The sequence below is a fragment of the Gymnoscopelus braueri genome (genome assembly GCF_963280865.1).
Source record: "Gymnoscopelus braueri genome assembly, chromosome: 9".
In the NCBI taxonomy this organism is placed as follows: domain Eukaryota; kingdom Metazoa; phylum Chordata; class Actinopteri; order Myctophiformes; family Myctophidae; genus Gymnoscopelus; species Gymnoscopelus braueri.
In genome coordinates, this window is record NC_137610.1 from 26049104 (window position 1) to 26117046 (window position 67943).

Sequence of the window (67943 nt, forward strand, 5' to 3'; positions counted from 1 at the left end):
TTGACCTCCCATACAGCCGTGGCCTATTTGGCAAAAGGTTGTCACTCTGCTCTCCCCTACACTGACTGTGGACAGAGAGGCTCTTTGTAAGTTGCGTTCCTCCTTGGGAAAGACCCTTGAGCAATGACAAACAGGATTTCCCCCGACTTCAGCCATACATCCACCCCATCTATAGCCCACTTTATGTAGTAGCCACTTTAACTCAATGAGGTCATTTAGGATCACCTAGTTTCATGATGAATGTGACCCCTGAATTACTTGTTTTATTGGGACTTCCTTCAACCGTTAACCAAACCTGTTAAACAAAATTCAAGATCCAACATTGTTTTTCGTTAAAATCTGGTATACTGGTCCACAAGAGCAAAACTCCTTCGATTTGTAATTTGTATTTGTAATAAAGAAATGTAGTGCTGTTTGTCATGGATTGAAGTTTTCAGTCGCCACGACTGTCATTTGGATTCCATAGAAGCCAGCAGCATGTCTATTTCATAATAAAAGCAAAGGTTAAAAGTCTCAATCTGTGATTTCTTTACCTGGTTGGTGGTATGTAGAACAGCAGCAACACAATATTACCAAAACATCATATTGTGTTAATTGTTTAGGAATCAGCGCTATAGTGTGGGTGGGGCCTCCTTTCACACTGTTTCACAAACAATTTCAGTCTTAAGATTTTATTTGGCTTTAATCCACGTGTTGTTGTTGTCCCATACGGGACAGCTCTAAGAAAAGAGTGATGACTGGGGTCATGGGTCTGCACATGAGATTGACCCTGGGGCTGCTGTCTTTGTCTCTATCTCTGTCTGTCTGTCTCTCTGTATGTCTGTCTGTCAGCAGTCACAGCGGTTCCTGTGTGTCAGAGCCAGACCCACCTTCTCCAGCCCCCGTGCACCACCGGCTGCCTCTGATCGATGTCCCCGCCGGCCGCTGTGAAGGTATGCAGACACAGGAACACAAAGCCCTGCGCTGAGATCATCGCTGTGATCCCAACACCCACCGGTCCTGAAACAATACGCCCCTGTCATGTCCAATAGCAGATAGGTGGGAGCGTTCACCGTTATGTCAATACGCTGCGCTGCTGAAGTGATCAGGGACAGAAGGAGCGATACGGGACATGTGGAATGCATTGTGAGAACCTGTACTGTAATATAGGGACTTTCCAACATTCCCTGATTCCCTGGCGTCTCTTCTTGCAGTCTTATCACACTGGAAAAAGTCATTTTAACAGATGTTGTTGTTCTGAACAACACTCAATAACATGATGATGAAAGTGCATGATTCCAGTTTTTATCAAGAAAGTCTTTTTGACTCCTAGCCTAGGATGAAGACCTAGGAGTCCTAGGTCTTATTTGGCCTAGGAGTCAAAACAAGATGTTTTTTTTAATGGTTTAGCCATGTCAATAAAGGCTTTTTATTATCCTTCCTCGTTGAGTTTTTCCACTTTGCAGAGCTTGTTGCTTATCCTGGTTATTTATCATTGTCTCCGCCAGGCCGACTAGTCAGTGTGTGTGTGTGTGTGCGTGCGTGCGTGCGTGTGTGCGTGCATGCGTGCGTGTGTGCGTGCGTGCGTGCGTGCGTGCGTGCGTGCGTGCGTGTGTGCGTGCGAGACTGTGAACAGATAATCTCATACACCGTCGGACTCATCACCGTAAAGCTTTGCACGCACACTCCCAGTAGGCAATGGTGGTGGTGCTATAAAAGCCTGCTTCACATTTTGGCCTATAACTCTTGGACCATAGGTCATGCAATCAAAATCTTTTTTTTAATTCCTTTTTTCATAACCTGGTCCAACCAGGCCTGGTGAAGATCTCTGGAGAGCACACGTTCTAGTTATTCATCATCTTGGAATGGTTATCATGTTACCTCAGAGGCAATGGCTCCTATATTAACCATTATATTGTTCAATCCTAAAGGTCCTTACACACCGGGGCGATTTTTTCGTGCGAATAATACGCTTTTTTTTTAAAACCTTATAAAGTCAATGCAAGCGTACATGGCGCGAAAAAGCGGAAAAGCGAAGCGAAAAAGCGTCTTTTAATTATTCGGAACGAGTCCGAATTTTGCGTATATTCGCACATTCGCCGGTGTGTAACCGCCTTAAGGTCCTTACACACCGGGGCGATTTTTTCGTGCGAATAATACGCATTTTTTTAAAACCTTATAAAGTCAATGCAAGCGTACATGGCGCGAAAAAGCGGAAAAGCGAAGCGAAAAAGCGTCTTTTAATTATTCGGAACGAGTCCGAATTTTGCGTATATTCGCACATTCGCCGGTGTGTAAGGACCTTTAAGAGTGAATTTGAAAAAAAAAGGTGTCCCGCCCCCTGTTAAACTGTTTAATGGGTTCATGTTCTGTCCTTTGTCATTTCTGCTTGTTGAATGCAAAAAGAGCGGGTAATGCAATTGATTTGGCAGACTGTTTGGTAAGGGCGCAGCAGCCCTGTTCAGCTTACTTTGGATGGTATTTTGTTAGCTTTTGGTGTGTCACGGGGAATTCCATGCCAGCTATTCCACTCGTCCTCTTTCCCATATACTGTACCAGACTTTCCTCTAATCCAGCTCATTCCATCATTCTATTCCCTGGCATTGTTCCATGCTCTCTGTGTACATTCATCTCTCTCGCAGGCTCTTTTCTTTCACATCATTTCCTCTCATTTCCTCTCATGCCGTAAGCAGGTCGGACCACAATTTCCTCATGCCCATATCGGGTCATTGCACCTGGGCTCATCATTATACGCTATTGTAGGAGTCATTTGTTTTAGCTGCCTTTGAATCAGCGACAAGTGCAATTGCTCTTCGTGCAGCTTAATCTTATCTCCTACATCAATGGTTCTCAAAGTGGACCCTGGGGTTCCTCAAGCAAAATGAGGAACAGGTTTTACCACCGTATTTTATATTTTATATTATCTACTTTAGCTCACAACGCGATGCGACTTGTTGTGAGCTTGTAGATCTTCAATACATTTAGAAAAATCATGAAAAATTATGAAAGAAACTATATTTGATGTTTTAACAACACAAATCTTTTCAAATGAGGGTCCACATAATATGCCAAATACATATCGTTGCTGTTGGGCAGAAACCTCTTATCTCCATATTTTACACTGTTTATGTTTTTTCATAAATTAATGCCCTACTTGATCATACTACAGTGTCACACAAAAGGAGCAATGCGATGCAACGTTTTGAGCTTGTAGATCTGCTATTTTTGCTACTTTTGAATCTTGAAAAGTAACAGTTTTGGACATTTTTTCCACCCGATAGAGATAATATCAATTTGAGGGTCCTTGACATGAAAATGGTTTGAGAACCAAACTGTCCTACTGTACATGACTGCTGGCTCCCACAATGATTACGAACAATGCCTTGCTTATGCAGTGTGTGGACTGTGAAATGTTACTGTAATGTTATTGAGATCTGCTCTGGCCGTCTCGTCCGTTCTCACACCCACTCAGGCAGGTGGTCGGTAACTAATCCTCCTCTCTGGAGTCCAATCAGACTGTGTGATCAGACCGATCGCCCAGACCAGACCAGGCCTGCTCCTCGGCACCCAGCTGCTCTCCTCCACACAGCAGTGTATCCAGACTGAGTGTTTGTTTGACTCTGAAGGAAAGTGTCCTAATGGACCATGTGTTATGCCTATACAGTGTTCTGACATGGCAGAAGACAGACCTTTATCCTTTATTGATCCCGCTGGGGGGGGGATTCGCCAGAGGCAGCACAGCAGTTCAAGTTACAGATACAGAGTAAGAACGTACTGTAAGGTAGAGCAATGGTAGCATTAGGGGGTAAAAAAAACGGCACTTTTGATGTTTTTGAATTTGAATCTTGAAAAGTAAAAGATTAGGACTTATGAGGTTTCCACTCGACCGAGACGATGTACACCTTTACAATAGCCCGGCCCGCACTATGCGGAACAACAAACATACAGTGTCATCACAGTATCCCGCCCAGAGCACAATCAAATACGTAAGCAAACTGCAATACCCACAATATACCCCCAATACTGAAGCCTGCTGGTCTCTCTTCACATGCCTCTGGAGATGACATCTCTGTCTCTCTTTGTTCAGTGACACTGAAACTATCTGAATCGCGATTGCCACCTCTCACATTTGTATATATCTCTTTCTCTCTCTGCATTCATTCACTTAGGGAAGCACTATATCAGATAATGCATTCCTCTCTCTTGTATGTTTCCCTTTCAAAAGTCTAGTTTATACTTCCTCGGACACTCACCGCCGTACGACGAAGTATGAATACAAATCGTATCTCCTCCTCACACCCCCTCTCTCCTCTCTTCTTGTAGACATTCCTAACAGCGTCTCCCCTCTCTCTCTGTCTGAAGCTACTCCGGACAGCTGGGCCTCAGCAACATGAGCTCTCACTGTGTGTGTGTGTGTGTGTGTGTGTGTGTGTGTGTGTGTGTGTGTGTGTGTGTGTGTGTGTGTGTGTGTGTGTGTGTGTGTGTGTGTGTGTGTGTGTGTGTGTGTGTGTGTGTGTGTGTGTGTGTATATGCGCATGAGTGTGTGTGTGTGTGTGTGTGTGTGTGTGTAGGTGTGTAGGTGTGTGTGTGTGTGTGTGTGTGCGTGTGTGTGTGTGTGTGTGTGCGTGTGTGTGTGTGTGCGTGTGTGTGTCCACTACACCCATGTGTCAGACTTCGAGAGGTGCCACATTCATAAGATTCTCCTTGAAAAACAGGTCCACACACTCAATCTGTACTCAATCTGTATCACCTTACGGCGAACACATGTTGACGTCGCTTCTTGTTCTGCACTTTTATCTATATTTATTAAAAGCACATGTTGTTCTGACTATAAACGAAGTTGAGCTCGAGCGACGTGTTTGTTAGCTTGGAGATCAGTTCTTGGCGGCAAGCGACACCGTCCTGCGGCAGAGTATAAGTTTAGGCATTAGGCTGCACAGGGGGGAAAAAGAGTATGTCACAGATGAACACAGTTCACCTCTGTCAGCCATGGACAACTGTTTCGGAGTGGTTCATCTCTATCAGATCGTTGCTGTCAGGCAGAAACCTCCTATCTCCATATTTAAACTTTCTTTTTTTCCCCCATAAATTAACACCCTACTTGATCATACTACAGCGTCACACAAAAGCATCAAAAGTAGCAGATCCACGACGCAACGCGCTTTGAGCTTGTGGATCTGCTACTTTTGCTATTTTTGAATTTGAATCCTGAAAAAGAAAAACTGTTTTTAATTTCCACCCGACAGAGATGAGATGAAACAGCCTCACACTCCATAATCAGCAGCTCAACGCATGCCCTCCACCCGGTCTCTGATTTCTGGCTGAATTCTAAACGTTTGGCCCCATAATATGATCTTGGTAACACTTTAGAAACCATTAAAATATCCAGTGTGATACAAGACTAAAACACTGTAATTTTCCACATAGTAGTCTCCCTGTTGTCTTTTCCCTCCTAAACTTATGGGTTTGTTTGGATTTGGTCCCTCCATGTCTTGCAGATTGGTCGGTGGAAGCCAGCAGCACGTGGGCAGATATCTGGAGCAAAACGCTAATCCGACGAGTTCTTTCCCTGTGACTCAGCAGACAGAAATGGATGTCCAATAAGAAAAACAAACACTGTCGTCGTGGATACGGACAATTAGGAGCATGACGCTTTTGTGAATGGGACAAGAGAGGAAACTGGCAATCATATGACCTTTAGTTTGGTCACAAGAATGACGACAGAGAGACACCACTAGATTCTGGTGTATTGGGAGTTCTGTTTCTGACATTCCAGCGCATTGTAGAGGCTCTGCCACTACATAAGACCAATGTGTCAGCCGCCGCTCTGAGGGTGTGTGTGTGTGTGTGTGTGTGTGTCTGTCTTTGTTTTGTCTAGGTATTAGCTAAGCGCCCAGGTATGTGAGGCTCAGGTATGCTCTCACCTGAGCGACATTGTCACACACACATTCATACACAGGCAGGGAGGGTTCAGTCTGGTTAGAACTGGCTTGTGAATACCACTATCTTGAGATAAAGCCATTCTTTCCGGGGTGAGCAAATAAAAAGAAATCGCAGCTCTGTTCAAGGAAACGGCTGGCGTTTCTGAGTGTGTCTGTTAAGAAATTACTCACATTATCGACCAAATTACGTAAACTAAGCTGAGTTTGTGACGTGAATGTGAGAGGTTAGCCCACGCTGTTTGGGTTACGGAGTGTAGTATTTACACGATGAAGGCCAACAGTGTTTGTGGGATTGCTGGTGTGAGTTAGGGCTCTGATGGGAAGATGGAAGGAAATGACAAAACATGAGAAACAGATGAAAGCAGGATCGAGTGAGTGGCCTCGATCTTCCCACGGGAGTGTTGCGGGAAGCAGAGAGAGGCAGTGAGTCACGGTCAGGTGGAGTAACCTGAGGCAAGAAACGCCAGGGGTCGCACCGCGGTGAAGTGTGGGGTCACCGCGTCGTCGGTAAACAGCTTTGTCAGCCAACTTGAAAGCGCCGCGAGGCGTTGAGGTGTTCAGACGAGTGGGGGATTTGCAAGCTATAAGGCCATTAAAAAGGATTACAATGGAAGGCAGCTACACAGTAAAACATCCTCATGAATGTATCCATTTGTAACTCAGAGAACCTACAAATGTAACCAAATAGACCTTACGGGTCCATTTGGTTACATTAAAGGCTCTCTGAGTTCACTTAAAAGGGATTATAATGGAAAACAGCTACACAGTAAAAAATCCTTGGTGCTTAATTTATCTATTTGTAACTTCAGAGAGCCTAAAAATGTAATCAAATAGACCTTATGGGTCCATTTGTAGGCTCTCTGAGTTCACTTAAAGCTGCACTATGATGTAACTTCTTTTTAAATCCGAGGTAGAACAGGAAAGTTACAGAGAGGAGATTACTGTGTATAGAACCACAAGCCAGTCATAATAAATACAGTTCCCAGTGTGGAGAGCCACTGGCTCCATGGGAGAGTGTTGGGTTGTATCTCTTAAGGAGGAGGACAGAGGAGTCAGCGTGGGAGAGGCTTATCTCTGGGTGATGATAACACTGAATCACACACACTTCCTTCCGCTGGACACCCAACCTTCGCCACACAAAACAATGCAAACGCCCTGTGCCCAGCCTTTACCTAATATGTACACACAACGCACACACACACACACGCACGCGAGAGGATCAGCACCTGTTCAATTACTGATTCTGAAACAACACCGTTTTCTTCTGGCAAACATGTTATTTGAAGGTCAGTGAGGCCACGCACATATAAGCCACTGAATGTAAAAATGGGCCCAAATGGACTCTAATTGGGTCCATTAAATATTTAAATTAACACTGTGGGTTTTACTGTGCACGTCAATTAACAACACAAGTCCTTTTTTTGTTTGTCTAATGTTTCATGATTCTCTTCCCTAATGCTTTAGCCAAATATGTACCATGGCCTACACAGTCAAATCCTCAGTGTTCATTTCCATCCATTCTTGAGTGAACAAACCAAACAGACACGTAAGGGAATTAACACTGAGGAGTTGACTGTATACAGAGGTCCATATACATCTGTTACATCATGGTTCTTTGGTGCTTGGGGTCCCAGTCAGAGCTGTCCACCCTTCACAACGCGCTCACTGTTCCACAGCCCATACTTCCAGTCCAGATAATGACTATCCTATGTGGCCCTCAGCATGTGGCGATGACGCCAGGCGTGTAGAAGTATGGCCTCAGTGAGTGCCAGGCCTGGCCAGGCCTGCGTCACAGGATGTTTATAAAGGCACAGTCCATGTTTCTGTCTGCTTTGTGGTCTGGTTCCGGAAGAGCCAGGAGGAAGTGGAGAGAGGACAATGTATCTTTACATTCTGTAACCAAATACTCACAGCAGGCCTCGACCACTGTAGGGAGACTGTGGATTAAATATAGAGCGCTCTATTAGACATGGGAGACACTTTTCATTGAATCGTGGAGTGCAGTGCTGCACCATCACCACAGATTGTGTTGGGTTAAAGCTATCCTAGAATCTTTTAAAGTTAGGCCACCTGGCCCATGATATAATTCGGAATATTAATTGTCAATCATATTTATCTGTTGCTTCCGGGCTGTGACAGCAAGAATCTGGAAATAGTGATTTGATTCAGTCTCATTGTATGGGGAAACAGATGTCAAAATCAAACATTTCTGAAGCGTAATATAACAAGAATACAGCCATATTGTCTCTGTCGAGTGGACGTGGTCGACAAGCTCGTGCTTGTAGATCTACTATTTTGGATACTTTTGTGTGATCAAGGAGGGCATTAATTCACGAAAATAACACAAAAAGTTTAAATATAAGATACAAAATAAAAGGTTTCTGCCCAACAGCAACGATATAGTAGGCCTACTAGATCTTGTTTCTTTTAGATGTCAAAATTTGTTTATATGATAAAAGTGATTTTGATACTTGTTTCACCATGTAATAATAAGAGTGAATGAAATCACTAGTGTCTGCTACTCTCAGTCACAAAGCACAGAAGCAACAGATTGAGATGACGGACATGGAGATTTTGTCAGCTATATGAACCAAGGTCTACCAAAGTTCAACGTGGCTTTAAATGGATTTCTATCTTATCTGAAACTGTCTCAGTGTCTCTCTGGCCTGGTGTGACACACAGTGAGGACAGTAGTGGTAACACAGCACTGACAGGCCTAACCCCAGTGACCCCTCTGTTGCCGTCGGGCAGAGGTGCGTGTGTGAGATTAAAGTGGTGCCAATTTGTGAAGCAATATTTTTAGCAAGGAGGTCCGTCCGCTCCGGTAATAACGTCTCCGATCGGCCCTTTGATGTGTTCATTGTAGTGTGATCCGGCTTCAAAGCTTGGGATGGGACAGGGTGGGGGAGAGGAGGGGGACTGGCCAGGGGACTTGATGTTCTGTCACCTCTGACCCTAAGCATTAAGTGCTCACAACACACTACACCACATGAGAGCCAGCTTTAAAGACAGGGCTCAGGTTAACGGAAGAGAGGGATTTTCCTTTATCGCCTCATAATTCCCCTGGAATTATTTCATTTTCATGTAAGGCATTGCCTGTATATTTTACAAATTGGACATTTTATGAAGAGTTTTTTGATAATGGCAGTGGGAATCAGCAAGGAGCAAATATACATATTATGAAATGTGACTGTCAAGACCAAATGTGTTCAGTGAAATGCTCATAGCTGATAGTTCTCCTAGTTCTCCTATATGCTCCTATTATATTATTATTGAAAACAATATCTTCTTTTATAAACATCATAAAAGAAAGTATATATCTCTAGTGTGCCATAGAATGCAATGAATCCCAGGATAGTTACCTTTTGCTTATTATTAATCATTGGGCAGGTGTTTTAAGAGCAACCCCCCAAAATAGCATATCAATTACCCCACAGAGCCCCCGCGGCAATTCAGGATGAAACATGTATAGCATCATATCTTTTTATAGACCATCATATCCTGCTAACATGATCTCTCATCATAACTTATAGCTATACCTTCAAGCTAAATGCGGTTATTTTTAACCACCCTGCCTTTACATGCTGCGTATTATTATACATGTCACAGGTGTTCCGATGAGGGAAGTATCATTTTGTAAATATCGTCTGTGTCAGGTGGAAACCTCATATGTCCAAAACTGTTACTTTCCAGGACTCAAATTCAAAAGTATAAAAAATAGCAGATCGACAAGCTCAAAAACGTGTTGCTTCGCGGCCGCGCTTCGAGCTTGTAGATCTACTATTTTTTATACTTTTGTGTGATGCGCTGTACTATGATCAAGTAGGGCATTAATTTACAGGGAAAAAAACAAAAAAAAAGTTAAAATATGGAGATCAGAGATCAGAACATTGGCTCTACTACAATGCCTGTTACTATACAGTAAAATCCAGGACGTTAACAATCCGGATTCTTTACTTTGTACACAGAAGTGCTACTTCTGTGTACAGTCATTACACAGACATGTGCATACAATCACATTATTTCCGATAGCAGGTCTTTCATGTCAAGATAACAAGGCAGTAAAGTGGACTTTTTATTTGCTGTGCACATAACCATGTGTTTGCGGGACTATTAGGTGACGTGTACAACACAGCTATTTGATAAGGCAACAGTGGACAGACAGTAGTAGGGCAGAAACCTCTTATCTCCAACGGTTTTGGACATAATGAGGTGTCCACACAACCGAGGCGATAAAATCACTTAAGTGAAACACCATCTTGTGTATGCAACTTTAAGAGATGATCTGCTGAATCAATTCGGTTTTTTATTGCTATTCTAATGAAAGAATAAGAACTCCAGTGAACCCCACCCACACAGATTTCACCACTGCCTTGAACTCTGTCCACACAAAGGTGTGTTCAAAGGAGCGGCCGGGTGTTTAAAGTGGGCCGTACCAACCACAGCCCTGCTACCTATCTCTTGTTCAGTGTCATTGATCTACCTACCGGTGACACATTCCACCTGAGAGCGGAAGGAAAAGGGGACTTTCCTGGGTGTCACCGCAATCACTGTGGCATCTCTGGCATTTATGGTCCAAATAGTTTGCAAGAAACACTTCCGTTGCTGTGGGGCAGGAACTCTTTATCGCCATATTTAAACTTTGCGTTTTTTTTCTCGTAAATTACCGCCCTACTTGATCATACTAGCCAGGGGGGGTTAGTATGATCAAATACGAGGCTATGATCATACTACAGCGTCACAAGTATCAAAAGTAGCAGATCTACAAGCTCGAAACGCGGTGCGAAGCCATGCGTTTTTGAATTTGAATCCTGAAAGGTAACGTGTCTAAATTGTATCCAACACCAGTGGTCAAGGACCCCCACATTGATATGTAGATCGGATTTTTTTTTAATAGGTAAAGTACATAGGGTTAAAGTGGTATAACTGAATGTAAAGCTATATTACCTAATTTAGCTGGGGACCCCCTGGAACCCCTTCAAGTCCCCAGACCCCACTATGAGGACCACTGATGTAAACTGTCCTATGTATACAGTCAAAGTGTTCATTGTTAATAAAATGTAAAAATGACATCCTGAATCTTAATGTACATGTTGTCATATGATATTACTAATTCACCTTAATGACCAAAGTAAAACAAGAGAGAATTAAATTATGTCAAAAAAATGCAAGAATATTTATTCAAATAAATACACAAAATAAATACACACCATGATCCAAGAATACCATATTCTTGAAACAAATAAATTAACATATTTTCTTTAGCAAACATTGCTTGAAGGAGGTAATAATTCCTCCCAGGAAAAAAACAAACTTTTTGAAATACAGTTTGATTATTCAAGGGTTTCAGTCTTGTACGTGAAGCGTTTTGAAATTGTCTGTCTTTTCAGAAGCCTTTTCCAGGGGTCAGCTTGTAGTGTGATGTTGTCCCCTGAGGTGGCCTCCTGTCCCCGAACAGAACTGTCCTTCATCCATCCTTGGACCGGAGGACAGAGGACTCCGTCTTCCCTTTTTTGGTCCAAATATTCTTTCTTCATGGTCCATATTGACACTGAAGGAGAAGAAAAAATAAAACGTTAAATCTCAATTATTGTTGTCAAAGTCAGGTGGAAATGTTAGCCTTATGTACAATACAACTTCAGTGCTGCTTTTTAAGTATAGCCTAAATATTCCATCCCCACCATGCCACAATGTTATTTGGATATTACACAGTAAAAATCCTATGTCATTTATTTTAACTCTGAGGGAGTAGAATGGACCATTGGACACTAAAGATTTCACTGTATATGATGTTATACAAGTCATATTTGAACCACTTGAGCTCCAGCACAGCAGCCCCAGCAAAAGTAGTTAATGTAGCATCAATCATTTTAACCACTGTATCCATTTATATGTTGGCTATTAAAATGTCAGATCTACTTGCGCTTCACTTTTGCAATTTTTTTAAATTCTTTTGAAAAATATCTTCAAAAATAGCAGATGCTGTGAGCTTGTAGATCTGCTATTTTTGAAAAAATATCTGCTGGGGGTCCCTGGCTGGCTCAAAACATTTCCAGATCGGGGGCCAAATACAATCAAATGTGGGGGTCATTGACATGAAAACGTTTTAGAAGCACAGGACTAGAGGGTGTGTAACACTAAACATTGTATTGAGCATGGTGTGTGAGTCAAGCAGTGCCAGCCATACAGTACATACCATATTAGGAGTGGGTTCAGAAGCATGGGGGGTAGAGGGAGCCTCATGGCGCCCGGGCCATGCGTCTCTCCTGCTGCCCGGGTGACGCGCAGCTCTCCCCGTCCTGCCGCGTCTTGAAGTCCTCGATGGCCTTCTTGTTCTGGAAGTCGATCAGCGCCATGGTGATCACCGCGTTCCAGCAGCTGTTGTCCTCGCCGGGACACCGGAAATCGATCTCCTTGTCGTCCGTGGTGACGATGGTGAAGTAGACGAACTTGCCGGTGCGCTCCACGCAGTCCACCTTCTTGATGCTCTGCAGCTTGAGCTCCTTGAAGCCCCGCGTGGAGCGCTTCTGCGTGTCCGGGTAGATGTTGAGGCTGTCCGGCGTCAGCACGCACGTCTTGCGCTTCCAGAACTGGAGCAGGTTGTCGCTGCGCTTCTCCAGCTCGCCCTCCTTCAGGACCTGCGCGATCTGGGCGATCTCCTCCGCTGACATTTTCATTGTTTAATAATGGGGGTGCTTGTGTGGTCTAATAGACTTTTTTAAACTTAATTTGGCGGTAAGAATCCTCCAGTCCTCGCTTTTAGTTTCTCCCCTGTTTTTTTTAGTCGTTCCAGAGAGCCCGAGGAAGGAGCTTATTCTCCGTGATGACTCGGCGGTGGTCGCTAGTAATCCAGTGTGTGGTTATGAATGAAGCCTGGGCGGACATGGCTTTTTATAGTCGCAGAGCCGCAGCCCTTCCCACTTGACGTCAACCTTAGTTTCGGAATGTATCAACAGTTGCCTGAGTAATTCATGGTTAGAGAGAGTGTGCTGTGTGTGTGTGTGTGTGTGTGTGTGTGTGTGTGTGTGTGTGTGTGGGCGGAAGCTCTCTGGCACAGTGGTGTGTGTGTGTGTGTGTGTGTGTGTGTGGTAGGGGGGGTCAGAGGAAGTCCTAACGTGGAACTAATTACACACTGCTGAGTTAATTAGTAACACACGTCCGACTGCTAAAGCCCTAGAGATGAATCTAAATATTTGTCCCACACAGCAGTCATTCACTCAAAATTGACTGCCATAATGCAACTCGTGAGTGGGCTACTTCCGTTCATTTGAAAAAATGCCTAGACACATGCTTTGGTGGACAGTATGAAGTACATTTGCTTGAGTAGGCTACTACTCCTACTACTGACTGTACTTACATTTCATGAGTAGGCTTATCTGTAGCCTACTTGTGTATTTGTACTTTTGGATAAATATGACTTTTTCACTTTTTTCAAAGACAATTGTAGCCTACTTTTACTCCACTACATTTCTAGGAAGGGAAAAGGTAGCCTACATAATGAATTAAGCCCCATATCAAATATAGTGGAAAATATGTTATCTTTCTATGGATACTGAGGCTTGTTGGGAAATATCTTCCCAACCAACATTGCTGGATGATAAATATTGAATATTTGGCTACTTGTCATTTGGAAAACTACATTTAACAGTGTCAACCAGGGCACCGGAGACATTGCATTTGCCGTGTGTGTGTGTGTGTGTGTGTGTGTGTGTCCACTAAATTGATCAAGACTAAAACTAAAGACATTTCATTTTCTGTATGTTTTTTATTTTAAATGTGTTAGTGACTTTAAGTACATCATATCATTTTAGTTCGTTTTCAGTCAAGTTTTTATATTGTATTTCACTGAACTAAAATTATGTTTTCCACAGTTTGAGTTGTTTTACGATTCGTATTAGTGAACTATAATAACCATGGCCATATGGATATGAATGAGACCCTTGATGAATAGTCTGGGAATACCCATAAGGCATTTTCTATAAATCGTCTCTGTTGGGTGGAAACCTCACATGTTCAAAACTGTTACTTTTCAGTATTCAAATTCAAAAGTAGCAAAAGTAGCAAATCTGTACAAGCTCACAACACGTAGCTTAGGCCGCGTTTCAAGCTTGTGGATCTGCTACTTTTGATGCTTTTGTGTGACACTGTAGTATGATCAAGTAGGACGTTAATTTACGGAAAGACACAAAAAGTTAGAATATGGAGATAAGCGGTTTCTGCCAGACAGCAACGATACATCTACAAAGTACCACGCTACACTGCCAGTTCATAAATGGGAGGATCAGCACTCAGAATAACTGAAGGCTCGTTTCCATGCCTTTCATCAGGCTGTGCGTCAGTCTGGATAATAATGGGTGTCAGAGATCAGCTCAGATGTTGGTAGAGAGCAGTGACTGGTGTAATAGACCGTAGTACTACAGTTACACAAACAGGAAGGCAAGAACAGAGGCACACTTGTTTCATGTGGGCTTCTGTATACCTTAAGGCAGTGGTTCACTCAAACCTTTTCATGTAAAGGACGCCCAAATTAACATTTCATCACGGCGCACCATTTGAATAGATTTAGTGCTAGGGACCCCACCCCCATACAAGATTTGTGTTTCGTGCAATTTCTCTATAAGCTCTCTTGTGAGCTTGTAGATCGGCTATTTTCAAATAGCCGATGCATATAGGGTTTAAGTGCATGGTTAGACGGAATTGTATGCTATATTAACCCTGACTGGAAGCCCCTCAAGGACCCCTGGCCCCATTTTGAGAACCATTGCCTTAAGCGTATCGGCGGGCCTGAGCGGGATGAATCACATTTATGACTTGATTACACGATTTATCATCAGATTATGTAACCATTACCTACAAATCACATGATTTATAACAGTGTGAGTGATCAAAGTAGAAATGAAAGTATGTATTACACTGGAATGACTGGAGATGCACTTTGACTTTACTGCGTAGGCGTGGCGGGCTCTGTCATCTCATTCTATAACGCTCTGCCAGCCAGAAATCCCCCATGCTGCTTATCGCGTTAACTTCTCCTCTAACTTCACCTCCGCACCCACTGAGTCAAGTGTTTGCTCTCTGTGTGTCCCATCTTCCGGAGCTGTGACTCTGAGAGGGTGCTGTGTGCACGGCCCTGTACCAGCAGACAGACAGACAATAACCCTGGCTGGCCCTCGGCGGAGCCTGTGTTCGTCCAGCCAGAGGAGGAGGCTGGTAAGAATGCACATGTCATCAGCTCTTTACTCTCGCTGTCTCCCCCCACTGACGCCAGTCTGCCTGCGGGGGGTCAGGCCCACACACACACACACACACACACACACACACACACACACACACACACACACACACACACACACACACACACACACACACACACACACACACACACATACACACAACCCTGACCTCCGGTGTACACACAAACAGCAGTATATCACATAAATGTGTGTTGTCACCTTCTTAAAAGAATGGCCCAATTTCTATAATAATTTGTTTAGGTTTAATAGTTTTGTTTTTGTTTTTAAACTTGAAGATATGACTTAGTTCATTATTATTTATTTTTTAAAAGATATTATTTGGGTCTTTTTCTGCCTTTATTGATAGGAACAGTGGACTGACAGGAAATGGGGAGAGAGATGGGGGGGTGACACTCAGCAAAGGTCGTCGAGATCGGGAGTCGAATCCGCGACACGCTGACAGGCTGGATTACCAGCTAGATGCCCAGACGCCAACCGTCGCGGCCTAGGTTGTTCTAATAAGAAGGTTACAATTATGCTGAGAGAGAAAGAGAGGAAAGAGAGAGAGAATACAAATGGAACCAAATGGACCCTTATACCAGTGCACTTGGTTCCATCTGGTCCTTACGGGTCCATTTGGTTCCATTTGTACTTTTTCAATAGTTAACCCGTTAAAACCGGGAAAGCATGTGTGTCATTTTAGACTTTAGCGTTGGCCATTCAAAAATAGCAGATATACAAGCTTGTACATCTGTGACTTTTGAACATTTTTTAAAAATCTTGCAAGTGTTTGAAAAATCTTGAATAGTTTTTTTTTTTTACACAAATCTTCTCTTCTGGGGGTCCCTGGCACAAAAACATTTTCAGATGGGGGGGTCCGCAGCCAAATCCATATATATTTGGGTGGTCCTTGGCATGAAACAGTTTGAGAACTACTGATTTAGAAGGCATTTGTAGAATCAGCCTCAGGTCTTAATGGGTTAAATGACCACTGAGGATGTGACTATGTACGTGTGTAGCCTGTGAGCCACCATGTATCTTCATGGCTTTCTGGCTGTTGGAAATCAGAACCCACTCATCATGCCCTCGTGGCCACTGAAGCAATCTCTCCACACGGGCGCTGGGAGTGGAAAACGCCTCCCTAGTCTAGACTAGTTGTCCTTCACAGGAAGTGAGGCGTCTTTCCCCCAACAGAACACTCAGCCTCTCCTCCCGTCCCGTATAAACCCTGATAGAGGAGAGGGACCACCCGTATAATCCTTCATAATCACCACACAACCCACCACTATACAATGTTAACATAACAACGACCTAAAAAGACACGGTTTAGCCACGGTGAATCACGGCTTCTAAAACAGTGGGCTAAGTATGGCAGTGTGCGGTGGATGTAATCCTCTGATGAAACCATGTGTCCTATTGACTCAACACACCTGCTTCAGCCCGGCGGCGCCGCCAGGTCCTCTGTGGAGCAGAGAGGAGAGCGGGAGGCCGCCAGCGTTGCCATGTCTGCCTATTATAAGTGACTTTGGGATTGTTTTTCTGTAGAGTTGCTTGTAAATATTGGTAGTTGCGGGTTGCAGTTTTTTGGGCTTGTTTTTAAAGTGTAGTTACTTGGGATTGTTTAAACCACTTCTCAAACATTTGCACGTCAAGGACGCCCAAATTTATATATTTCTCCGCAGACCCCCATCAGATTTTATTTTCCAAATCTATTCTAAATATGTCACTTTTTCTTTTCAAGACCTTTTTGAAAATAGCAGATCTACAAGCTCACAACGCGTCGTGAATGCGACGCATTGTGAGCTTATAGATCTATTTTCAAATAGCCAATGTATATAGGTTTAAAGTGCTCATGTGGCCTAGTTGCTTCTTTTGGGCTTGTTGTCATAGACCTGGCTGCTTATTTCTCTCAAAAGATCTGGCAACAGTGGAGGCCGCCACTCTGCAGTCAACCCCGCCTTTGTTTTAGGTGCTTTTACTCCCCTGTTGCCTAGCACTGGGCGTGTGTGTGTGTGTGTGTGTGTGTGTGTGTGTGTGTGTGTGTGTGTGTGTGTGTGTGTGTGTGTGTGTGTGTGTGTGTGTGTGTGTGTGTGTGTGTGTGTGTGTGTGTGTGTGTGTGTGTACTTCCATTTACTATACTTGTGAGGGCCAAACGTCCCCAGGAGTATAGTAGAATTTGAGAAATAGACATTGTGATCCTGGTCCTCACACAATAAATACTTGTTTTAAGGCTGAAAATGATTTTGTAGAGTTTAGGCTTACAATTAGGAAAATATTCAGGTTGGGTTTAGGGTTCGGGTTAGTCATTTAGAGGTTAAGTTTAGGTGTTAGAATTATGCCTTATTCATACTTAGTTGTGTGCCTAAAATGCTAAAGAGCTAAATGTCCTCACCAGTATAGTAACACATACGTGTGTGTGTGTGTGTGTGTGTGTGTGTGTGTGTGTGTGTGTGTGTGTGTGTGTGTGTGTGTGTGTGTGTGTGTGTGTGTGTGTGTGTGTGTGTGTGTGTGTGTGTGTGTGTGTGTGTGTGTGTGTGTGTGTGCATACTGTGTGATGGTTTGAAGGGAATGGCAGACATAGAACATGCCCAGGCAGTGACTCAGCAGGTGGTGCAAGGCCTTTTCCATGGAACAGACTTCTCGCTAAAGGAGAATCAGGGGAAGCACCGCACTGTATATGTCAGTGGACAATCATATAGTTTCACTTTTTAAATTATATGAACATCCTATTCACACTGGGGGGATGTTAATAGTTATAGTAATGATTAGTCATAATTATTTTATGGTTGTGGTGTTTTCCAATGGCGCTATGGTGAAAGCTATATCATTGCTGTCGGGCAGACCTCTTATCTCCATATTTTTTCGTAATTTAACTCCCTACTTGATGATCATACTAAAGCGTCACACAAAAGTATCAAAAGTAGCAGATCTACAAGCTCACGCTGCGTTCCGTGCTTGTCAATTTGCTATATACAGTACTTTTGCTACTTGCTACTACGACATATGAGGTTTCCACCCGACCGAGACGAGTCTCAGTGGCCACTAATTTATATGAAATAGTTTCACTTTTAAATTATATTAACATCCTGTCCACACTGGGGAGGATGTCAATGGTAATAGTAATAATTATTTTATGGTTGTGGTGCTTTCCAAATGGCGATACGGTGAAAGCTATATGAGTAAGTAATGGAGGGAATCGAGGGATATGAAAGGTATTCAATATTTATGGTGTATTAGTCTCTCAAGCCCAGATGATCTCTTCCACATCTTTGAATGCTACAGAGAGAACGCGGTAGTTCCTTCCACCTTTGTAAAAGTTGAGAGCAGGAAGCTGTCATCTGCTCTTCAGGAGGGTCTTTGACCAATCAAAACGTGGTGTTCACAAAAAAATATTTTAGAATATCTTTAAAACAGTATGAGTTTGGAATTTCCATTTCTGCTAAGTAGCTAATTAGATATAGGCTTCAATAAATTTGGTTTCCAATTGGACTTATTTATGTGACTGTAAAGGCAAAAGGGAAGATTGTGTGTGTGTGTGTGTGTGTGTGTGTGTGTGTGTGTGTGTGTGTGTGTGTGTGTGTGTGTGTGTGTGTGTGTGTGTGTGTGTGTGCTTATAATTTCTACTCATTTTCAGAACTTCCAAAGGACTGTTAAATAATGTGGGAGCTGTCTTGAGAGACTAATGGTGAATTAACCAAAAATATTGTCTAGTCAGCACATGATCAGCATTTCAGGTTTTAGAAGAACTCAAATGCTGCAGTGTCCCAGCGTCTGGAACATAATGTTTTCAGAAACAAATGCGTCATTTTGGAGTGATCATCAGGGCTAGACAGCCCGTGACTAAGAATAGTCTTTGAAGTTGTCATGATAAAGCACATTTATGTGAAAAAGTTACACTGTACGACTATAATTCAATAACATTTTTGAATAAACTTTTTGTGCATTGCTTCATTTAAATCTGACATTGCACACCTGTACGACCCACAGCCTGTCACTAAAACCATAGCTGTGTACTGCATCTCATATACTGTATGTATAAATGTGCCCCCATTCCGAGAATGACCCCGTTCTTCCGTGCACTGCGCATGCAGTACCACCACAGCAGTGGAGGCTGGGTGGGATGAAATCCCCAAACTCTACAAACGACATAATGTGAGTGACTGTTGAATAATAACAAATGGAAGAGCGTTTCCTCCTGGGCTCTCATACAGCCTTGTGGGAAAGAGAACAGCTCACTCTGACATCTCGAAGGGAGTGTTGTGACAACCTTGGATCCAAATCAACCCCCTGGTGATTCTGTCTCAGAGAAGACAAAACACCCTCCCCAGAGCAACAGCATAACATGACAGTCACTGCAACTCAACAGGGATTTTTGTGTTTTTGTTGCGTGGGTGGCCAGCAGCGCGTTCTTCCGGCAGCGCACCTGATATCGCCGGGGAAAACTGAGAACGGGGCTGAGCAATAATCTAATAATCTAAGCAGTAATCTGAAGACTCACCTCTTCAGACTCCACCTTAGCCCGTAGCACTTGCCGTAACACTTGCCCTAGCCTTGAAAACCTTGCAGGCTTATGCAAAGGTCAAAATGTAATTTAGATTGCATGTTATTATGTACACAGATGACAGGATAATTTGTTGACCTGGTATCCTATAGTTTGTATAGTTTCAATGTACAGATGATTTATTCTTTGATATTATACTGTTTAGACTGATGATCTAAACAGTATAATGATGATGTTCTTGGTTTACCTATGATCCTAGATCACTATTTCTATTTGATGTATTCAGGGCCGGATTAACCCTTCGTGGTGCCCGGTGCTACGACCCGTTTTGGTGCCCCCCGGGACCGTTTTGTCATTGAACCTTCTGCAGGCGCTGCTTCTAAATTTCGGCGCTTTTCTGCGATAGTTCCGTCTTCTTTCACTTTCTCCCCGCCGTTTGGTGCCCCCCCCCCCCCAAGATTGGTGCCCTGTGCTTCAGCACCTAAAGCCCTTCCGTTAATCCTGCACTGGATGCATTACCTCGTGTATACCTTGCTTACTGTAAATCGCTCTGGATTAAGAGTGTCTACTAAATGCCTGAATTGTAAATTGTAAATTGCAATAAGAAGGGGCATGCCTAGTGCCTACCCCTCTCCTGCGTTGTTTACCTCTGTGACACTGTGTTTTGCATGTTAGCATGCACATGCACATGCATAGATGGGTGTGACATGGCAAACAGCAGGTGGAAGTACCAGAAAAACCCAAAGTTATAAGTCTTGTCTGGGCATGAAGCTGCAGTTGTGTTTACTGACACGCGAAGGAGAGGAGAGGTCACACGATACTAAACAAAACAAAATAAAAACTGCCTCCAACAGCAGAACCTATCCGGTACAAACAGATCCTTTTGGGTCCTTTTGGTTAAATGTGTACCGTCCCGACACGTAAGGATTCAATAAGGAATCTACCCCCCTCCCCCTTCTCAAAATGTTCTGTTATTGTGTATGTGTGGGTCATCTTGCATTGTAGGAAATTACATCTAATGGTAATATTGATTCTGATTACACAAGCTATTACCTTGCTAACAGAGTAAGAGTAATAAAGAAAGATTAACATTATAAAAGAAAATTAAAGGGAAAAAAAAATATGTTATTCTAATGGCCACATCATTTATTTTTTTATATCTCCACATCACAGAATAGCGATTAATAATGGATGTAGAATTCCTCAACATGGACTGAATTTTCCATTTAATTGGATATTTTATAGATTGTTCTCCAACAGTAATAGTAAAGTAATATGACATTATATGAAAATAATATATTTAGTCCAAAACTGCTACTTTTCAGGATTCAAATGCAAAAGTAGCAGATCTACAAGCTCAAAGCGCTTTGCTTGTGGATCTGTTACTTACCAGGGGGTCCCGACAACGTTTTTTTTAAATTATAGCCTCACAATCATTATAACCACTTTGACTATTCAAAAATAGCATATAAGCTCACAGAGCTTGTATATCTGCTATTTTTGAAAAATCTTGAAGATTTATGCAAACTCAAATCTTTGCTTCTGGAGGTCCCTGGCACAAAATATGTTTGAGATGGGGGGGGGGGGGGGGTCCGTGGTCAAATACATATACTTTTGGGGGTCCTTGACATGAAAAAGGTTGAGAACCAGACCAGTGCTATACATAGCCAAGCTCAACAATGGAGGGTAATATGGAATATGGATGCATGCATGCAGCAATGGGCTGTTGACATCTACAGCAGGGCTGAACGAGAGGCGGCAGGTAACAGCTGCACAGTGTGACACGTTTACGGTTATGGCCTGTCTGTCACACACACACACACACACACACACACACACACACACACACACACACACACACACACACACACACACACACACACACACACACACACACACACACACACACACACACACACACACACACACACACACACACACACACACACACACGTTTGTACTTACCATACTTGTGAGGACCTACACATTTTAGGACAGCATTGAAAATAGCTGAAATTAGCCAAACAATAGCCAAAAAATAGCAGATCTACAAGCTCACAACGCATTGCGCTGCTACGTGTTATGAGCTTGTAGATCGGTTATTTTTCGGTGTGTGGCATCGCCGCGCAACCAAGTATAAAATAGGAAAAACTCTAACCCCCAACCGCTAAACCTAACCTCTAAAATGACTAATCTTGATCCTAACCTCAACCTGAATATTTTTCTAATTGTAAACCTAAAAAAAAATTGTTTTAACCATAAAACAAGCATTTATCTCGTGAGGACCAGGACAACGGTCCTCACAACGTCTGTTTCTCATATTCTAATATACTTGTGGGCACGTGTGGTCCTCACAAATAGAGTAATGCAAAGACACATACACGCACGCACGCATTCTGTTGCACTCTGGTGACATGCCCTTGTGATGAGATTCTGGAGCTAGTTGAGGCATTGTTCAGATAAGCCCTGTGTGTGTGTCTGTGGTCACCCCGGCATTCATCAGCGTGGGAAAAAGAACAAATGGCTGCAAGTGGAGGGGGCAGAGGGAGAGACAGGCAGACAGACAGACAGATGGACAGACAGACAGCAAGACAGACACAGGAACCGTTGGGATAAACAATGCAAACAAGTCTGGTTGTTCAACGTGTCAGAATCTCAAAGAGGAAAGCTGGGGCTGGACTGACTGCCGTGCGAGGAGCCTTAATCGTGTACACGCACACCGCACATCATCACATGGCTTGATCCGGCCACATGGCCTTGGTGGTTTCAGATACAGATCCTGTTCCTTATAATGATCCTTCTGCCCGGCCCGCTCTTGTCATGGTTGATTCCTGTGGTACAGTGTCGCATTCATAAGAACGCTGACAGCGTTCCACTCTAAACATCTCCCTCTAACTGTCACGGCAACCCGCCCCTAATTAAATAAAAAACAAATAACTCCCTTGTTTCGTTATATCGCATGCCTCAGCAACAACAAGGCCGTCTAGCCTCACGGGATGCTCTGGTGTGATCGTACTCGGATGTTTTAGGACGGTGGCTCTCGAAGTGGGGGTCCTTGAGTGGGTCGCAGCAGGGGGGGCCCTGGCAAAATCAGGATTTTTCCCCGTAAATTAACGCCCTACTTGATCATACTACAGCGTCACAGACAAAATTATCAAAAGTACCAGATCTGAAAGCTGCCATTTTTTTCTATTTTTGAATTTAATTCCTGAAAAGTAACAGTTTTGGACGAAATGGAGACGAAATCTTGAAAGTCTCGGGTGGAACATGTGGCAAAGTACCTGCCCGCCACCGCGGAGGATAGGGGTTCGAATCCAGCACGGTGCATCCGGCTTTGTTGAGTGTCTATATACGAACACAATTGTCCCGTGTTCGGGGGATGGAAGCTGGGCGGGGGACGGTGATATTTGTCAGGCTGGGGGTGGCACTTGTCATCACACGGAGTGTTGGGTGGGAGGAGTAGGATAGAAGCTCTACGTCCTCCCGGTGGGGGCTCCTCACTGTCAGGTGAGTCAGTAGGATACAACAGCAGTGACAGCACACAAAAATGTGTGTGGCCAGGAACCAATTGGCATAATGACTACATTTTGGAGAAAAAAAGGGGTAAAAAGCAAACAAAATATAATCTTGTACATTTGTACCCTCTCAGAGTAAAAAAAGAAATAGATACATGAACACTGAGGATTTTATTGTATACAGCACATCATTCATAGCAGCCTCAAACTGCATAGAATGGCAGGTATGCAGGTCTGCATGCATTCTGACTGCCAGGAATGTCCCATTCACTTTGCTCTCTGCATAGCGTCACTGTGGCCTCCATGAGATAAACTCCAACGTATAAACCTAAAGCCTTTTCCATAGAACCACAAAATTGGACCACCGGAGGATTAGCCTTTTAGGCCTTCCTGTTAAAGCTGCAATCCGGGGCTTATTTCAATGAATTAAACAGTATGGTTGTTGAGTATGTTAACACTATCAATACTATAACTATAACTAGCTCATCTGCAGTGGTTGGAGGTGGTTTCCCTACACTTGCGTTGAATAAGTTAGATCCTGGTCTGGTGTGACCTACTGGTTTACAAGCAGGAGTGGATTTACCGCACCACAGATCTACCTGGGCCCAAGAGCTCAGGGGGGCCCCCTAGCCTCTTTGCGTGAATTGTTGCTGTTGTTACCTTTGGATAACTTTTCAAAGGGCATTCAGTCATTCATGTCTATAACAGAGCACTATACTGAAAAGTGAAGGAATAGCCTAAAACATTCACTTTGTAGATACAAGGAAGAAAACATCCCGCCAGTTTATCTATAGGACTTTAGAAGGGCATGCAAAAAAGCAGCACAGGAATCTGTAAAATCCTGTTGAGATTGTAGGTGTGTTAATAGGGTGTTGGCGTCCTGTGTAGCCTATGCATGTGTGCTGTACATGCTCTTGCAGTTGAATATCGTCTCTGTTGGGTGGAAACCTCATATGTCCAAAACTGTTACTTTTCAGGTTTCAAATAAAGAAATAGCAAAAGTAGCAGATCGACAAGCTCTAGACAAGTTTAGAGCTTGTCGATCTGCTACTCTCGGATACTTGTGTGACGCTGTAGTATGATCAAGTAGGGCGTTCATTTAAAAAAATAAACACACAAAATGTTTTCTGCAAAAAAAAGGTTTCTGCCCAACAGCTAGTTATTGTGGTGTTGACTGCAAGTCAGTTGTACCTGCTGGTTGGGGGGAGGGGGTTGACCATCTGAGCAGCAATCAGCTGGGTGAAGCTGATCAACCGTTAGCAGTTTAGTGTCTTGCTCAGGCAGGATTTATTTTTTGACATTTTATGCTGGGTGGACCGGGAGGGGGCAAACCGGTGACCTTCCGGTGATTACCAGATGGCCTCTCTACCTGCTATACTCTAGTCTAGTCTATACTATTCATTAGACTGTACTTTTCAGAAACTATTGGCTATACACATTCATCTGTGACTCCTAACATAGTCGTATTATGATGAAACACTGAGGCAATGCTTTGTTGGTGAAGCAATATGTCCCACAGGGGACATTATGAAAAGGTTTGTTTTGGATCAGTAAGCACATTTTCCTGCGTTGATCTCCAGCATTTAAAAGGGAGCTGGCCTGGCACCAGAGTCAGGGCAGGTCTGACTTTGACTTGGAGCCCTGAGCGTTGCGTGGGTGACAGACAGACAGGTCAAAGTCACGCAATCACATGACTCTCAATTACGCCCCCTCTCTGCCTTAACGGGGACTTCAAGACCCAATCACATGGATTAAAGTTGTCAGTCAGTTGCCACATCCGATTTCAGTACATTTTTTATAAGATTAAAGAGGATTACAAATGGGTCAAGCAATATAATACATTAAAACCTTATACAAATGCCTTCTAAATCAGTAGTTCTCAAACTTTTTTTGTGCCAAGAACCCCCAAATTGATATATATTTGGCCACGGACGAATGAATTGGTGAATTTGAAAATTACAAATTATTCAAGATTATTCTCTGTCATGAGATTTGTTTTAGCTTTAATCCCTAGAATGACAAGGTCACAAAGCATACTTATCCATAATGCAAAAAATATGGGATACACGAAGTGTAAACATTGTGGACACCTCAATGTTAAATTGGGTATTTCTATCCAAAATGTAAAAATAAATATTGGAAATTGTCTGAAGTATGTAAAGTGTACATGATTTGAACATGCTTGAACATTTGGCATTTAAGGCTTAAACTACAATTGCTACGAAACCTGTGGATAGCCAGTCATTATGGGCATAAACAAGACGTTGAAAGGGTACATTTAGGTGTCGACTTCTTCCTATTACCAAAAATATGATCCTGCTTCAGAACCTCAACATGAGGCTAGCTATACATATACAGTAAAATACTCAGTGTTCATTTATCCATTTGTGTGCGCAAATCGTCTCTGTCAGGTGGAAACCTCATACAGTATGTCCAAAACTGTTACATTTTCAGGATTCAAATAAAACAAATAGCAAACGTAGCAGATCTACAAGTTCAAAACTTTTGATGCTTTTGTGTGATGCTGTAGTATGATCAAGTAAGGCATTAATTTACAAAAAAACACAAAAAAGTTAAAATATGGAGATAAGAGTTTTCTGCCCGACAACAACGAAATACGGGTCCATTTGATTCCATTTGCACACTACACTCTCTTGAGTTTAAACTAACACAGGGGGTTTCTACTAACATTGCTTCCGGCTGCTGTGGTCTTTGGAGCGTAGGTCCGTCTGACAGCTTTATGTGTTCAAAGGCCAACGTGAGGTCAAACCTGCCCTACCTTAAGTTCTCTGTTTAGTCACAAGCCCATTCATAAATCCACACAAAGCCAGCTTTCTGTCAAAGCAAAAGCTGTGACTTGGGTGTAGCTGCTTGCTTTCCCACACACACACATAAAGTAAAGCAACACAAGAGATTAGCTAAATGATAGTATGAATTTCCTTAATCAGAACCATACACAATAACATGCACATGTACACACCCGGTAATGTGTATAGTAGTGGACCCAGTCACTTTGTTTGATGTAATGGAGTGATACTATTTGATAATAATAAGCGATTAGGATACGTTATATCCTTTCTCAATGACATAACGACACATTTGGCCCTGGTTCTCTGAAAGCCTTTTTAGACGTCATTTATATTTCAGTCCCAACCCCTTCATTTCCCACAATAACCACTTCGGTCTTTCCATAATTATTATCTCTTTCTTTTAGGCATGTTTGTTCGAGCCACGCTGCGCCCAGAGCCCAAAGCCCACAGCCTGCCCTTCCCATCGCCCCACACCCACGCACAAGTTAATTAAAACACAGCAAAACTCTCCCAGACACAGTATACAGAGGAAGGGATTTTTCAAAAAAAGAAAAGGGTCCGGGGACCGCAGGGTCCCCAGCTAAATTTGTTAGTACAGTGTCACAATCATTTTAACCACTTCAACCATATTTTATACTTTGGCTATTCAAAAATATGAATTGCGCTATGAGCTTGTAGATCTGCTAATTTTTTTTATCTTGACTTTTTTGTAAATCTTTGAATATAAATAACACATTTTCAACTCAAATCTTTTGCTTCCCTGGCACAAAATATTTTTGAGATGGGGCTCCGCAGCCAAAATACATCAATTTGGGGGTCATTGACATGAAAAGGTTTGAGAACTAATAGGCCTAGAGAGGGTTTGTCACAAGCCCACGTATGGGTCTTATTAGTCACACTCACAACCTTGTTTGGTCTCACACTGTAAAGCTCTCCATATCTCTCTATATCAGGGATTCCCAAACTTTTTTTGGCACCAGACCCAAAAGACACATTTGGTCTCCCAGGGACCCAAACTTACACAAATACATTATGAATGTATGAACAACTTAGGCCATTTAGACCTGTACTGAGGTTTGTAAAAACAACTTCTAAAATCCTAAGTGTTTTCTGAAAAAAACGTTACAGAGTTGTCAACGTTTACTAAAGAAAATATTTCTCTGTAGCAGATGGAAAGCAGCAGATTTGAACTGTAAACACGACACCTTCATACTACAGTATGTGCTTTTGGTTCAAATCTGCTGCTGAGCGAATCAAATGTAAGCTATGACACACTGACCTGAAGTCTTTTGGCATCATTCACCCACAATCATCTGTTTCCACCTGGACCTTTTCCTTATACAGTAGCTTCTGAGGTCTCTTTGAGACACCAATAAAGTACAAAGGAAAACCCTAACCCTAAATTGTCCCGAAAATAGAAACTAAAACGTGAAAATTGTCAATATGTGTATGTATGTCCAAAACTGTTACTTTTCAGGATTCAAATTCAAAAATAGCAGATCCACAAGCTCTAAATGTGTCACTTGTAGATCTGCTACTTTTGATGCTTTTATGCGATGCTTTAGTATGACCGGGCATTCATTTATGAAAAAACACAAAAAGTTTGAATATGGAGATAAGAGGTTTCTGCCCGACAGCAACGATATACTAATGATATACTTTGTTCTATGGCTGTACAGTTGACACTCTCAGAGTTAAATGAACACATTACTCTTTTTTACAGTGAATCCGGCCAGCAGTGTGTGCATATCTAAGAGGTAATAGACTCTTTATACTGTTGGCTGCTCAGCTCATTCAGTAGTGAATCAAAGCAGAATGAATAAAGCACCTCTCTGTCCCTATACTCACACTGGAACTACGCCTGGCTCCCTTCACTTCCGACTGGGAGACGCTAGACAAGACCCCACACACACACACACACACACGCAAGCACAGGCACACACACACACACACACGCAAGCACAGGCACGCGCGCGCGCGCACACACACACACACACACACACACACACACACACACACACACACACACACACACACACACACACACACACACACACACACACACACACACACACACACACACACACACACACACACACACACACACACACGCGCACACACACGCACACACGCGCGCACACACGCGCACACACACACACGCGCACACACGCACACGCGCACACACACACACACACACGCACACACGCACACACGCACGCACGCACGCACGCACGCACGCATGGTTGTATTACTAGTGAGGACATCAATGTTTTATGACTGCAATTTTTTAATGCCATTTTCCCTTATCTTTGGGCCATTTTGAACCCTTGACCAAAACCCGAAAATAGTCGATCTACAAGCTCACAACACGTTGCGGCTGTTTCGCATTGAGAGTGGGTAGATCTGCTATTTCCGCGGTGCATGACACTGGCACACAACCAAGTATAAATCAGGCATAATTCGAATGCCGACACCTAATCTAACCTCTAAAGGCCTAATCCTAACACCAACCCAAATACTTTCCTAGTTGTGAGTCTAACTCTAAAAAAATGCTTTTAACCAATTAAGGCCTGAGGCCGATTCTACAAATGCCTTTCAAATCAGTAGTTCTCACACTTTCAAGATGTTTCGAATATTTTCAAAAATAGCAGTACAAGCTCGCAGTGTGAGCTTGTATGTCTGCTATTTTTGAATAGGCAACAAGCTTGTATGTCTGCTATTTTTGAATTGCCAACGCAAAAATCTAAAATGTTTTAATGCGTTAACCATAAAACAACCATTTCTCGTGTGAGGACCAGGGAAATGGTCCTCACAATGTTTATTTCTCAACTTCTACCATGCTTGTGGGGACATTTGGCCCTCACAGGTATAGTAATACAAGTACACGTACACACACACACACACACACACACACACACACACACACACACACACACACACACACACACACACACACACACACACACACACAGACACACACACACACACACACACACACACACACACACACACACTCAGAATCACTGCCAAAGTCACCTTGCGGCCAAGAGTGGCGATGAAGACGGCAGCTGCAGCTGTGAGGAAGGACGGAAGAGAAGAAAGCTGCACCCTTCTTCTTCTTCATGTTCTCCTGGATGGAGATGAGAAGACGGTAGAGGAGTGTGGGGTCACTGGGGGATAATCATGGAGAGACTGAAAGCTTTCCTTTATTCTTCCTGTGTCTTTGAGGGTGGATTGAATTCCTGCTATCGGTTTCAATGCAGAGACAACTTAGCAGTTTATACAGTACCTTCACTTTCACATCACCAGCTGTGATGTGATGTGATGTGCTGTGACGTGATGTCTTATTGTTTATCCAGTGTACAAATGTCTTTGTATGTCTTTGTACGTTTAATAACTTAAACCCTAATTCAAAAGTAGCAGATTTACAAGTTCAAAACACGCGCTTCGCGCCGCGTTTCAAGTTTTAGATCTGCTACTTTTTAGTGAAACTGTAGTATGATCAAGTAAGGCGTTAATTTACGAACAAACACAAAAAGTTTGAATATGGAGATAGGTTTCTGCCCGGCGACAACAATACACTTTGACCAGGGTCTCCCAAGACTCTATGCTTGGTCCTCTCCTTTTTACCCTCTACACCAAATCTCTTTGCCGAAGGTATCCAATCTACAAGCTCACAACGCATTGCAACTTAATGAGTTGTGAGCTTGTAGATCTGCTGTTCAGCCCCAGAATAGGGACACTATAGCTAGGGTTCATGTGGTTAAGTAATGCTCCCTCATAAACGCCTTCCCCTTCAGTGAACAGGTGCCTTTCCCTTTAGTGTGGTGAAAGAACAACTGACCTCAAAGGCCTTAGAGGAGTCCTCTTCCATCTCATTGTGGTTTGACCTTTTATTTTATGAAGCAGGCACTCCTTAAAGCAGGGTTAGGCTGCTACACCTAACCTCTGGGTAGATACACAGGCACACATGGCCACAAGCAAGCAAACGTGCACACACATGCATGGCGCACGTGCATATACACATCGCTGACAATCAATAGGAGCAACTGCGGAGGTGTGATGAAAGGGAATTCTAGGAGAAATAAAGTTTCCCTGTACTTTCCTTTTGTTTTGTTCTTTCATGTTTCATGTTTTCAAAAGGACCACCACAGTAGAAGCCTACAGGCTTTACTGTGCTTTTATCCTTTTGCATTCATTTTCAATAAAGTGTTTAATCAATCAATCAATCAAAAAAGTTTCTTTGAATGGAACTAATGAGCAGTTCTCTGAAGACTGACCAGCTGGGGCTGAGACATCAATTTCTTTTTTTTCTCTCTCATCACACGCTAATTCAAAATGTCTCATCATAGGGTGACATATATATCACTTTTGAGAAACTGTCTTATAATGGTGATTTTTTTTAATATGAAGGATTTAATGTTTTGGAATAATTAAGACGTAGCTGAAATTCTCTGAACCAGAATATCGAAGTAATTTTTGTTATGGTCTCTGTCGGGTAGAAACCTCATTATGTCCAAAACTTCAGATTTGAAAGTAGCAAAAGTAGCAGATCTACAAGCTCAAAACGAGGCTAGCTTGTAGGCCTACTCTGCTACTTTTTATGCTTTTGTGTGACGCTGTAGTATAATCAAGTAGGGCATTAATTTTCGAAAAAACACACAAAGTTAGAATATGGAGATAAGAGGTTTCTGCAGCTATCCCCGGATGACTTCACCATGACACACAGGCATGCTGCTATTCGGCCAAAATCGCTTATGCGACCCCCTTTGGGAAATACAGATTGATGTAGGCTACTTAATGGGAATTTGACATGGCTAATGAAGCAATTAGTCCGTCTAGTCTGGATTTATTCAGCTGAAGACAAAAAGTGGGAATAATGTAATGAAATTGTCCACGTGATGAAGGTCCACTAATGTCATGCAGGCAGGATAATTAACAAGATGATGCAGTTCCATTTCCCCTGCTGCGTCGATACGGAGTGGACAGTAATAGTTGCTCAGACACAATGGGGGTCTTTGTTGGAGCCAGGCTACGGCTGAGCCCCCACACTATACCCTGCAGACCCACATCATGAATAGTGTGTTTTGTTCACACAGTAGGTCAAAACCGTGGAGATACAGTAAGGCGCTAGAGCAGGGGTCTTCATAGTTTTTCAGCCCAAGGACCCCTTAGAGAGATGAAGCAGGGGCACCCACTACATAGGCCTATTGTATAAAACTGTGTTGCCGATTAGACTTGTTTGACAGCATTATCACAGTGTTGTGTACATTTATTTTTTGTGGTTTACTCATTATCTTTTCTATTAATATGTTGGGATTCATGTGCGACATTTAACCACTTAAACCCTCAATACTTTGTACTTGGTCTGCTCTTTTTTCCATCCACATCAAAAGTCTTTGACAAAAATAGCCGATCTGCTATTTTCGTCTAATGTTCTCATCAGAATAGGGATACTGGGTTCAAGTGGTTCATGTAAAAATAAATTTTAAAAAATTGGGGGGCCCCCCTGTAATAACTCTGAGGACCCCCTGTTAAAGACCCCTGTGCTAGATAGATCAGTCTGTAGTTTGTTTGCCAGGGAGGAATGCACATTTCCCCATCCACACCAACAGGACTGTGGCTGCAACCATCTATTACTTTCAAAGTGATTATTCTATTGAGTACTTTTTCAATTAATCTAATAAGCGCTTTTTAAAATTTGATTATTGATATATCAATGAATCGATTGACCATTGAAGCCCTGTTTTATACTTAGTCGTACAAAATCTGTCACAACGGTATCACCATTAAAAAAAAAATATATATATATCTATTTCCACTATTTTTCAAGTTTTTTACATTTTCTCCAATAATGGCATGCCCAAAGTGATAGATTATTAATACATTTTAAATCAACTTTTCCCCTTTTTTATCAATCAATTAAATGGATTAGTTTGATTAACCCCTAAGCAGGATAACACTCAACACTTACTTGTCCAAGCCAGAAGAGCAACAGCAGGTCTGCCGTTTTGGCTTGGTTGACATCAACACCAGCAGACCTGCTGCCAAAACAGCTGATGTTGATCCAAACCAGACTCTTCTCCTGCCCCCTGTCCTACAACACACACACCATTTTCACACCTTCCTTCCACTGTGGGAAAGTAACCAACTACATTTACTCAAGTAATGTGCTTCAGGTACAATTTGGAAATACTTGGGTTAGGGTTAGGCGTTTTTCTTCTACTCCACAACTCAAGAGGCAAAATTTTACAATTTTTACTCCACTACAATTATTTGGAAACTAGTTTAAGTAACTCTGCAGATCTGGATCAATACAAAATCATTTCATACTTTGGCGATTAAAAAATAGCCGGTCTACTATCTGATCTGGAATATGGAGATAAGAGGTTTCTGACTGACAAGTGACAACAGCGATATCATCTGGTCACACTGCTCCGTTCCCATAAAGATACCTGAATATCATTTGGTCACACTTGTTGAGTGTTGCTGGACCGGACAAGGCACAGGCTGTCTTCACGTTGCAGAAAATGCCCCGTTGCTAGGATACACACATCACCATCCTTCTCCAGGCATTTCGGAGCACTCAGCCATTATCTCCCAGAATGCATTACAAGGAGGTTCTCTCAGAGGACCTTTCATGCCTTTTCTATCTGACAATGGAGACAGAGATTCCGGGCATTCTAGTTGGAGCATTCTGATGCTCGACAAGACTGAAGAATTCCTCTAGCGATATGACGACATTGCTACTTTGAATAACTCAACACTTAGACTGGCTGGGAGATATGACTTCAAATCAGTCGCAATTTCAAACTCTTGCCTTGATTACAATTAACGACAAAAAAGTGAAAATAAACCGATCTACAAGCTCACTACAGACATTGTGGTAGTTGCAAGGCAGAGTAGAGGCCATTTCTCCAAAGTACGACTGCAAATAAAAAATGTAATCGTAAGCGATTATTCTATCCCTTTTTCATTATGTGATTACCACTTGACTTAAGCCCGATTTTATACTTTGTCGTACACCAGCGTTCCCAAAAAAATGCGGCGATGGCAGATAGCCGATCTACAAGCTTGTAGATTGACGGTCTACAAGCCAATCTACAAGATGGTTGATCCACTTATAGACAGATATTAAAATAAATGAAAAGTTATTCTAAAATTATATGATGGATTAACTGTTGCATCCCTACTCTAACCTACTGACAGAGAAGCATGAAGTCATTTATAGTCTGCAGAACAATAGTGTCGCATGCTGACAAGATCTGATCTTCAAGACTAGAAAAAGTACTCCTCAGAGCACAGGTACCCGCCAGGTCAGGAAGGTTATTGTGGGCCAGCAATGTTCGGAATTCGCCAATCAGGATGAAATATGAAAAATCGGACAGATACGTCTTGATCACATGACTATAGAGATAACATTGGACAAATCTGTAGGAGTAATATAGAAAAATTGTTTTTTTTTTGCAAAAATCGGCCTGCTGGTGCCGCTATAATAGGCAAATGTGAAAAGGGTGGCATTTCTTCCTCAACCTAGTGGGAATGTGCGTACAAAATGTTACGGCAATCAAATGCTGCAGTCATGATTAGAGGGATTTTGTTCAAAACGGACCACTACTGCAAACTTTAGATGCCAATCTGAGCCAATCAGGATGGAAAATGAAAAATCGGACAGATCCGTCTTGATCGCATGACTATAGAGATCATGTGTACCAATTTGCGTGATGTTTGGACAAAATCTGTAATAGGGTAGTAATAAAAAAAATTGTTGTGCAAAAGTCGGCCTCCTGGTGCTGCTATAGAAGGTCAATGTGAAAAATGGAGGGAAGAAGTTTTTCCTTAGCCTCTAGGAGTGTGTGTGCAAAGTTTCACCACCCAGTAGGTAAAAACGTGTATCGGGCTGTTATAGCGCCACCATGAGGCCGATTAAAAAAATTAAGGTGTAATTTATTCCTTTGCCTAGTGGGAATGTGCGTGCAAAATAGAACGGCAATTGCACGGTGAGTTCATGATTCGAGGCATTTTTTCAAAACGGACCACTCCTGCAAACTTGGAAGCCAATCTTAGCCAATCAGGATGGAATATGAAAAATCTGACAGATCCGTGTCGATCACATGACTATAGAGATACTGTGTAACGATTTGGGTGATGTTTGAACAAAATCTGTAGGAATAATATCAAAAACATTGTTTTGTGGTCTCCCGGTGGCGCTATAACAGGCTGATTAATACATTTGGGGCAGAGCGTCTGCTCTGGCATCAAGGTAGTGTACAGTTTCACGTTGATCTGCCAACGGTGCCAGAGATTAGCGGTTCACGGACAGACGGAAGGACACACGGATGGACGGACAGGGTGCAAAACAGTATCGGCCAGGCTGAAGGCGTGGCGGATACAGTAACGAGTCATCTCGTTTTCTTGCATCGTTAGCTTGAATATTGGTTTGTCGGCAACAAGCGCTTTGATGTGACGATTATCAATTATGCAACGAGCATCAAGTCATTTTATGGCCAATTGCATGTTCACAGTACTGTACATAGCACTTATGCCCTACTTGACCAAAATAGCCAATCACCGTGCAAGCTTCTAATGTAGATAGACTATTTTAGCTTTGAGAGAACATAAGCACATACAAGCGCACAGTAAGGGGATGAAACCAAGTCTTTTCATGTCGCACAACTTTAATAGAATATTTTAACTAATTCTGTACAAATTGAAAAGAAATATTGCGCAAGTAACAAATTGTGAAGAACCAGATAAGGCCATTGATAGCACACGGTTCAATGTGGGAGGTTTGAAAGTGTCACCGTGGCTTTGAGAGATCTCTCAGACAAGATCTACAATCTTTCCTTTTTTTTTTAAAGAGGGTGGGGATCTTATCACACTGCCACTGTTATCAATGACCACAGTTAACCAGGCAAAGGTGTCCACAGTACCAACCGACCGACATCCAAGTGCAGTAAAAAATATGCCAACCTCTTACATTCCACTGACATGTTAGACAATAACAATTGTTTTTTATAAACAAAAAAAAGTAAATTCTGAATTGCATTTAACCATGTGTTAACAAGAGAACGGGCAGAAAGCTTGGTAGGTGATGGGAAGGATGTTTTTTTTTGGCTTCTTGTCAACACACCAGGGGGTTCTAGAATCAGTAGGGATTCTTCACACAATTCCGCCAATCGAACCTCCCTGTCGCTTGTCCCCTCACAAAGTTCATTCCTAGTAGATACATGATGTGCAAACCCTGAAATCACTGCAAACAAGTTGACAGTCAGACGATCTGAATTAATCCATCAATTTCAATGAAAGATCAACTAGATTTAAGAGTTGGGCTGTGGGAGGATAGTTGGAAAACAAAGGTCAGTTTTAGCTTAGTATCATTATTAGGGTTAGTAATAGAGAGAAAGTGCAACCCCAACAGCTTTTTGATAATGCAAATCTATTCTTTTCATTTCCTTGTTAACACAAGTTGAAAGAGCATATCATAAGGGGAAGGGGCAAGGACAAAAGACTTAAGGGGGAAACTTCAGATTTTTAACCTGAATCGTGTCGTTCTATCGAGGACGTGAAACTGTTAACCGAAAACAGTTAACAGTGGTTCTCAAAGTTGGGCCCAGGGACCCTCAGGGTTCCATGTGGGTGCTCCAAATGGACTGTTTGCAGGTCCAACACTGACAAAATGGACCTTTGCTTCCATTTGTACACTTACAAAGATATGGGGATCCTTGAAATGTAAAATTTGCGAACCAATGCTCTAACAGAATGAAAATGGAAAATACTCCAGCCAGCCTGCATACAACGACACGTGGTCAAAATCACCCTTCAAAAAGGAATACTTTGCCAATTTCAAAACTCATCTTTTATTTATAATGCAAATAGTGTCGTGGTGCAGAAAAAGCTCACAGCATTGTGGGCTTGTAGATCTGCCATTTTCACATCATGTCCAAAATAGGTACACTAGGCTGAAAGTGGTCATACCATAAATGAATGGAGGTTAGGTTAAAGGAATTGGCCAAGTATTCCCTTCAGAGACAGTATTGATAAGACCCCTCTGCACAACCCAGGTCTCATTTCATCCCGTCACCTTAAACGAGTCCAACTGTCCACTAAGTACTTTTGTTTTACGCTTGTTAAACCCAGCATACCTGGGCACAATCAAAGCAGTAGTAGTAATGCTTGAAACAAGTTTATATATTAAAAAATACAGTTTGGCAGTATACATGACTTTTTTTGTTAATCTGCTAATGCAAATCCTGAATGAGATCTGAGCCGATGAGAATGGGCCTCGAACTACAACTGTTGTGTGGGCCGAATATGCATTCTCATAACGCACCCCTTCCATCAAAAGGTGTATGAAACTAGAATAAATATTTAAATGACATTGAACATTAAAAAAGTAAATTAATTCCATAACGATAACATTGTGTCTCTTAAAAAACACCATAACACAAAAAAAAGGACAAAAAGAAAGATCAGCAACCCCAGTGATCATATTAAGTCATTCCTGTTCAGCAGTTTGTTGGTAAACTAACACTTATCTTATTGGCATTAAAAAACCCTGAGTAACTGATTAGTTTCTATTAAACTTAAGATGGGATCCACGCCACTCTTTTTCCAAGCCATTTGTTATTTACCACTTCTTAATATTCTGAGGTTCATGGCAGTAGTCACCTTACCGTACAAGACGAACGAGATGTTGTGGTTATTTTACACAGATCCTGGGTGTTATTTTAACTCGGATAAAGTACAAATGTAACCAAATGGAATGGACCTCAGGTCCATTTGGTTACATTCGTACTTTATTCCGAGTTAGAAGTGGATACATTAGGAGGATTTTACTGTGTAACTAGTGGCAAGTCACTTCTGCTTTGAGTATGAATGAAGCCAAACTAATGTAGGGAGGGACAAATGAAAAGGTCAGAGAGGTCATGCTATCATGGTAAAAACACTGTTTGGTTTGCGTTTCTATTGCGTCTGGATGAGAAAAGTCCATAAAGGGGGAGGAGCCTGCAAGGGGGGTGGGGGGGGTGTAGGAGGAGGAGTTGCTGATTGGTGGAGGACCGATTTTGACGGACAGCGGACACAGTCTCCTGTCCAAAGCTTCTTCCCCTGAAACACGGCGGGTTACTGCTGTTTGCATTCGGCAGGCTGGGTTTCTGCTTTCTGTGGGGGGGAGGAAGAAGAAAGGGAGAGAGGATGAGGAGTGCTGAAGACAAATGCTAGGAGGACAAACAAAAAAAACAGATGAGGCTGAAATAAGACGGACGCTAACCAAGCTGCAGGACGCTCGCCAGCGAACAGACTTGGACAAAAAGATAAGACCAACTAGGACATGAACAGAGAGATCATACACCAAGGTATGAGAGTTAAAAGAAGATGGGGTGGGGGGGTTTTAAGCTAGCAGCATACTTCAAGATAAGTCGAATGTTTTTCGGCTTTGCCGAAGAAATTGTTTTATACTCGATGTGACTCCACTGTTTGTTTAAGTCAACCTCCAACTGACTTTGACATAATTTGTGTCTGAGATTTCGCTGTTTCTGGCGACAGACAGAAATAAGACTCCTTGAAAGTGATCAAGGCGTTTTGCATTAATCGTTTAATCCAGTGGTTACTAATGTCGGGTCCAGGGACCCCCAGGGGTCCTCGAGGGGGTTCCAGGGGGTACCCAGCTAAATGATTGATAGTTGGGGAACCAAATGGACCGCTACAGGTCTATAACTGAGTGTGCAAATGGACCACCTGTAAGGTGCAGGTTCAATTTGGAGCCAATTGTACACTCAATAGTTCTGGGGGTCTGTGGCCCAATGCGTACCGGGGGTCTGTGGCACAATGAGTACCGAAGTATGCTGCAGCCCTTAGACTGAGTTTGTAGGGCGGAGGGAGCCATGTTAAGACACCTGGGACGATGGATGGAATGAACTTAAGAAAGGAAAAGGTGTGTGGGGGGGTTAAGGAGTGACTGCTATCTGGATGTGAGTGACACCTGAGAAGACTACCGGGACAGTCCAGGATGGTGAAGTTAAGAGGTCAACAACAGAGGAGAAAACAATGAGCCAAAAGCAGAAAGGACAGAGTAGCCATTGTAATGCGGGAGGCCCGTCCGTATTTCTCCCTTACCTAGAAATGCATGGGTGAGAATGATTTGATTGGTTATGCCTGTAATGGAAGGGAATACCAGGGGACAGAGGGGGGAGGGGGGGGGGGGGGGAGAGACAATATTCACAATTGTAATTACTGAAAAATCTAAATGTTATTTGATGAATGTCACACAGAAATCCTGACATACTGTTCTAATAACCCAGTGGTTTTCAGACTTTTTGAGCCCCAGGCACACCAATGGTGTCAAAACTCTCAAGGCAGACATGTATCGATAGCAAGAATAGTAGATTTACACGCTCTCAATGAGTCACAATATGTTGTGAGCTCGAAGATGTCTTTTTTTTATTTGTCGAAAAACTTGAGCTCAGATGTTCAGAGTAATTGCCACTTATAACATGAATATATAGTCTGTCGGGTGGAAAACTCATGTCCAAAACTGTAACTTTTCAGGATTCAAATTGGAAAGTAGTAAATGTAGCAGATCTACAAGCTTTTTGATGCTTTTGTGTGACGTAGTATGATCAAGTAGGGCGTTAATTTACGAAAAAAACACAAAGAGCTCAAATATGGAGATGGGAGGTTTCTGCCCGACAGCAAAGATATGTTAAGACACCAGTAAGTAATTACCACATGAATATATGTAAAGACATCAGTAAGAACAAAGTACACAGAAAAAACACCACACTGAGCCATAGCGGATGCAGAGTGAAGCATGTAGGTTATAGTCCAACAGTGGTAGAAAGACCACACCCTAGGGCTGAGCAATATGGACAAATATCACAATATTTATGCCCAAATACCTCAATATTATTATTGTGACAATACCGTTCTGTGACAATTAAGGCTTTTTAAAATTCTCAAAAGATTGTTTAATAACAGCACACAGTGCAAGCTTGCACAGGCTCACAATTCACAATTGTGAGCTTGTATCTCGACAATTTTTGAATGTTTTGGAAAGTATAAAATAGAGCTTAAGTGATTACAAAAACAGGAAAAAGACCACACCCGTGTCACACATCACAATATTGCAATATCCCAGATGATGTCTAGTCTCATATCACGACATAGACATACTGCCCAGCCCTACCACAACACAGAGACAGCACCCTTCCCCACAACAGAAGCGTCGCACAGACACTGACCTTGGGATCAGAATCTCCCTCCTCGTCATCTTCATCACCTTCCTCTTCCTCTCCCTGAAATGTACACACATGAAACAAGGAGACGAGGTGTGAGTGAGGAACACATGCAAGATCAAGGTCATGCCAGACAAAATAAATACAAATAAACTACTGACCTCTTCATCTCCCTCGTCCACTTCCTCCTCTTCAAACTGCGTTAAGGCAAAAGGAACAAAACACAATAAGTATTACTAAGTATCAAGTATGTACTCTTGACAGGTTCACAGCTGAACACAAAACAGTCTGCAGCTGGCATTTAGTTGCTCCTTTCGAGCAAATGTGGTGTGCGTGTGATCATCGATTAAAGCTATAGAAAATGTCTAGGCTGCAAATGTTTGTATGACCAAGTCCTAATGTGCTATTTGTGAAACAGTATGAAAGGAGCCCCCACCCACACTAGCGCCGTGATTCCTAACACCACAATATGATGTTCAAGCAATATTGTTCCTGCGGTTCTACATACTGACAACTAGGTGTAAAAATCACAGATTGGGGCTTTAACCTTTGCTTTTATAATAAGCGAGACTATTAAGATTTTGTGGAAGCTGAACATATTGCTAGTTTTACCACTTCAAATGCTCCAATCTTAAAATAATTAATAACCGAAAACAGTCAATAACCGAAAATAGTCAATCTACAAGCGCATTGTTGCTGGCTAATAGATTGGCTATTTTCGGTGTGCGACATGCTTCCATAGAAAGCCAAATGATGAGAACTTCAATCTGTGTGTGTGTGTGTGTGTGTGTGTGTGTGTGTGTGTCAATCACTCACGCTCTCGTCATCTTCCAGGGCTTCTCCGGTGAAGTAGAGAACCGCTCTGGGAACTATCCTCTCACGGAAGAAATGGCCGATCTCAAAGTCTGAGGCTAGAGTGAACTCAGAGTCCTCGTCCTGCCAGAGACAAAACAACACTCCGTTAACACACAGTTACTTCCTACGGTGGCTGGCTGTGTCATTAGTTTTTTTTTACATATGTGCTGGATGCTACAGTTTACTCACCAGCTCTCCATCTGGATTAACTGCAAGAGAAATGGAAACATTATCATTCAGTTTCATGAAGGACATTTATCCTCTTCTCAGCTTTACACAATGAGCAGATAAAAATATGACGTGAAAAAAGAAAATGTTATATGATCATATTTTCTCAGTGAAACTTTCTCAGGGAAAGCCTGAGAAGGAGTCCCCTACACTAGCGCTGCGTTTCCTAAACAAGTCGCACAATGATGTAGACTTATGTTTAGGTATGTCCAGAAGAAATTGCAGATTGAGGCTTTAACCTTTTCTTTTCTGAAGACCATTAGGGTTTCATGGAAAATGCTTCTGAACATACTGTATATTCTACGGCTAGTTTGAACCACAATAAAAAAAAAAGGACTGAAATTAGTCTGAAATCAGTTGTGGCCAATGAGAACTTTAATCCATTTCTGTAAAGTCAAATTGAAGTATCAGTAAACGGTTGTCACCAACCCCACCCACACCAGACTACACATTGACTTTAGTGGCATCACCTCCCTTCTCGTCCTCATGAATATAGGATGAGAAACTACTTTGTTGACAGTGGTTAATGACTGATGATGGAAAACCAGAATATGCCAGAACAGCAGAGCACTTCACGGGTGCAAAATTACAATAATGGACCCGTGAAATTTGTTCAGAGATCCAATCAGTTCCAAAAACTGTTTTAAATGACTGACCCGATTCCTAATGGACCAGTTTAATTAGTTCCAAGATTGTTCTGGGATATTACAGAACTGACCCAGACTGTTGGGTATTATATGGACCTGACAAACCTAAATGCCATTACAAAAAATGCAGTTCTACCAGTATGCGCCAGTTACAGGCTACTCCATAATGCAATCTAGCAGCTACCTAGCAGCCTACAATCAGAGACAAAGAAATTAACCTGCATGTTTTCACCTCGCTGAAGAAGGAATCAATGATCACCCATGCCGATAGTTTGATGCTCTCTGACACTCAGCTGTTGGCCTGGCACACACACTCACAGCTCAACTTTTTCCCACTCTTATTTTGCACTGCAGTAATGTGATCCTAGGTCAGCCTAATCATGCAGCACTGCATGCTTTTCTATCCTGATCAGCGCCGAGTACGGGTCTCCTTGGTAAAGGCAACAAAAAAAAAGCAACATGTGTCGGACATAAAGCAACTGCCTGAGCGTGCTTAATGTATGGCCACAGCCAAGTCTTACCAGGACACAACCTCGGATATCAACTGACGCACGCAAGTATGCATTTATAAATAAACACGTATACTGTATACACTAGCGCGAACCAACACAACAGACAGAAAGACAGCGTGCAGGCTAGGGCAGTAGCATTCCAGTGAGTTTGCACTAAGGAGTCAAGGTTAGCAACTGGACAGAGGCATTCGTCAAATGTCCTCAAGAGACTGTGCTGATAGAAGTTATGAGTGAAAATTTACTTTCTTTTGAGGACAAAAATTGAAAGCCTTCTGTAATAGTTTTTGGTCAGCCATTTCCTCTGAGCCATCAGAAATATGGCATTTGGTGGTTGTGTCCTTTTGCTGACACTCATTCATCAAAACTATATATAGAAACCGAATTTTGAACCAATAACAGACTTAAGGTCCTTACACACCGGCGAATATGCGAATATACGAATATACGCAAAATTCAGACTCGTTCCGAATAATTAAAAGACGCTTTTTCGCTTCGCATTGACTTTAAGGTTTTTTAAAAAAGCGCATTTATTCGCATGAAGAATTCGCCCCGGTGTGTAAGGACCTTTCATCTTGCTCAAGTAGGTTAATTGATTAATCAATTTTGTCATAACAAATGGACACGATGCCCTGCGTTATACAGACATCGTTTGAACAATACCGATATAGGTCGCCCAGCCCTATCGCCCAGCCCTACTCACCACTGTAATAGCGAGATAAAATGAAAAAGGGGAGGCATGTTCACACATGTATTCTTTGCGTGTGGAACTGAATGTGATTCACCTATGGACTCACAACTCTCAAGGTGTGACCTGACATAATGAGCTATTTATATCATCCAGTGAGGAAACCATAGACTGTTCTTTGACCTAAAAAGGCTAAACTCATCCAGGCATGTTTGACAGGAAAGCCAGCATGAAATCAAATGGTGATAGATTAACCACAACAACCCTAGTGTTTCACCCTTATGCTAGGGTGAACGTTCAGCAAAAATAGCATATTTACAGTTTAAGCTCACAACGTGTGGCAACCTTATGAGCTTGTAGGTCGCCTCATTTTGATAAAGAGATTTGTCAAATGAAAGGAGGGGATTTGGTGAAAGGGGGCCTAGTATAGACCCCTGGGGGTCTCCGGTCAATGAAGTATTAACACTATGTCTGTTAATCAATAAAACATAACCTCCAGAATTTCTTCAATGTGGAAATGGACACATTCTAGTACATACAATAAATAAAATCCATTAATGTAGCTATGACACAGGATATTTCTACAGAAGCATACATTTTCCCTAGTAATTTCAATTTACACAGGAGTATAGAGTCGAACACATTCCACTAATGCCTGGTAAGTCAGATTACAAATTCTGTATGTCAACTTTAGACTTGAATGCATTTTGCCTTTTGAACCTGCATTAGTTGCCAGGGAGGAGTTTAAGGAGTGATGCAGTTCTGAACAGATAAATACATTATAAGAGTAGCCGGAAAGAAGATCATCACTAAGAGCAGGAGTCTGTCGCCATCTGCTGGTCATGTCAGCCCAGTGCCTGCTGTGTGTCCCAATTACAATGTGGTTGGTTCACTCAACAGAACCATTGGTGCAAATTGGATGTGGTTGATATTTCTAGTAGTAGCTGGAGATTAAGAGGTGATTTATACTTTGTCATATGTGATGGTTTTCAGTTTAAAAATGTTCTTTGTAGAGTGACACGACTGACAACATATCTTAGGCATAAAGTGCGAGTAGTGTTACTACAATGGACCTGGACGGTTCTTGAATAATACTGGAGGAAATGATTGTGGGAAACACAGGTAAGTGCATGTTCTCACTTTTAACAGGGTTGAAGAAGTTGAAGAAGGAGTCATTGGGTACTTGTTTTGTAACCGTGCGGACGGTGCCACGGCCTTTGTGTTTCTGCTTCTTCTTAATAGTTTTCACCGTCACGTCCTTCCCCTTGTGCCAATCTATCTGACAACTGCAGCAGAGACAGAGGCGGCGTGGAGGGAAATGACAGACAAGGAAACAAAAGGGGGAGAGAAAGGGATAAGAGAAGAGTAGAATAGAGGGTTTTTGTTCCAACAGTCATGCTGACTAGTTATGACAAATTCCAAAGGTTTATAGTTTACAGTCTTTAGCTAGACATGAACATCAAACAAAAGTATATACATTTATTTTCAACAGGACCCTCATTTAAAAAGGTAAGGATGCACCAATTGGAACTTTGGCCGATAGCCGATCTTTTGTTCGTTATAAAAACTGCTTTAAACACTGTCGCTTGTCATCACACTATCTTTTAATGATCACAAATACAATCATGTAGATTTATGCAACAACAGATAAACATCGGCCACTGGCATCGGCATCTTATTTGGCGATACGCAGATGGCAGTCAACAAGGCAGTATTGGCCGATAGTTGTAAAGATGAGGAGACCCCGTTACCGCTCTTTAGTGAACAGAAAATTCATTTTCGGGTCACGCAAGCTTCAATTCTATATTTCCAGTTCAAATTGTCTTAGCTCATTTTGTTTCATCACTTCCAATGTCTCTTGTTTTTCCTGCATCCTGTATGAGTTCTCTCCTGATTGGACAAAATTGGTATCATGCCCTGAAAATGAATTTCCTGGTTACTAAAAATAAACCCCGGTTACTGATCAAACACTATAGCAAAGATTTCTAAAGATGGCCAAAATTGAGGTATTCAAAACATTAGGTAAAGAGTCATAACTCACAATTTTTCAGACATTGCCAAATACATAAGATAGGAAACCAAGCTGACTGGCTCTTACCCTTCACAGTCAATGATCTCTGGTCCCTCAAAAGAGAAGGGGTCTGAAGCATCAGGCTCTGACTTCATCTTATAGACTTTAGTGAGGACAGCGTTGTTGAAGTATCCGTTGGACTCGAAGTGAAACTCAAGTGTGAAACTCTGTGGACAGCAGAACGGGAAAAGGACATTTCACACAATGTCACACACTCACACCACTCTTAACCCATTGAGACCTGAAGCCGATTCTACATGTCTCCTAAATCTCAACAGTATTCTGAAAAACGTATGTTTCTATATCAGTGGTTCTCAATCTTTTTCATGTCAAGGACCCCCAAAATTATATATATTTGGCCACGGACCCCCATCAAAATATTTTGTTCCAGGGACCCGCCCAGAAGCAAAGATTTGAGTTAAAAATGTTCGCTTTAAAAATATATATATATTCAAAGATTTGCACACATTTTCACGATTTTTCAAAAATAGCAGATCTACAAGCTCGTAGCGCGGCACTCGGTGCCGCGCTATGAGCTTGTATATCTGCTATTTTTGAATAGCCAAACTGTAAAATAATGCTTTTTAGCTCAAATCTAAAAATGACACAGTTCCAGGTCTTAATGGGTTAAAACACTCTGGGTGCAACAACTCTATGATGGGTAAGATTCAGTCAATTGTCGCCACTGACCATGGGCTGTCCAGGCTCTGAAAACTTGACTTGGACATCTTGGAGATGCTTCAGGATGGCCTCATCGTGTTCCTGGTTGGAGGACACAAAGTTACACTTTGTTACACACCACATTCAGATTATAAAACTTATTTCTCAGGCGTCAAGAAGACCAAACAAACAGACTTCTGCTGTTTGTAAAGACAAAGGGTAAGTGTTTTCAATCGCTTATTTCAAGTCTTCTTCCCACAGCATGATATGCGTTTTTGTAAATTATGGTCCCATTCATTTAAAAATTGATGAGAAAGCAGGGTATGTTTCCAGGGCTCGTGTTTGGGTTCTACTGGTATTTTGGAGTAGTTCATATAATACCAGTACTTTTTGAGTGTTTTTAGTTGTACCTGTAGCAAGTCACTGAGCATGTCCACACTCTTGAAGATGGTGAGCCAGAAATCTGGAATGCCTTTGGGGTCCTCCTCCGGAGTGGCATCCTCCTTCTTCTCCTCAACTGCTGCTTTTTTCTTTAGCTCCTCCTACAGGCAGTGGACAGGTAGCACAATTAATAACTAATCTATACTTTGTAGGATCGAAACGATTTTAACAGCGATACACATCATGATATCATGATGATCGCGATACAATGATTTAAAATTGATACAGTAACCATTTTGCCCTCAATTCTATCAGTAAAATGTATACATGTATAGTGCAGGATTTGTCTTTTAAGGGAAAACATTTTGGGTATAAATTACATATCGATATAGTTGGATTGTTTAAATTAAAATTGACGCATTGATACAGTTACTATCGCTACGGTTACTATATCGCTACAGTTACTATATCGCTACGGTTACTATATCGCTACGGTTACTACCCCTAATACTTAGTCATGTGAATGTGTTGAATAACTGAAAAACAGCCCAATATAAATAAGCTTCACACATAATATCTGACCACCTCAAAAATAAATACACAAAATTAAGAAGGTCTTTTATTATCTGCATGATGAATGGACTCATGATTGTTGTTTTTTATTGATCTCCTTCCCTTGATCCTCGGCAACCCCTCCCCCCGCTTCTTCCCTTTTTAATGGAAATAAAAACTATGGAGGTTGAACAAATACAGATTTCACCCACTGTTTTACATCTGAAAACCTGTGATGTGAAGTTGATTCTGATTGGACCTTCTTTCTAGAGGGTACATGTAAAGCAAACTCTGACTTCCCTTTATGGAATTCAAAGCCTCAGAGACAGATGTATGGATGGAAATAAACAGCTGTTGATTAAGATCGGCCACTTTCACTGATAAGAGAGCTCAACTTACTGCTAGCTCCTCCTCCTCTTCTTTATCACTCTGCCACTCGCATTCCTCATCTGTAGGTTCTACTGCGCCGGTCACAACTTGTCTTCTCTGTGAACATCAAACACAAGAAATTGTGTAAAAAATATGAATATTGGCAGGCCCTATGAGACACAAATTCACCCAAATTAATTTCGGAGCTATTTTACCAGCTCTAATACTTCGTTGTATAACAAATGATAAATATCCGAGCTACAAGCTCACAATGTGTCACACCGCAACACGTTGTTAGCTTGTGAAATTACATTTATAGCAAAAAAAGTGATCTTCATAAAATATGAATCAGGATGATGTATGGGCAGCCATAGACTGTATGGGCATGTCAGCCCGGAATTGTAGGAGCACAACACGGACGACAAACGGCCGACATGGACATCGCTGTCAATGAGTTGGATCGTAAATATTCTTTCCATGGACTAGGATAAGTATCAACGATTAGGACGGTCACAATTACAGCATAATCGTTTGATCATATTTATTAGAGATAATTGCAATAGAGTACATAAGTCCTGACGTCACTCGTCCATCCCCTGGGTCGTAAAGTAATTTCTCTGTGGAGAATAACATTGGGTCATCATAGAATCGTCTCATATAAGAATTGTGGTCCAAAAATAAACGAACTGTCTCGGCGATATTGTCAGGGACGTGGCTCTGTATCGTTTATGATAGTCAGTCACTCATATTTGAAACAGTCCATTTCTGGCAAAAGAAGATTTTACTAATTTGGCGGAAGTAACATTAGAGTTCTCACCGTCAGTTGATGCTTCATATCCATAAGAGTAAAACCGCCGGGGTCATTTGTTTATTTTTGGAACACAGTTCTTATTTGACGCGATATTAAACACGTCTATGGGAATTCAGAACGGGGGAAAAAGACCGCGACCCAGGTAGGATGTGTAAAAAATTACGTCAGACTTCGGTGCTTTATTATTTTGCATAAGGGTCAGAATCGATACATATATTTCATACATTTTCAAAAACAGTGGAAATGGCAGCGGTGGAACATTGTGAGCTTGTAGATAATGGGCTAGTTCTGTGCCATTTAAAAAGAAAATAAATACAATTATTAAATATGCCCTATTTTGGCCATAGTACCGGTATATATTTTATTTTGATTATTGATACCGGTCATTTTCAGTCATATCTTTGTATGTGTAAGGCAAACAGAATTTTCAGCTATGTTCAATTCCAAAAACACTATTAAAATAATTAATCGCAATTATTTGTGTGACAATTAACAGTCGTGACAGCCCCATCAACAATTAAGTGAAATGCACATCAACACATGGGATTATTTTTATCAAGCCTCCAGGAATCCAGAGCAGCCCTGCCACCCACACTGTCACACACTACAGACAGGTGTTAAAGGCTTAGGGCTGCCAGTCTCAGTGTAACCCAGCTCAGTTGTGGTCACCAGGTCCAGATATAGCCAGGATTGACTGATAAACAGTTGAATATTTGTTGTGGTTGCGTTTAATTTAGCACAAGGGGGCTGTGTCCTTACTGAGGTAATGTCGGCAGTAAATGGGACGCACACTTGAGTGCAGAGGGCAAGCTGAGCTATTAACACATTATTTGGTGTGCATTCAAATGGACTAAAGAGGCTTTAAAAGAGACTAATAAAATGGGGCTAAAGTGGTTAAATAGATTTCCATTTCCATCATTTCATATTGATACAGCTTAAGTCACTGTATAAAACATCACGCAATTATAGTAAACAGAATGTTATTGTTCATAAAAATAGCTACAGCAGAACATTTTTGTCCATGCATGTTACCATGAAATAGATTCTAGGTTGTTGCTGCCTGGGTGACCGTGACGCACAACGAGGAAACAGCCATAGTGGATTTTGTTTACCTCCTCTGACCCAATTCTGCCACAATTTAGCTATCATTTTAAACCCATCTGTTTTTTTTCTTCTTTTACAGGGTCTAGGGTCTAGCAAATTCTGAGGAATGTTACTCTAAAGTGAACGATCTATTTTGAATAGCCAAAACATTTTTAAAGTATAAGTTCTGAGTAGCACTACGTCCTGATCAATGCCCAATTTAGGTTCTGAGAACCTCATTTGAAACCAAGCCGTGGTTTATGGAAACAATTTCAGAACCTGTGAAATACGTTTCACGGCAAGACACGGTTCACTTAGTTCTTGTGGTGGAAAAGAGCCATTAGTGACATCATGCTGCAGTACCTTGTCAAAGAGTGGCTGGTATAGAGCGGCGTATTTCCTCTCCAGCTCATGGACCTCATCATAGAACTTGGCTTCTATGTTGGCACACTGCACCTGTAGCCTCTTCAGGGCATGGACTCGTCTCTTCACTACTTTAGGGAGCATGCTGGAAGAACAAAACGCATCAGAATTGAGAGTTTAAGGACAAATTCAGATAATAAAAATGAAGACGCTTTGCCATTTTTTTACCTAAATGTTTCATTTTCAGGAATACATGGGAAAATCTGAGATGAAACTTCTCAATGTTGAGCGCAAGGGTAAAGTTCCTGTCCACCTTAAGTTCAGAGACTAGGGGTTTGAATCCTCTGCGGTGCTTCCGCAAGTGGGAAACAAATGGATGGGGGAGGGAAACCGGGTGATCGTTTTAGCTGCACGATGACAAATTGGGGCTGGGGTGGCGCCTGTCAGTGGGGGGTATTTAACGGTGAGGAGTAGGGTGCACTACGTCCTCATAGTGGGTACTCCTCACTGGTAGGTGAGCAAGTAGGGGCAGCAGTGACAAAACTACAAAGAATTGTGAGGGCAGTAATTCATTGGCATAACGCTAATTTGGGATATTAAGGGGGGAGGGGGGGGGGGTCATTGGTAACATTTTTATACAAGCAAAACTGCCTTATGTGTTATGCGTCTCAGGAACTCGCCCAATTGTCTTTGGTATATCTGCCAACCAATGAGAGCAGATGCGTTCTCCATAGCAGGAAGTGAATTTCTCCGCGGCAGCCGGCAGATTGAATTGATTACCGCAAATTTACTTCCCGGAGTAGTACAGTGTTGCGGGATTGACTTTCCAAGGAGTAGCTATAGTATAGAACATACAGTAGCAGACATGAGACAGAAATGCAGACCTCATGCTTAACCTAACTGCCCAATTTTATCTTTAAAATCAATATTAAAACCGTAGGCTACTACAGTTTTTCTGTACATCTCTTGTACATTGCTCTCCCCTCGCTCTCTCACACAAACACGTTAAATTGAGGCAGAGCGCCAAAATGCTAATTAAAACAGACAGCAAGACCTACACTTAAGTCCTACACGTATAGTTACGCTCAATATGTAGTATCCCCCCAAAGTGTATAAATACCCCTACGTGAAGCATATAAGGGAGGGAATCCCCCCCCCCTCCCTCCTCCCACCCTGGATTCATCAGAGCCTTTGAGGAAGAGCTCTCAATAAACAGAACATACTGGGTGTTGTCAAGATTTCTACATCCTCCTCCCAATAGAATAAAACAAATGAAAATCATCAAAGTGGCCCTTTGAAATATTTATACCCCCCCCCCCCCCCCATCCCTTACCTTTCTATGTGGGCGTAACAGTCGGCTCTCTCCACCGCATGCATTCCTGGAGCCTGCATCGCCTGATCTCCTTTACCTTATCATACATAATCACAAACAAGTCCAGTATTACAGTTTGTATTTTCATCTTTTTCCTTACATAATTTGAGAGCACTGTGCATTTCGTTTCTTGCTGTAATAACCTGGTTGAGATTATCTGCAGTGTTATGTCAATAACAGGAAAAGTGTTTACATCATCACTATGACACTGCAACCGTCTTACAGAAACTAGTGAAGCAATGCAAACAATCTAGTCCTACGAAGATGGAATGGCATAAGTAGCAAAGACAAAAAAATAAGCTCTTTTATGTTTTATCTCGTTGTCCTTCTTACCTTTGTTGGCGTCCATTTCTGGGTGACTGAAACAGGCCAAAAGTCACAGACAGGTGGAAATTAGTATAATGGCATTTTAGTAGCCACTGCCAGAGCTAGAAAGAAACCTAACTAACACTGACAGTAACAGTTCATACATGGACAACAACACTGGACAACAAGATGTCAGGCATGCATGAGCCAACTGTGATTGTGAAATCAACAAGAGCAACATTAGCTGTGAGCACGCGCAGGCCGATGACCAGTGTTGCCATGTCCGCTTATATATAAGCGACTTTGAGCTTGTATAAGTTGCTTGTAAATATTGGTAGTTTTGCGGGTTGCGGTTTTCTGGGTTGTTTTTAAAGTGTAGTTGCTTGTTTGGGCTTGTTCCCGAATGTTGTTTAAACCAGTGGTTCTCAAACAATTGCATGTCAAGGACCCACAAATTAATACTAATTTGGGCCAGGGACCCCATACAAGATTTGTGTTAAAATGTCAAAAATATTCCACATTTTCGTCAAGTTCATCGTTTCTTTTTAAATAGCAGATCTACAAGCTCACAACGCGTCGCATCACGACGCTTTGTGAGATTGTAGATAGGGCTATTTTCGAATTAGCCTAGTTGCTTCTTTTGGGATAGTTTCCATAGACCTGGTTGCTCGTTTCTCTCACACAACATGGCAACACTGCCGATGACGCATTGGCTAGGCTAGCGGGTTCATAGCTAACGTAAAGACTTAGCACAGTACAGTCACACTTCATGACAGGACAGCCGTCATTACACGGACCTTAACCTGCATTTTAACAGCTAAACGTCTTTACTGTCCGCGGTCCACCCATAGGGGGTCCACCCCACAAAATAGGCGCGCGCACATAACGTATGGGCGGTGCCATGGACCTCTGACAGCTGCTAATCCAGCTAGCTTAACGTTAGCCAGTGTGGTGTCGTTAGTTAGCATTAGCACACACATGTGCAAAGAGGGTTCACGGTGTCAACAGTCTGACGGGCTAACAGGCTCGACCAGCGAGCGTTCAAAGCGGGGGGCCAGATTAGCGTGACAACAAGTTAGCATTAGCAGCGCCTCATCTTGACCCCCCCCCCTCTCCCAGTTCCCACGTTAGCATTAGCTTAGCTACACTCGGCTAAGTCACAGCATGCATGGGGCATGCTGCTAACGATAGCCTAGCCCAGCGGTTAGCTGGCGGGTTAAATAGCAGCGAGCAAGAGCCCAGGACTCTAAGAGTGAAAGACAATTCGGGAATAAGTCTAAATATGTTGTGATACGTGGCGACATTGTCGCGACCACTCCCGAGTGTCGCCGGTACGCGTGTGACAAGACAACCATGTTGTTAATAAGGGCTTCTTCACGAACTTACCTCCTCGGCATGGACCTGAGCGGAACCCTGGGCTTTCTCCTCTCAAGCGCCTGAGCGACGCACTGGTACTCATCCTCCTCGGCGCTGATTGGACGGTGTAAGGAGCGGAGGGAGGAGTCGGGCCGAAAGGGAAAGTTATAAGCGCTCGGTTCACTTGTCAGTTTCACTCGTCCTCAACGCCGATTGGTCGGTCTGGGAAAAGGGGGGGGGTGGAGGGATTTATACTGGAGAGGGGAAAGTTATGACGAGCGGTGGTTTGTTTCACCCTTTGAGCACTGTTGCCAAGTCTGCTTGTTATAAGTGACTTTGGGCTTGTCTTTCTTCAAGTCAATAATTGTAAATATAAACTTCCAAAAGTTTGGAAACTTAACGTCGGTCGATTATTTCTCCCCTTCGATAATACCAGTTGGTATTGTATTTAATATCTTTGTTATCGTTGATTAGTCACCTTTACAACGAGTTATATATATCAGCGCTCCCCAAAAAATTGCCAAAATCCCACAAGATGCTTCTGTTGGTATTCACTCTCGTATTGAGCGACCTGGCAAAACGACCTGGTCACACACCTGGCCAGTCACAGGTGTGTGACTGGCTGGCTCCTGAGCATGGGTCCTGCAACTTTGACAGAGATCTGTGTGTGGTACCGTTGTGCAAATCCTGCCTGTAAATCTCTCGAAGAAAGCCTATGGTTCCTCAGTGAAGTAAGGGTGAGGAACCTTCTTGTGGTGTTGGCTTCCTGAGACGGCCACTTCGCGGTCTGTCTTTGACTTCACCAGCCTCACGGAACTTGGTCCTAAGTTTGGAAATAGTACCAGGGCTGACACCAAATAATGCGGCCTTATCCTGAAGGGACAAACGTGCATGACATCTTTCCATGGGGGCAGCGTTGCTGCTTGGATTATACACAAACTCAAAAAAGTTGCAGGACCCATGCTCAGGTGCCACACACCTGCCAGCATGCGTCACCTGCCAGCACACCTGCCGGCAGGTTGCTCCAAACAAGAGCGATTACAAACAAAAGCATATTGGGGGCTTGTATTTATTTGGCCGCAGATTTTTTACATTTCTTTGAAAATAGCAGATCTACAAGCACACAACCTGTTGCACTGCAATGCATTGTGAGCTATAGTTGTGTGTGTGTGTGCTCATGTGACCTGCTCATGTGTCCTCCCTTCCTTTGTTGGCTTGTTTTAGTAGACCTGACCGCTTGTCTCTCTCGCACAATCTGGCAACACTGCCATTGAGCTGATATGGTTTCACCTGTCAGTCCATTTGTCATCATGAGGCATTCAATTTCACAACAACTCAGTGGTCTCAGTTAGCAGTGGTGATGAGGATGAACCTAAATAACTAGGAAGGAGGTGCGTACAGTGGAGCGCAGGAGGTACGCCCATGCCCCCTGCCCCTACCTAACCTCCCTCCATCTTTGTGTAAACGTTTTCATGCCACATTGCCAAGGACCCCCAAATTGATATGTATTTGGACCACGGACCCCCATCTGAAAATGTTTTGTGCCAGGGACCCCCAGAAGAGAAGATTTATCAAAATGATTCAAGATTTCAAAAAAAAAAATAGCAGATGTACAAGCTTGCAGCCTGGCACCAAGTAGTCTCGCGTCACCAGACAACTATTCCACAATCTCTGAATGCTATATAGAGGCTGGAACTCCACTTCCCGAAAGCTGTTTAACGGAAGTTGTTCAGACCGGAAAGACATTCGACCAATCACGACGCGGTGCCCGCGGACCCGTAGTCCCAGTGGAAACAGAACCGAGGCGGAAGCATAGAGTCATAGGAGCGGTAGATTCATGTTATTTGTGCGAGGATTGTTTATCACAGAAAACTGAGAAAAGTATCATGGAATTAACGCCGAAAAAACTGTGAAAGAAGACACTAGTAGACATAAACGATGTTTATGAGATTCGTTGATTCCAGTCGGACTCCTTTGCGCCACTGCACAATGCTAAAACGGAAGTGGGTGGAGGGGCATCCGCTTTCCCCTTACACATGATCAGAGCTTCCGAGACCCAGACTGTATGCCGGAAACATTTGTAAATTGTGTGAGTCAACAGTCTGGTAACACGAGACTAGGCACCAAGTGACGTGCTGTGACCCTGTAGATCTGCTATTTTTTAATAGCCAACTTATAAATGGATAAAGGGGTTAAAATGATTGTGATGCTGTATTAACACATTTAGCTGTGGACCCCCTGGAACCCTGGAACCCTGGAACCCTGGAACCTTAGAAGCCTGGAACCCTGGTGTGTGTGTGTACGTGTGTGTGTGTGTGTGTATGAAAAGGGCACACAGGGCAATGGGGCAAAGGCTATGATAAAGAATGCACATCGTTAATGCCTTGTGTTGTTGTGTCAATTATGTTTGTACAGGGCCTGACCGGGAACACATGTATGTCAGATCAGGGCAGGAATGTTTATGACAGCAGCCCTCATGACTCCCAAGATCATGTGAAGATCGGTCCAAACATAATGCTACTGCATTATGCTACTACTGGCTGGTGAAGTGAAGAGCACCACACACACACACACACACACACACACACACACACACACACACACACACACACACACACACACACACACACACACACACACACACACACACACACACACACACACACACACACACACACACACACACACACACACACACACACACACACACACACACACACAGAACCTGGTTGTATCCCCGGGCACCACAAAGGGTTAATCTCGCCCTGTGCGCGCTTGTGTGTGTGCATGAGTCCAGAACTAATTTCACAAACCAATGGACTCATCAACACCAAATTGGCCTTACGCTATAACCACCCGCTTTAGATGTTGGCATGTAAGTCTGGAACCATAGATCATACATACATACACTCATCTGGAGTCATGTGATAAACATGTATCATACCAGTGGTTTATATTCCATTCCGATTGCCGCACATTTTGGCTTCCAAATTCTTTCTTCTAATCTATATGGATAGGTTTCTTGAACAAGCAACTGACATTGAAAGCCATGTCTGATGAGTCAGGAGCAGCAAATCAGCCAAAAGTATAACGAGTATAACCAGTATAGTTTCCGCTTGAGTGGCGCTGCTACCTGCCCCACACCGATATGCCTGATCTGAATAACCTCAATGGAATGTCATTTAATGCTTAGTTTTTTTTACTTGACCTTTATTATCTTGAAATGTTTTTAGGAAGACTGTACATGTATTGTGTTGTGTTATATACAACTTGTTATGTTTGTTGTGGCCCTCAGGAAGAGTAGCTGCTCCTTTGGTGGCAGCTAATGGGGTTCCGAACAAATAAAGTATAAAGATTAAAGATATGCCTGATCTCTCTGCATAGAAAAGCTGTCAAATGCAGCGAGGGTTCCAAGCAAATGAGCCATTCAGACATGTATTACATTGATTTTTAAGAGATGGAAATCACAAAATGAAAGATAGAGTGAACGTATGCTTTCAACTGTGTGCATTTATTTGAATGTAATAATAATAATTACCCCAGGAATGTAATAATAATAATAATATATATTATTATTATTATGATGATACAAATAGTTATTAGTAGTATGGTCTATCGTACTGTTTATTAAATGTCACGGTTATGGTTATATGCTTATATTCAAGTTCAGCACGGACCACAGAATGGAGTGTGAACTGGTAGCAGCACGAGTTCACCTGCTAGGCACTGCTGAGCTGCCCTACCATCTCAGGAACATCGGCAAACTCTGTCCCACACTCACTCTGTCAGCATCAGATGCTGAAAAACCTGTCCACGCCTTTCTCTTTTCAAGGCTGGATTCAAGCATTTCATTTCTCATTGGGATCCCTTATCAACAGCCTCCAGAAACTCCAAAATATTCAGAACAGTGCTGCTAGGATGGATTGAATACTGTCAGAAATGTAAACAGCACGTGGTACAATCAGACATTAAGGCTAAAAGGATAACAATCAATCAATCAATTGTGTTTCAATTGTGGTAAGTATTCAATTCATCAACATAGCATTAAAGAATTACACAATAATACAACAAATTATTATTATCAACAAATTATCAACAAATACAAAACACTCTACAAAGGAGAAAAAGGAAAAACGGCGGCAGGGAATGACATGCCCTTTCACCCCATAGGAATTTACATGTACCTCCACTTGTTTTCTCCCGATAGATGTTTTTTCAGGCCAAATTTGAAATAAACCATTCTGATGAGAATGCAAAAATATGAGCACATCACACCAATCCTGCTTTCATATCCTCCAGGATGGTTACGAGATGAGATCTGTCTTACTCTGCTCAGAGCATCCACGGCAATGCTCCCTCTTAACTTCCTACCCCACAATCCTCTGCTCCAAACCTCTTTTCTGGAAACACCAACCTTCTCCATCCCACGACCAGAGCCAAGCTTGGCTTCATGGGCGACTAGGCCTTATTCTCCTCGTCTGCTCCTCATGTGGAATACTCTCACTGACCACCTGAGAGCACCACAGACTGTCAATGCTTTTAGAAAAGGACTAATAACGTATAATATCATTTTAACAAAGCTTTTTCTTACTGTACTGGTTTTACCCATAGGCTCTATCATGCCTCTGTGTGATTTTATTTTTAATTGTCTTTTTCTAGCTGGGTTTTCTGTTGTTTTTAGTCTGTGGCACTTGGTATAAAAACTTCACTCCACCATCTCTCATGCATGTTGCATGTTATTAAGTCCTGAAAATAACTGAGTGAAAACTGAAGCAGGGTGACCTGATAACTGAGTGGTTAGGGCATATACCATACAGGTTCTAATGCCTCACAGTGAGTCCCTGGTTCGATTCCCACCATTCCCGGACCTTGCAGATCCTTGGGATTAACATAGGTTAAATTATATTGTATTAAGGTAATGATGATGCTCTTCGTATGGAGTTGTTTACGTTTGATTTTTATGCAATACCTCTTGTCAACCACTAGTCCTACTTGACCACATGGGTCCAAATGTAGAGGAGCAGTCCAACCACCGCAGTCGTGTTATTTATATTGTATTAACATACGCTACGATAAAGATTTGTTAAAGTAAAGTTCTATTCAGAAAACAAGTTATGGTTTTACTAATGCAGGTAACATGAATGAGTTTAGGTATACATGTTCATTCTTTCCTTATTGCTGCGGTTATCTTTGCAGGACATCATGAAATTATATAATTTCTTGTTGGCCTTCTTGGGTTTGGTTCCTCAGAAATAAAAGGCCTTTTAGTATTTACAACATAATATTCTAATAGCATTAATACATCTGGAGCAAGCCTGGTGTTTTTAGTCTATTTGTGGTGTGGGAAGTTATGCAGACTAGCTTTGTATTAACTGAGAAACCGGTTGTGGCTTCATCATTTTATCAGGATTTGATGTTTGGAATTCTAAACTTTCCAACCACCATAAGCAGTAAAGTAAAGAATGACCTGGTGGAAACCACTTCCATGCAATCAAACTAGGATCATGTTTGATTGCAAATTACAGAAATGCTTCATTTCATTTTTTTATTTTGTTTAATGATTGCAATTTGAAATTGGATATCATGCAAATTTGCATGATGATGCAAGACTGTCCTCCAGGTGTGTTGAAGCTTCATTCAACCATGTTCAACAACTGACAGGGCTGCCGGAAAAATTAAGAAATGTATATATACGTATATATATAATTTGTTTCAATTCAAATTAAATTCATTAGGTTGTTGGCATCACTATTTTGGAAATGTCATTTCAAAAACGTTTGAAAATAGCAAAAATAGAAGATGTACAAGCTAATAATGGGTCGCAGTGCCATTGTGAGTTTGTAGATCAGGTATTTTCAGTATTTTCAGGGGAGAGGGTTAAAAGCCATTTTGCAATTGGGGGGCTAGGGGGGTCCTTGGCATGTAAAAGTATGGGAAACCTGCTATGTCAATGGACGTGAAGCAGATTTGGTGAGTAAAATATGAACCCCAAAAAAGTTCCGAAACGTAACTTTGGTCGATTATATCTCCCCTTTAATAACACCAATTGGTATTGTGTTTTATATAATTTCTATTGTTGATTAGTCACCTTTACAACGAGGTACAGCTTGTAAGGATTGGGCATTCGTGGAATGAGCAACACAGCTAAACGTGTGGGTAGCGCCTCCAAAAGATTTGCCAAAATCACCCAATATGCTTCTGTTGGTAATCTCTTTTGTTTTGAGCGACCTGCCAGCACACACCTGCTGAGAGGTGTGTGCCAGTCACAAGTGTGTGACTGTCTGCCTCACAGGTGTGTGACTGGCACCTGAGCATGGGTTCTGCAACTTTGTTGAGTTTGTGTATGCTCCAAGCAGTAACACTGCCCCCCATGGAAAGATGCCACGTTTGTCCCTTCAGGATAAGGCCCGTGCAATCGGGCAAGTGGAAGCTGGTGTTCTGTTATGCAGAGTGACAGCATTATTTGGTGTCAGCCCAGTCCGGGGAGAGTGAGCGTAGCATATAAATCCCCTGTCTTCCGTGCCTGCATGAACTGCTACGCTGAATCTCTGACATAAATACCTGGATGGCAGAAAACTTCCTTCAATTAAACAAAGAAAAAACTGAAATACTAGTTGTTGGGGAAAATAATCTTGTCAGCTCAACTTCAACCAGTGACACCCAACATCAAGGAGCAGGTCAGAAACCTTGGGGTCATATTTGATTCTGAGCTAAATATGGAGGCCCATATTAGAAATGTTACAAAATTACCGTTCTATCACCTGAGAAACATCGCCAGAGTTCAATCATTTCTTTCTCAGGCTGATACAGAAAAATGAATGCACTGTTTTATTACTAGTAGGCTTGACTACTGCAATGCTCTCCTGTCTGGTCTCCCAAAAAGAGCAGTCAGTCGGCTGCAGCTTGTTCAGAACGCAGCTGCACGTGTGCTGACAAAGACCAGACGGAGAGCACCCATTACACCCATTTTAAAGTCCCTGTACTGGCTGCCTGTTAGTTTTAGAATCCTTTAATCCTTTTATTGTTTTTTAAATCATTACATGGCGGTGCTCCTGTCTACTTGTCTGCAATGATTTCCTGGTATGTTCCCAGCAGCAGAACCTTTAACTGTAGTTCAGGTATCTCGAGAACCATCCGACCATTCGACTTCAAATGCATCGCCAAAGACCCGGGGGAGTGTGGTGCCTTGCAAAACAACTGATCGTACCGATATGCCCACATATAGGCATATATGGAGATCTGTTTTTTCAGAACCGCTGATCTGGAATTGTACCCACACTAACAAGTTTTGGAAGGATGTATGTCTGTATATTGTTGATAATGTTGACTCTGACTTTAGTCTTTACTGGCAAAATGTACTGTTTGGCTTTGATAATAATAGTAATAAGAAGTAAATGTAGTCATTCCAAACCCTCATTCATTACGGGGCCAGAGCTCAGCTCTGGACCTGTTTTAATATTGCCTGTATTCTTCTGTTTCTGCCACTTTTCGCAGTTCTGGGTGAACCGTGCTGTTGCTTTTTACGAAACTCGGCCATATGGTAGATGGTCATGAAAAACTATCAAGAAATAAATCTCACAATCTTTCGTCAAACGTGGCGCTATAGCACTCAATTGAAAATGCCAACTTTGAACAGGTACAACTCATGCCCTGTTTGACCTACAGCCATAAAACTTCAATACACACATGCGTCTACTCATGATGAACAACTTGAACCCTCTGACTTTTGACCTCTGACCTTTAGATCTCCCACCATTTTGAATTATATGAAAAGCAGCTAAAATCTATCTCCTCCTGGGATTTTTGAGCAATCTGCACGAAACGTTTTACACATGAACTTTGGACCTATGCCGACAAACCTGTGCAAAAGATTTTCCATAAGTGAAAAAATGAAGCTTTAATGAGCCAATGAATATTGCAGTTTTATGACAATTATTCATCTGCCCCTAACACATACATGCAGACTCACATTTCTTTGAAACTTTGCGTTAATGTTGAGGGTCATTCCAAATATTACTGAAACCAATCTTACTCCAATTGGTCAAAGGTGGGCGCTATAGCGATTTTTTGAAAGTGCAAACTTTAAACAGGCAAAAGTCATGCCTCGTTTGGCCGACAGCCATTAAACCTGCTTACACATGTGCCTTGACTCATGAGGAACACATGTATCACGTTGACCAGTAAGCTCCGCCCTTAGATTGTCCGCAATTTTGAGCAGTTTGAAAAACACTTAAACCCAGGATTTTTCAGCTATTTGCGTGAAACTGTATGCATCTGTGTGATCTCCTTTTTCACAGGTTCTTGTCTGTTGCACCAAAGGCTTCTCCCTTAAACGTGTGCCTCACGACCGCAAGGTTGCCGGTTCAAGCCTCACTTGATGCAAAGGGTGTGCAAAGGGTAAAGATAACATGAAATGCTTATTTGACAGGGTATGTTTTTGCAATGTATGACGTACTTCATTCTGAAAATAGCCGATCTACAATCTCAAAACTTTTCAGATAGCAACGTGTTTCTGAGCTTGTAGATCGGCTGCTTTCACTGGTTCACTTTTATCTTCAACAGACAACCTCAGCCTGGACAAAGCTATAGCACTATAGGTAGTGTTGCAGCCTGTCAATCCGAAGGTTGAGGGTTTGATTCCTGTTAATGGCAATAGGTTGAGACGTCCAATCAATCCATTCTGCTTCCATCTCTCTCTCTCTTCAATCTATTCCGTTTCCATGTCTCTCACTCCGCCCTTAGATTGTCTGCAATTTTAAGCAGTTTGAAAAACACTTAAACCCAGGATTATTCAGCTATTTGCGTGAAACTGTATCATCTGATTTTCACAGATTTTATCTGTTGGTCCAATGGCTTCTCCCTTAAGTGAGTGCCACACGACCGCAAGGTTGCCGGTTCAAGCCTCACTTGATGCAGACTCATTTAAGTTGAATTGCAAAAAACATGACTGTATCAATGAATACATGTGCAAACGGTAAAGATAACATGAAATGCTATTTGAGAGTATGTTTTTTCAATGTATGATGTACTTCATCCTGAAAATAGCCGATCTACAATCTCACAACTTTTCAGATAGCAACGTGTTTCTGAGCTTGTAGATCAGCTACTTTCACCAGTTTCAGCCAGGGGCTTGGTTCATGACAGAAGGCAAAAATGTATGATCTTCAACAGACAACTTCAGCCTGGACGAAGCTGTAGCACTACAGGTCGTGTCTCAGCCTGTGAGTCCGAAGGTCGAGTGTTCGATTCCTGTCAATAGCAATAGGTTGAGGGGTCCATGTGTGAGGTTCTTAACCTGGGATTGCCCCCCTGCGTCCTATGTATGTCCACCTCAGCTGGGTCGAGCTTAAAAGTAATTTCACCTGTTGGAATCATTTGCTTTGTCTCAATTTCAATCTATTCCGTTTCCATGTCTTATTGTGCTATTATTGCACTTTGCTTTTTGTCTGTCTGTCTCTCTGTCTCTGTGTCTCTCACTCTGTGTCTCTGTGTCTCTGTCTCTGTGTCTCTCTGTCTCTCTGTCTCTGTGTCTCTCTGTCTCTGTGTCTCTCTGTCTCTCTCACTCTGTGTCTTACTCTGTCTGTCTGTCTGTCTGTCTGTCTGTCTGTCTGTCTGTCTGTCTGTCTGTGTCTCACTCTGTCTGTCTGTCTGTCTGTCTGTCTGTCTGTCTGTCTGTCTGTCTGTCTGTCTGTCTGTCTGTCTGTCTGTCTCTCACTCTGTCTGTCTGTCTGTCTGTCTGTCTGTCTGTCTCTCTGTGTCTCTGTCTGTCTGTCTGTCTCTCTGTCTCTCTGTCTCTCTGTCTGTCTCTCTGTCTCTCTGTCTCTGTCTCTGTGTCTCTGTCTGTCTCTCACTCTGTGTCTCTGTCTGTCTCTCACTCTGTGTCTCTGTCTGTCTCTCACTCTGTGTCTCTGTCTGTCTCTCACTCTGTGTCTCTGTCTGTCTCTCACTCTGTGTCTCTGTCTGTCTCTCACTCTGTGTCTCTGTCTGTCTGTCTGTCTCTCACTCTGTGTCTCTGTCTGTCTGTATGTCTGTCTGTCTGTCTCTCACTCTGTCTCTGTGTCTCTCTGTCTCTGTGTCTCTCGGTCTCTGTGTCTCTCTGTCTCTCTGTCTCTCTGTCTCTCTGTCTCTGTGTCTCTGTGTCTCTCTGTCTCTCTGTCTCTGTGTCTCTGTGTGTCTCTCTGTCTCTGTGTCTCTCTGTCTCTCTGTCTCTCTGTCTCTGTGTCTCTGCCTGTCTGTCTGTCTCTCACTCTGTGTCTCTGTCTGTCTGTCTGTCTGTCTCTCACTCTGTCTGTCTGTCTGTCTGTCTGTCTGTCTGTCTCTCACTCTGTGTCTCTGTCTGTCTGTCTCTCTGTGTCTGTCTCTGTGTCTCTGTCTGTCTCTCACTCTGTGTCTCTGTCTGTCTGTCTGTCTGTCTCTCACTCTGTGTCTCTGTCTGTCTGTCTGTCTCTCACTCTGTCTCTGTGTCTCTCTGTCTCTGTGTCTCTCTGTCTCTCTGTCTCTCTGTCTCTCTGTCTCTCTGTCTCTGTGTCTCTCTGTCTCTGTGTCTCTGTGTCTCTGTGTCTCTCTGTCTCTGTGTCTCTGTGTCTCTGTGTCTCTCTGTCTCTGTGTCTCTCTGTCTCTCTGTCTCTGTGTCTCTCTGTCTCTCTGTCTCTGTGTCTCCGTGTCTCTGTCTGTCTCTCACTCTGTGTCTCTGTCTGTCTGTCTCTCACTCTGTGTCTCACTCTGTCTGTCTGTCTGTCTGTCTGTCTGTCTGTCTGTCTGTCTGTCTGTCTGTCTGTCTGTCTGTCTGTCTGTCTGTCTGTCTGTCTGTCTGTCTGTCTGTCTGTCTGTCTGTCTGTCTGTCTGTCTGTCTGTCTGTCTGTCTCTCACTCTGTCTGTCTGTCTGTCTGTCTGTCTGTCTGTCTGTCTGTCTGTCTGTCTGTCTGTCTGTCTGTCTGTCTGTCTGTCTGTCTGTCTGTCTGTCTGTCTGTCTGTCTGTCTGTCTGTCTGTCTGTCTCTCACTCTGTCTGTCTGTCTGTCTGTCTGTCTGTCTGTCTGTCTGTCTGTCTGTCTGTCTGTCTGTCTCTCACTCTGTCTGTCTGTCTGTCTCTCACTCTGTGTCTCTGTCTGTCTGTCTCTCTGTCTCTGTCTCTGTGTCTCTGTCTGTCTCTCACTCTGTGTCTCTGTCTGTCTGTCTGTCTGTCTCTCACTCTGTGTCTCTGTCTGTCTGTCTGTCTGTCTGTCTGTCTGTCTGTCTCTCACTCTGTCTCTGTGTCTCTGTGTCTCTCTGTCTCTGTGTCTCTGTGTCTCTCTGTCTCTGTGTCTCTCTGTCTCTCTGTCTCTCTGTCTCTGTGTCTCTGTGTCTCTCTGTCTCTGTGTCTCTGTGTCTCTGTGTCTCTGTGTCTCTCTGTCTCTGTGTCTCTGTGTCTCTGTGTCTCTCTGTCTCTGTGTCTCTCTGTCTCTCTGTCTCTGTGTCTCTCTGTCTCTCTGTCTCTGTGTCTCCGTGTCTCTGTCTGTCTCTCACTCTGTGTCTCTGTCTGTCTGTCTGTCTGTCTCTCACTCTGTGTCTCACTCTGTCTGTCTGTCTGTCTGTCTGTCTGTCTGTCTGTCTGTCTGTCTGTCTGTCTGTCTGTCTGTCTGTCTGTCTGTCTGTCTGTCTGTCTGTCTGTCTGTCTGTCTGTCTGTCTCTCACTCTGTCTGTCTCTCACTCTGTCTGTCTGTCTGTCTGTCTGTCTGTCTGTCTGTCTGTCTGTCTGTCTGTCTGTCTGTCTGTCTGTCTGTCTGTCTGTCTGTCTGTCTGTCTGTCTGTCTGTCTGTCTGTCTGTCTGTCTGTCTGTCTCTCACTCTGTCTGTCTGTCTGTCTGTCTGTCTGTCTGTCTGTCTGTCTGTCTGTCTGTCTGTCTGTCTGTCTGTCTGTCTGTCTGTCTGTCTCTCACTCTGTCTGTCTGTCTGTCTCTCTGTCTGTCTGTCTCTGTCTGTCTGTCTCTCTGTCTCTGTCTCTGTGTCTCTGTCTGTCTCTCACTCTGTGTCTCTGTCTGTCTGTCTGTCTCTCACTCTGTGTCTCTGTCTGTCTGTCTGTCTGTCTGTCTCTCACTCTGTGTCTCACTCTGTCTGTCTGTCTGTCTGTCTGTCTGTCTGTCTGTCTGTCTGTCTGTCTGTCTGTCTGTCTGTCTGTCTGTCTGTCTGTCTGTCTGTCTGTCTGTCTGTCTGTCTGTCTGTCTGTCTGTCTGTCTGTCTGTCTCTCACTCTGTCTGTCTGTCTGTCTGTCTGTCTGTCTGTCTGTCTGTCTGTCTGTCTGTCTGTCTGTCTGTCTGTCTGTCTGTCTGTCTGTCTGTCTGTCTCTCACTCTGTCTGTCTGTCTGTCTGTCTGTCTGTCTGTCTGTCTGTCTGTCTGTCTGTCTGTCTGTCTCTCACTCTGTCTGTCTGTCTGTCTCTCACTCTGTGTCTCTGTCTGTCTGTCTCTCTGTCTCTGTCTCTGTGTCTCTGTCTGTCTCTCACTCTGTGTCTCTGTCTGTCTGTCTGTCTGTCTCTCACTCTGTGTCTCTGTCTGTCTGTCTGTCTGTCTGTCTGTCTGTCTGTCTCTCACTCTGTCTCTGTGTCTCTGTGTCTCTCTGTCTCTGTGTCTCTGTGTCTCTCTGTCTCTGTGTCTCTCTGTCTCTCTGTCTCTCTGTCTCTGTGTCTCTGTGTCTCTCTGTCTCTGTGTCTCTGTGTCTCTGTGTCTCTGTGTCTCTCTGTCTCTGTGTCTCTGTGTCTCTGTGTCTCTCTGTCTCTGTGTCTCTCTGTCTCTCTGTCTCTCTGTCTCTGTGTCTCTCTGTCTCTCTGTCTCTGTGTCTCCGTGTCTCTGTCTGTCTCTCACTCTGTGTCTCTGTCTGTCTGTCTGTCTGTCTCTCACTCTGTGTCTCACTCTGTCTGTCTGTCTGTCTGTCTGTCTGTCTGTCTGTCTGTCTGTCTGTCTGTCTGTCTGTCTGTCTGTCTGTCTGTCTGTCTGTCTGTCTGTCTGTCTGTCTGTCTGTCTGTCTGTCTGTCTGTCTGTCTGTCTGTCTGTCTGTCTGTCTGTCTGTCTCTCACTCTGTCTGTCTGTCTGTCTGTCTGTCTGTCTGTCTGTCTGTCTGTCTGTCTGTCTGTCTGTCTGTCTGTCTGTCTGTCTGTCTGTCTGTCTGTCTGTCTGTCTCTCTGTCTCTCTGTCTCTCTGTCTGTCTCTCTGTCTCTCTGTCTCTGTCTCTGTGTCTCTGTCTGTCTCTCACTCTGTGTCTCTGTCTGTCTCTCACTCTGTGTCTCTGTCTGTCTCTCACTCTGTGTCTCTGTCTGTCTCTCACTCTGTGTCTCTGTCTGTCTCTCACTCTGTGTCTCTGTCTGTCTGTCTGTCTCTCACTCTGTGTCTCTGTCTGTCTGTATGTCTGTCTGTCTGTCTCTCACTCTGTCTCTGTGTCTCTCTGTCTCTGTGTCTCTCGGTCTCTGTGTCTCTCTGTCTCTCTGTCTCTCTGTCTCTGTGTCTCTGTGTCTCTCTGTCTCTCTGTCTCTGTGTCTCTGTGTGTCTCTCTGTCTCTGTGTCTCTCTGTCTCTCTGTCTCTCTGTCTCTGTGTCTCTGCCTGTCTGTCTGTCTCTCACTCTGTGTCTCTGTCTGTCTGTCTGTCTGTCTCTCACTCTGTCTGTCTGTCTGTCTGTCTGTCTGTCTGTCTGTCTGTCTGTCTGTCTGTCTCTCACTCTGTGTCTCTGTCTGTCTGTCTCTCTGTGTCTGTCTCTGTGTCTCTGTCTGTCTCTCACTCTGTGTCTCTGTCTGTCTGTCTGTCTGTCTCTCACTCTGTGTCTCTGTCTGTCTGTCTGTCTCTCACTCTGTCTCTGTGTCTCTCTGTCTCTGTGTCTCTCTGTCTCTCTGTCTCTCTGTCTCTCTGTCTCTCTGTCTCTGTGTCTCTCTGTCTCTGTGTCTCTGTGTCTCTGTGTCTCTCTGTCTCTGTGTCTCTGTGTCTCTGTGTCTCTCTGTCTCTGTGTCTCTCTGTCTCTCTGTCTCTGTGTCTCTCTGTCTCTCTGTCTCTGTGTCTCCGTGTCTCTGTCTGTCTCTCACTCTGTGTCTCTGTCTGTCTGTCTCTCACTCTGTGTCTCACTCTGTCTGTCTGTCTGTCTGTCTGTCTGTCTGTCTGTCTGTCTGTCTGTCTGTCTGTCTGTCTGTCTGTCTGTCTGTCTGTCTGTCTGTCTGTCTGTCTGTCTGTCTCTCACTCTGTCTGTCTGTCTGTCTGTCTGTCTGTCTGTCTGTCTGTCTGTCTGTCTGTCTGTCTGTCTGTCTGTCTGTCTGTCTGTCTGTCTGTCTGTCTGTCTGTCTGTCTCTCACTCTGTCTGTCTGTCTGTCTGTCTGTCTGTCTGTCTGTCTGTCTGTCTGTCTGTCTGTCTGTCTCTCACTCTGTCTGTCTGTCTGTCTGTCTGTCTCTCACTCTGTGTCTCTGTCTGTCTGTCTCTCTGTCTCTGTCTCTGTGTCTCTGTCTGTCTCTCACTCTGTGTCTCTGTCTGTCTGTCTGTCTGTCTCTCACTCTGTGTCTCTGTCTGTCTGTCTGTCTGTCTGTCTGTCTGTCTCTCACTCTGTCTCTGTGTCTCTCTGTCTCTGTGTCTCTGTGTCTCTCTGTCTCTGTGTCTCTCTGTCTCTCTGTCTCTCTGTCTCTGTGTCTCTGTGTCTCTCTGTCTCTGTGTCTCTGTGTCTCTGTGTCTCTGTGTCTCTGTGTCTCTGTGTCTCTGTGTCTCTCTGTCTCTGTGTCTCTCTGTCTCTCTGTCTCTGTGTCTCTCTGTCTCTCTGTCTCTGTGTCTCCGTGTCTCTGTCTGTCTCTCACTCTGTGTCTCTGTCTGTCTGTCTGTCTGTCTGTCTCTCACTCTGTGTCTCACTCTGTCTGTCACTCTGTCTGTCTGTCTGTCTGTCTGTCTGTCTGTCTGTCTGTCTGTCTGTCTGTCTGTCTGTCTGTCTGTCTGTCTGTCTGTCTGTCTGTCTGTCTGTCTGTCTGTCTGTCTGTCTGTCTGTCTGTCTGTCTGTCTGTCTCTCACTCTGTCTGTCTCTCACTCTGTCTGTCTGTCTGTCTGTCTGTCTGTCTGTCTGTCTGTCTGTCTGTCTGTCTGTCTGTCTGTCTGTCTGTCTGTCTGTCTGTCTGTCTGTCTGTCTGTCTGTCTGTCTGTCTGTCTGTCTGTCTGTCTGTCTGTCTGTCTGTCTGTCTGTCTGTCTGTCTGTCTGTCTGTCTCTCACTCTGTCTGTCTGTCTGTCTGTCTGTCTGTCTGTCTGTCTGTCTGTCTGTCTGTCTGTCTGTCTGTCTGTCTGTCTGTCTGTCTGTCTGTCTGTCTCTCACTCTGTCTGTCTGTCTGTCTCTCTGTCTGTCTGTCTCTGTCTGTCTGTCTCTCTGTCTCTGTCTCTGTGTCTCTGTCTGTCTCTCACTCTGTGTCTCTGTCTGTCTGTCTGTCTCTCACTCTGTGTCTCTGTCTGTCTGTCTGTCTGTCTGTCTCTCACTCTGTGTCTCACTCTGTCTGTCTGTCTGTCTGTCTGTCTGTCTGTCTGTCTGTCTGTCTGTCTGTCTGTCTGTCTGTCTGTCTGTCTGTCTGTCTGTCTGTCTGTCTGTCTGTCTGTCTGTCTGTCTGTCTGTCTGTCTCTCACTCTGTCTGTCTGTCTGTCTGTCTGTCTGTCTGTCTGTCTGTCTGTCTGTCTGTCTGTCTGTCTGTCTGTCTGTCTGTCTGTCTGTCTGTCTGTCTGTCTGTCTGTCTGTCTGTCTGTCTGTCTGTCTGTCTGTCTGTCTGTCTGTCTCTCACTCTGTCTGTCTGTCTGTCTGTCTGTCTGTCTGTCTGTCTGTCTGTCTGTCTGTCTGTCTGTCTGTCTGTCTCTCACTCTGTCTGTCTGTCTGTCTCTCACTCTGTGTCTCTGTCTGTCTGTCTCTCTGTCTCTGTCTCTGTGTCTCTGTCTGTCTCTCACTCTGTGTCTCTGTCTGTCTGTCTGTCTGTCTCTCACTCTGTGTCTCTGTCTGTCTGTCTGTCTGTCTGTCTGTCTCTCACTCTGTCTCTGTGTCTCTGTGTCTCTCTGTCTCTGTGTCTCTGTGTCTCTCTGTCTCTGTGTCTCTGTGTCTCTCTGTCTCTCTGTCTCTGTGTCTCTGTGTCTCTCTGTCTCTGTGTCTCTGTGTCTCTGTGTCTCTGTGTCTCTCTGTCTCTGTGTCTCTGTGTCTCTGTGTCTCTCTGTCTCTGTGTCTCTCTGTCTCTCTGTCTCTGTGTCTCTCTGTCTCTCTGTCTCTGTGTCTCCGTGTCTCTGTCTGTCTCTCACTCTGTGTCTCTGTCTGTCTGTCTGTCTGTCTCTCACTCTGTGTCTCACTCTGTCTGTCTGTCTGTCTGTCTGTCTGTCTGTCTGTCTGTCTGTCTGTCTGTCTGTCTGTCTGTCTGTCTGTCTGTCTGTCTGTCTGTCTGTCTGTCTGTCTGTCTCTCACTCTGTCTGTCTCTCACTCTGTCTGTCTGTCTGTCTGTCTGTCTGTCTGTCTGTCTGTCTGTC

At 43.1% G+C, this 67943-nt stretch overlaps 2 protein-coding genes across 3 annotated transcripts; both read right to left on the minus strand.

Moving 5' to 3' along the window:
- Positions 1–11073: 11073 nt before the first annotated feature.
- On the minus strand, positions 11074–12795 carry phlda2 (pleckstrin homology-like domain, family A, member 2). The gene is made up of 2 exons (XM_080437553.1): positions 12118–12795; positions 11074–11472 (listed from the first exon to the last, which is right to left on the minus strand). The coding sequence occupies exon 1, from the start codon at positions 12596–12598 to the stop codon at positions 12161–12163; it is 438 nt and encodes a 145-aa protein (XP_080293679.1). The 5' UTR covers positions 12599–12795; the 3' UTR covers positions 11074–11472; positions 12118–12160.
- A 22324-nt stretch (positions 12796–35119) lies between these two features.
- On the minus strand, positions 35120–51586 carry nap1l4a (nucleosome assembly protein 1-like 4a). 2 transcript variants are annotated; one of them, XM_080436777.1, is made up of 15 exons: positions 51497–51586; positions 50138–50163; positions 49766–49841; positions 48433–48577; positions 46206–46292; positions 45284–45415; positions 44904–44975; positions 44241–44380; positions 43283–43428; positions 40260–40279; positions 40032–40151; positions 39377–39412; positions 39222–39275; positions 38098–38136; positions 35120–37143 (listed from the first exon to the last, which is right to left on the minus strand). In XM_080436777.1, exons 1-14 carry the CDS (start codon positions 51505–51507, stop codon positions 38131–38133), a joined length of 1071 nt encoding a protein of 356 aa, XP_080292903.1. In that variant the 5' UTR covers positions 51508–51586; the 3' UTR covers positions 35120–37143; positions 38098–38130. The 2 variants fall into 2 exon arrangements, with proteins under 2 accessions (XP_080292903.1, XP_080292902.1); XM_080436776.1 differs by lacking the exon at positions 38098–38136.
- Positions 51587–67943: the final 16357 nt, after the last annotated feature.

Coding starts and splice junctions, on each gene's coding strand:
- phlda2 (XM_080437553.1), bottom strand. CDS start 12,598: ATGAAAATGTCAGCGGAGGAGATCGCCCAGATCGCGCAGGTCCTGAAG.
- nap1l4a (XM_080436776.1), bottom strand. Junction 46,293..48,432: donor ACCAGCCACTCTTTGACAAG/GTACTGCAGCAT, acceptor TGATGTTCACAG/AGAAGACAAGTTGTGACCGG. Junction 37,144..39,221: donor AGGGAGATTCTGATCCCAAG/GTCAGTGTCTGT, acceptor TCCCCCCCACAG/AAAGCAGAAACCCAGCCTGC.